The sequence below is a fragment of the Salvelinus namaycush genome, chromosome 3, assembly GCF_016432855.1.
Source record: "Salvelinus namaycush isolate Seneca chromosome 3, SaNama_1.0, whole genome shotgun sequence".
In the NCBI taxonomy this organism is placed as follows: domain Eukaryota; kingdom Metazoa; phylum Chordata; class Actinopteri; order Salmoniformes; family Salmonidae; genus Salvelinus; species Salvelinus namaycush.
In genome coordinates, this window is record NC_052309.1 from 16,674,097 (window position 1) to 16,746,185 (window position 72,089).

The 72,089-nt window shown below is 43.7% G+C and overlaps 1 protein-coding gene across 1 annotated transcript; it reads right to left on the minus strand.

The window, feature by feature from the left end:
* Window positions 1-22,672: 22,672 nt before the first annotated feature.
* Window positions 22,673-53,888, minus strand: LOC120043033 (reticulon-4 receptor-like). Its single transcript, XM_038987768.1, has 3 exons — window positions 53,709-53,888; window positions 53,511-53,616; window positions 22,673-24,063 (listed from the first exon to the last, which is right to left on the minus strand). The coding sequence occupies exons 1-3, from the start codon at window positions 53,886-53,888 to the stop codon at window positions 22,673-22,675; spliced, it is 1,677 nt and encodes a 558-aa protein (XP_038843696.1).
* Window positions 53,889-72,089: the final 18,201 nt, after the last annotated feature.

Sequence of the window (72,089 nt, forward strand, 5' to 3'; positions counted from 1 at the left end):
GCCGTGCGTTTTACGGCCGCGCAGGTTCTAGAACAGATCTTGTCCAGCGTGGACGGAGAAGACAACAGGAGGAGGAAGAGGTTTCGGAAGACGAAGACGGGGAGGAATACAACCCCGAGCGCCGCCAGGTCGACGAAGCTTCTCCTGCCTCTTCTGAGGAAGAGCCCGAGGAAGCCCCCGAGGACGAGCGTGAGGAACAACGCGAGGAAGAGATCTCCTCGGCGCCGGACCAAAGGGAGACGCCGTTGCTGTCGAAAAACGGCAAAATCGAATGGTCCCCCGTGGCCTACGGCCGCCTCCGCCGCCACCGCAGGGCCCGCGCGATCTGTCACGCCGGGCCAGACGAGACTCCGGGCCCCACGGCCTACGCCGCAACCCAGGCGCGCGACATCGCGTCCGCCTTCCACCTGCCTACGTAGGGCTGCTGATCCTAGCGGGCGTCTACAGGTCCCGAGGCGAGGCTGCGGCCAGCCTGTGGGACGCCGAGAGCGGCAGGACCGTGTTCCGAGCCACCATGCCGCTCAAGGTCTTTCACAGGTACTCGAGGCTGCTGCGATTCGACGACCGCCAGTCGAGACCCGCAAGACTCGCCACGGACAAACTCGCAGCCATCCGAGAGGTCAGGGACCTGTGGGAGGCGCGGCTGCCGGCCCGCAACAACCCGGGGCCTGACGTGACGGTGGACGAGCAACTGGTCCCGTTCAGAGGTACTGTGCGTGCGTGCGTGCGTGCGTGCGTGTGTGTGTGTGTCTACGTGCGTGTGTGTCTATAGAGAGGTAGTAGCTGTAGCGGCTGTAGCAGCAGCGGCTGTGGCAGCGGCTGTGGCAGCAGTAGCAGCATGTGTAACACAAAAGGCCGTTGGCCCCAATGAGACAGTAACGAGGCTAATCTCTTCTCCCCTTTCCAAAAGGCCGCTTTCCTTTCCATCAGTACATCCCCAGCAAGCCGGCGAAATACGGCATCAAGTCGTGGGTGGCCTGCGACGCCAAGTCCAGCTACGCTTGGAAGATGCAAGTGTACACCGGCAAGGCGGCCAGCGGAGGCCCCAAGAAGAACCAGGGGATGCGCGTCGTCCTCGACCTGACAACGGGACTGAGCGGTCGCAACGTTACCTGTGACAACTTCTTCACCTCCTACGAACTGGGCCAGCGGCTCCTCGAGAGGAACCTCACCATGGTGGGCACGGTGAGAAAGAACAAGGCCGAGCTCCCGCCCGCGCTGCTCGAGTCCAAGGGCAGACAGGTCCTGTCCTCCAGGTTTGCCTTCACGCCCACCGCCACTCTAGTGTCCTACCTGGCAAAGAAAAACAAGAACGTGCTACTACAACTGCAACAAGGGCGGCGTGGACAACCTAGACAAGATGGTCGGCACCTACAGCTGCAGACGGATGACTGCCCGCTGGCCCCTGGTCGTCTTCCACAACATCCTCGACGTGTCCTCCTACAACGCCTTTGTCATATGGCGAGAGATCAAGCCTGACTGGATGCCTCGCAAGCGGAACAAGCGCAGGGTGTTCCTCGAGCAGCTGGGAAAGGCACTTGTGAAGCCGCTGATCCAAAGAAGGCAGCATCTCCCCCGCAACGAAGCGGCCTCAGCACTTGTCAAAGTCCTACAGAGTGCTACGGCGGCGGCTCGTGATCCACAGCGCGAGGAGCCCGCCGCTGCCCCGGCCGCTGCCCCGCTCGCTGCCCCGGCCACCGGGGCAAGTAAGAGGAAGAGGTGTCAGCTCTGCCCACCCAAGAAGGACTCCAAGACACACACGGTGTGCTGCAGGTGTAAGAAATACATCTGCAAAGGCTGTTCACACGCATACTGTCACACTTGCGCACATTGGGCCTTTAGCCAGGACGGGACAGGGTGACCCTGAGGACGCGGGGACTAGACACAATGTGAGGACGACGGGAGGGTTAAGTGTGCTGACACAGTCTGCCCTCATTTGTTTCAGGGGAACCATGTGAATGCCCAACTGAACTTGGACCATGATGAAGGAATAGAACGTGAGAACAAGGTAGGCCCAACTAATCATCAGGGCCTGATAACATTATCTAGACACGCTTGACTTTCCCTCAAAAGACACATAGTCCTTAAGTTTATTGACACAATCTGTGTTTCAGGGGAACCTCGGGAATACCGGACTAGACTTTGACAATGATGAAGACATGGGTGATGATGGCCAGGTAGGTTGAATTTTTGCTTCGTCTAACCTTGTGAATATCTTCTTGTGGATTTACTACAACTACAAAATGACTTGAAATGAATGAAACGAATGGCTAATGAGGCTACCCTTTCACATACTTAACATATACTAGCTCATACAGTGGAGAGTAAGGTTTCTATATTATTTAGATAAGATAATGTAACTGCTTCTTGGCACTCAGTCTCACACTATACTTGGCATAATTTAATTTCAGGCAACATTTGAAGATACGGACACTGATGAAGACCCTTCAGACGAACAAGAGCTAGAGGAATATGATAAAACACTCTTTGCCGCATCAGGCCTTACTGTTGGTGGTGCTATTGTTCTCATCATGTGTTTTGTTGTACAATTCAATCTGTTATGGCTTGCTCTGCAAGGGCTGTTTATGTTTCTCTGTTCATTGATGCCAAACTCCAACCTGCCTACCACAAAGTACCTGTTCAGAACATTTTTCAAGGTATGTACGGGTATAGTGGAGTTTTATTTAGTTTGCCCCGAATTTTCTACATACATAGGTCCTACCAATAAAATCTACATTCAGTTCTTGCCATACAGAGACAAGGTCGGACACACTGTCATTGTAATTCCAACGAAGGAACAGTTACGTGACATGTTTAAGAATAGCAATCTGTCTGGTCTTATCGCATATCATTGCAATAGACAGAACAAATCTGAGGAAAACATTTGATTGTAAACAATACAAAACTTTCAAAGCATTATTTGATGTAAACAATATTTCATTGACATGGAATTCTGATTTCAAATCATCCAAGATGTCCATATGGCCTATACACATTGTTATTACTGAGATGCCCTTTATTTAAGATCCAGCGTGCTCACCTAGTTCTGACAGGGTTATAGTTCAGACCATCAAAGCCTGCTATGTCCTCTTTTCTAAAACAATTTGTGGCTGAGTGCAGATTACTTCAAGAGAAGGGTTTATCCTAGTATTGTAAGACTTCATAACGTTTTAAGAGAACAAAAGTTTTTAATTTGGTATGTTCATGCGACACAATAGCTTTCAGTATTTTTCAGAATGTGAAACAGGTTAATGATAAATTTGGCTGTGCGTGGTGTTGTCACGTTCCTGACCTATTTCTGTTAGTTTGTTGTATGTGTTAGTTGGTCAGGACGTGAGTTTGGGTGGGCATTCTATGTTTTCTGTTTCTATGTTGGTTTAAGGGTTGCCTGGTATGGCTCTTAATTAGAGGCAGGTGTTTGGCGTTCCTCTAATTGAGAGTCATATTTTGGGTGGTTGTCTCCTGTGTCAGTGTTTGTCGCACCATACGGGACTGTTCGGTTTGTTTTTGTACATCGTCATTTTGTGTAGTCTATTTTCCCTGTTCGTGCGTTCTTCGTGTTTATGTAAGTTCGTCGTCCAGGTCTGTCTACTCCGTTTGTTGTTTTGTTAGTTATAGTGAAGTTCGTGTTTTTTCGTCTTGTCTTTAAATAAATTATGTGTTCACAACCCGCTGCGCCTTGGTTCCCTCAGTACTCCTCCTTTTCGGATGAAAAGGAGGAGAACAACCATTACAGGTGTCTTAATCCAGTTGAAGTGGTGCCCAAGGACAATGGTTTTGTGAGGGTTTATGATTCACAAGAGTACCCCAAATGAAGTAAAGACAATTTCATAAGGGACGCAGAAAAAAACAGTAAGATACAACACTATAAGACATGGTGTTGAAGGTGCATCACCTCTCTTGCTTATCGACTCATTTGACATTGTCAAAGTTTTTCCAGTTGATGTTATGCACTGTGTCCTCTTAGGTGTTACTAAGTAGATGACAAACTTGTGGTTTGACTCTGACATCATATTTCCTCATGGTACAGTGGAAGAAAAGTTGGTCATGTTGACAAACGGTTGAATAGTGTAATACCGCCAAAGAATAAAACCTTTGTGGCTCAGTTGGTAGACCATGGCATTTGCAATGCAAGAGTGGTGGTTTCAATTCCCACGGAAGATCAGTTTGGGAAAGTATGAAAAATGCATGCACTCACTAATTTAAGTTGCTCTGGATAAGTGTCTACTAAATTACTAAAAAGTGCAACTCCAAGGTCAATATCTGAAAAGCTTCTGAATGAAGAAACAGGCTTTTGTTTTACTCACTCATTTGTGTTAATGGTATTCTTCCAATGATCTAAGGCACTTTCTGCTTCTAGTTAAAGGTATTGACTTGCTGCTTCTAGAATCAATAAGTCCAAATTACCTGTTGAGAGCAAATTCATTGTTGAGAACCTTTTCTCACAGAAGTCCCCAGGTTTGTATGCCATGAATCACATAACCTTTAATATTCATCAACTGTTTCATATTACGGAGTCGGTGGATAACTGAGGTCCGCTGTGGGGCACATCAAACTTTGTTTGAAACTGGGAACCACACAATATTAAAACATCCAACAAATGTGTAGAGTCACAAGCTTGATGTAGTCATTGTGTGCTATGAATATGGGACCAAATTAGTGATGCACCGATATTACATTTTTGGCCTTTACCGATATCCAATGTTTTCCATGCAAAAAAACGGATACTGATACCGATAACCGATATTTAAAATTTTAGCGGCCTTTTAAGGATTCTAGTACAGTTAAATAGTTAACACACAGACGCAGCGGTCTAAGGCACTGCATCTCAGTGCAAGAGGCGTCACTACAGTCCCTGGTTTGAATCCAGGCTGTATCACATCCGGCCGGGATTGGGAGTCCCATAGGGCGGCGCACAATTGGCCCAGCGTCGTCCGGGCCATCATTGTAAATAAGAATTTGTTCTTAACTGACTTGCCAAGTTAAATAAAGATTACACACACACACACACACACCACACTGACCAAAAAGTAATTTTGCTGGCATTTACGTATGTCCCCATTACCAGTAAAGCATAATCAAAACCTATTTATTTCACTTACTTGCTGTGCTGTTTCGTGGTTCATTTGTTCAGTCATTTCCTTCTCAACCAGGGTCTCTATGGAACGCCGTTTGGTTGCGTGTCAAAAAAGATACACGTCAACACTATTTGACGTGTCAAATACCACTATTTGACCTGTCAAATAAGCTTGTTGACCAATCAGGACCTGAATATGACTGCATGTCACATAATAATTTAATGCGTTCATAAATTTTTTACGTAGTTATTACACACTGATTACACTATCACTCGCATTTCATATGTCACAACGATTCATCGATACATATACTATGACGCTGGTAAAATAGTCTCGCACACCTACAGTGCTGGTCATGAAAAAATGCAAACAATGTTCTTCCCCAAAAACTAGCTCAGGTAACTATATAGCTAGGTGTCATCATCTAAAATAACTCTAATTTATAAGACAGTTCTTATTTGATTAATAGTGGTCAGACCCATCTATGTGAAGCTAGCCACAATAAGGATTAGTCACAATAGTGGACTTTGCGGTTAGCCTTTAAAATAAAAGTATGGCATAATTCTACTATTTGTATTAATTTGCATCACTGTCAATGACATACTGTTATTTTGAAGGCAAACCGCAAATTCCACTATTGTGCCTAATCGTTATTGTGGGTAGCTTCACAACACATAACCCGGTCCGGTCGAACCTCACTAGCCAGATGAAGCTAGCTGGCTTCTTATAACGTTAGCTTTGGGCAACAGGGTTAAGTAGCTGGCTAGCTATTTATTTTCCTGAACTGAAGTTCAATTTCAATAAGCAAACAATACTTACTCACAAGGATTCCTAAATCATAATGAAAATGACAGCAGTTTCTACTGGTCATTGTTTTCAGGCTGGTTGTGTTGATGCTAGCTAGGTACCAAGCTAAAGCTATCGACCCCAGAAGTTGCGGTCGAACAAATGATGCTTTATTACCAACGCGGTTGTTACGGATACAAGTATCCTGTGTGTGTATTTCTTTTCTCTCCTTCTCCCCTCACAGATGGCAATTATCAGTCACCAAGCAGTCGCTAATCAGAAGACACCTGCTCCTTTTCCCTTACCCTATCACATCCCCTTTCCCTTGGTTTAAAAACCCAGTCAGTTGTTTTCTCTGGAGTTCGATCTCTCTGTGTCTCAATCTCTCTCTCTCGTGCGCTCTCTCGCGCTCTCTCTCTCTCTCTTTTTATTGAGCTCTCTTTTGGTTTTTGTTCCTACATGTCACATTTGTCCGGAATTATGTGAGTATGTATTGTTGTTCTTCATGACTATTTGTTTGTTGGTGGGAAAAGGGGGTACCAAGACAAGTCGCCCATGGGCATACACTACCCGTAGGTAAACTTTGTCTAAATACCCTAGTTAGAGCTGTGTGGACCACCCACTGTATTTTTGGTTAGTTAGCTAGCTGTTCTTAAAGCAGGCTAGTCTAGCTTAGGGGTGTTTTTGGAAATGTATTATTTCTTTCCTTGGGTCCAGCTCAGCCCCTCTTCCCGCCCCCCTTTACCGTGTGTTTAAAAATAAACCCTGTGTTTGGCGGTAGATTTAAGTTGTCTGTGGTTTTTGTTCTCACTGTTACTTTTTCACTGTTATAATTTGCATGAGTTATGTTACGGGTCTCGTTGCCATCCCCCCTAGACTGTAGAGCCAAAGGGATTCATAACAGCGGTATTGTAAACATATCGTTTGGGGCCGGTATTTGCTTGTTTGCAGACTTTTTTTGTACAGCTTTGAAAGTGCTACTGTATCTTTGTTGACACGCAAAGACCCAAACGGCGTTCCATAGTATGTATGTTATGAAGCTAATGGCAGTTATGCTATTACTGTGTAACTCCGGTAGGGCAACATCTGAAAAATAACGCACTTAGTAAGTTGTACCGGTGCTTGACCAGTCAGCGAAAGCCAACATCACCCACGACAGAGAACGGTTGATTGTCAAGGGGAATGAATTCCATTATCTTGGCTTTAATGGAATACGGCTTTGAGTTGTCCCGCTGAAATTCTTACTCTTTCAAATGACTGCTCGACTTCTTGACTGCTCGATCCGCAAAGCAGACATTGTGGGCTAAGTTAGGAATACTGTGTCGCACGTGTAGCACAAAATTATATGTGCCGTCATTACATAATTTACCTACGTTATGTAGGTATGCACGGTAGCTTTGACATTGGTTTTTAACATCGGCGTTAAACTAGACATCAGGCCGATACCGACGTTGGCATTTTTAGCTAATATCGGCCGATTTTGATTTGTTCACCAATATATTGTACATCCCTAGACCAAATACTTAACTTTTTATACTTTAATAAACATTTTGCTACACCCGCAATAACATCTGCTAAATATGTGTACGTGACCAGTAAAATTTGATTTGATATAAGTGAATTTGTCCCATAATTTTTTATCACCTAAAATGGGGGGACTATTTACAAGAATTGCTGTAATTTCTAAACAGTTCACCCAATATGAATGAAAATACCCTCAAATTAAAGCTGACAGTCTGCACCTTAACCCCATAGTCATTGTTACATTTCAAATCCAAAGTGCTGGAATACAGAGCCAAAACAAACAAACAAGCTAATGGGGTAAATCATCATCCTCCCTACCATTTGCCCCTAGATGCTCCACTGGCCTGCTGTTCTCATCTGTCCTCCTCCTTGGCTCATCTACAAGGTAGCAAGGTAGAGGTGCAACATCCCCACTACTAAGTGCTTGTTTAGCCAGTACATCAGCTGCCTCGTTTCCCACCACCCCCACATGGGCTGGGACCCAAGTAAACCTTGTCTGTATTCCCATCTGTCTAAGCCTGCCATGGGTTTGTAGTACCTCATACAGCAGGTCTTGTATGCTACGTGAGCTAAAGGACTGCAGACTCATCAACACTACACATAAGTCAAAGCAAATAACTACTCTGTCTGGCTTGACTTCCTCCACCCACTGCAAAACCAACTGTAGAGCCTGACGCGTCCACCTCCACTATGAATGCCAAAGAGGGATCCGGATGCGCCAGCATGGGAGCCGAGGTAAACAGAGCCTTCAGGCGACCAAAAGCTCTGTCCGCCTCAGCCGACCACCCCAGACGCACCGGCCCCCTCTTCAGCAGTGACGTAATGGGAGCAGCCACCTGCCCAAAACCCCGGATAAACCTCCGGTAGTAGTTGGCAAACCCTAAAAACCGCTGCATCTCCTTTACTGTGGTTGGAGTCGGCCAATTACGCACGGCTGCAATGCGGTCACACTCCATCACCAACCCTGATGTGGACATGTGATACCCAAGGAAGGAGACGGCCTGTTTGAAGAACAAGCATTTCTCAGCCTTGACGTACAGGTCATGCTCCAACAGTCGCCCAAGTACCTTGCGCACCAGAGACATATGCGCGGCGTGTGTAGCGGAATAGACCAGAATGTCATCGATATAAACCACCACACCCTGCCCGTGCAGGTCCCTGAGAATCTCGTCTACAAAAGATTGGAAGACTGCTGGAGCATTTTTCAACCCGTACGGCATGACGAGGTACTCATAATGGCCGGATGTGGTACTAAACGCTGACTTCCACTCATCTCCCTCCCGGATACGCACCAAGTTATACACGCTCCTGAGATCCAGTTTTGTGAAAAAGCGTGCCCCGTGAAATGACTCAATCGCCGTGGCAATGAGAGGTAGCGGGTAACTGTAACTGGAATTTAGACCTCTATAGTCAATGCACGGACGCAGACCTCCCTCCTTCTTCTTCACAAAAAAGAAACTCGAGGAGGCAGGTGATGTGGAGGGCCGAATGTACCCCTGCCCCAGAGATTCAGAGACATATGTCTCCATGGCCACCGTCTCCTCCTGTGACAGGGGATACACGTGACTCCTGGGAAGTGCAGTGTCTACCAGGAGATTTATCGCACAATCCCCTCGTCGATGAGGTGGTAATTGGGTCGCCTTCTTTTTACAGAAGGCGATAGAATATGCCGATTTGGCTAAGGCAATGCGCACGGTGGAGATTTGGTCTGGACTTACCACCGTTGTTGCACCGATGGAAACCCCTAAACACCTGCCTGAGAACTCCTCTGACTACCCCTTTAGAGCCCTCTGTTGCCACGAAATCTTGGGGTTGTGACGGGCCAACCAGGGGATCTCCAGCACCACCGGAAACGCAGGAGAATCAATGAGGAGGAGACTAATTCTCTCCTCATGACCCTCCTGCGTAACCATGCCCAGTGGAGCCGTGGCCTCCCTGACTAGCCCTGACCCTAATGGTCGGCTATCTAAGGCGTGCACTGGGAAGGATTTATCAATCTGAACAAGGGGGATCCCTAAACTATGCGCAAAACCGCGGTCAATAATATTCCCTGCTGCGCCTGAATCTACTAGCGCCTTATGCCGGGAATGAGGGGAAAATTCAAGAAAAGAAATTACCACATACATGTGACCAACAGGGGGCTCTGGGTGAGCCTGGTGCCGACTCAACTGGGGTGTCCGAGCAGTGCTCGGCCTGGCGTCTCGACTCCCCGAAGGACCCCTCCAGCACCGGTCAGCAGTGTGCCCTCTACGACTACGGCTGGTACAGGAAAGGGCTCCTCCTCCGGTCTCCCTCGCTGCAGGACCTCCTAGCTCCATGGGCATTGGAGTGGAGGGGCTGGGGGATGAAACTGACAGGACCCGATCCGGACGTCCGCGGGTCGCCAGCAAGTTGTCCAACCGAATGGACATGTCTATCAGCTGGTACAAGGAGAGAGTGGTGTCTCTACAGGCTAGCTTCCTACGGACGTCCTCGCGCAAACTGCACCTATAGTGATCGATCAGGGCCCTGTCGTTCCATCCCGCGCCAGCGGCCAAGGTCCGGAACTCTAGGGCGAAGTCCTGTGCACTCCTCTTCTCCTGCCTTAGATGGAACAGCCATTCACCCACTCTTGGTAGTGGTCCCTGGCCAAGTCTGGATCGTTCCATACCGCGTTGGCCCACTCCAGGGCTTTGCCTGAGAGGCAGGAGACGAGGGCGTTCACGCTCTCACCTCCCGAAGGAGCCGGGTGAACGGTTGCCAGGTATAACTCCATCTGGAGTAAGAACCCCTGGCACACGGCCGCCGTCCCATCGTACTCCCTTGGGAGTGCGAGTCGAATACCACTGGGATCAGGCAATGAAGGAGAGGGTTGTGGCACTGGCTGGAGTGTGGCTGGTGGAGGTGTAGGAAGGCCACCTCTCTCCCATCTTTCCATTGTCGCCATCACCTAATCCATCGCGGTCCCCAGCCGGTGTAACACTGCCGTGTGGTGTTGAACGCGCTCCTCCATAGATGTTCGGAGCTCGTCAGCTCCTGCTGACTCCATCGATCGGGTGCGGGATTCTGTGACAATGTTGCGTTAGGAGGTAGGTGAAGGAGTCAGGCGCAGGAGAGTAGAGATGTCTGAGATGCGTACTTTAATAGGCAAGTCCACCAAATACAGGTATGGCACAATCCAAAAGTCAAACGCCCTCGACAACAGAGACACCCGTTACTCACGCAAGGAGGAACAAACAAAGCTCCTAAATAACACGCTATATTTAAATGCGTGAAACAAAAAAATAGGCACAACCTCACCGAGCTACATCACAAGATAAAACAATCCCACACAAACCTAGGCAGGCAACAGGGTAAATATATACACACAGAAATTAAGGCAAATGAAACCAGGTGTGAAAGAACCAAAGACAAAACAAACAGAAAAGGAAAAAAGGATCGGTGATGGCTAGTAGGCCAGCGACGCCAACCGCCGAGCGCCGCCCGAACAGGGAGAGGAACTACCTTCGGTGGAAGTCGTGACAGAACATGTTTCAAGTGTTTGCAGAAGGGAGAAGCAGAGATGTCCAAGTTGTGGAAAAGATAATGTCATGTGTTTTAAAAGTGATGAAAGTGTGACATGTTGCAATTGTGGTGGGAAAAATGGAGCCATGTCTTTGGAATGCCTAACAAGGGTGAAAGAGAATGAGGTGGCCAAAGTCAGAGCTGTCCAAAGCATTTCATATGCAGCGGCTGTTAAAAGGGTTTAGGGTTTGAATGGTGCTCCTGAAGAGTCCACGGTGGTTGATTGGCTTTCACTGCAAGCTGCAGGGGTTGCCTTTCACCAGCAGGACCCAGATATTTTAAAGGTTAAGAAGGTAGACTTTGTAGCTATGGTGATTAATGGCACTGCCCAGGTGGAGAGAAGGTCCAGGAAAATAGATATCATTATGGATGCAGCGGAGCGTTTCCTGGGACTGAAAGATTTCTTGGTGGAGGAGTTGCATGGAGTATTGTCACAAGCCGTACCATCCTCTCAGGCCCTAGAGCCTGAAAAGGCAGATTTATTTTGGTTTTGTCAATGTACTATTTTTATTTGGGTGGATTAAGTTCTCAATCACGTTTGGATTTTCTTTTTACCTTGTTTTTTCAACCCTTCAATACACCTTTTTGGGTTGTGGTCTTCCAGAAAACACACATGAGGAGAAAAAGAAAACTTCTGTCTGCTTAGTGTCCTGTCTTCTCAGGTTGTTAGTCTGGGGTAAGATGAGATAGGGTCAAAGTAGTGGAATAAGATGGTGGGTTTTAATGAGTGTAGGGTAATTTAAACATTATTTTTTATATTTCCCCCTTTCCCATTTTGTATCTCAGTGTAAGGGATTTATACTATAGTTCAGTTGGGGGCGGTAATGCAACATATTGGATGCCAACTGCTGTTAAACTCCACTGAAGAAGAACACGACAACTTGCAGCAGCTGTTGAGAACATCGACTCTGGCTGCAGTCCTAACACATAAAAGCCACACCCTATCCCTTCATACCTCAAATTAAGTGGGCACTTCTGATGACGTTTAATGACGTCTGACGAGTATACACTTGCAGGGCAATGGGCGAGGGAGGAAGGAATGATTTTTAAATGGACCACCCTTGCCAGGAAATTCGTCACTTGTTCATCCCGTGATGATTGTGTTTTCAGTGCTTTATATGCACTACAGTCAATTATGATTGCATGTCTACTTACATTAAATATATAATTATTAATATACACCTACTGTATGATAACTAGAAAATGAATTAGCTAAATAACGTTAGCCTGCCTAGCTGGAACTTCTGAAGAAAGAAAATGTTTTATTTCTACAATTTCCAAAAACATTTAAGAGACATGTTTGTGCCGTCGTGTGCATTAATAGCACTTATTAATGCACACTCATTGGTTTTTATTTAACTCCATATGCAGTCAACATACAAGTGTGAGGGTAAAGTTTTGGCAGATTTTTCTTAGTGGATGTACAATCGTCACAAATTGATTTATGGGGAGTGTCAGGCCCCAAAGTGAATTGTACACTCGGAAACTCGACTAAAAACGAGCGCTGAGGGGCTTACATGCTGACTAGACCGGACACGTCGCGTGCGCGAGCGTCGCAAAATCAATTTTGAAATCCATGTTATTCAATTATTGTACAAACACTGCTCACGTGCGCCAACGAGCGTCTGCGATGCCAAGGGCTAAAATAGAACTCCTTTCTCCCATCTCCTCATTGGTTTATAGAAGCAGGTACCCACGTGCCATCTCCTCATTGGTTATACCCACGTGGGTGATTGAAAGACGAAATGTTTTGCCGGTTGTCGTGGTAAAAGTGTCGATGCCAATCACCATATAAGTTCAAAGATGAAAAAGTCTGGAAGGAGGAGAGATGACTAGAAACGATTCGGTAGGCCGTTTTATGTGTGGATTAATTGTCGGAGTAGAGGACCTTGTGCATTTCAGGTAAAATAACAACTCAATGTTTATATCCCAGGACAAATTAGCTAGCAACAGCAAGCTAGATAAATAGGACAAATTAGCTAGCAAGTGCAAGCTAACTAGCTAAATTGCCATACATGTTTAATGCTTTTCGACCTGTCCCCAAATTAATGTCATTGGTTCAGAGTTTGTTTTGATATTTTAACCTGCGTGTCGTGATCGCGTTTGGTGTAGGGGGCCAAATACATTTATGCACGATAGCGCACACGCGCAGCCGGTCTGGGTTCCGTGTTACGTTGCAAACTTCTCTTGCTTGGCTAATCATTTCGACTACACTCCAAGATGGTGATGGGGATTCCCCCAAGGGCATAAGGCGAGGGTAAGTGGACGAGGGTGTGTTTTTTACGAGTTTGAACCGCAGCCTATGACTGGATGTTAAGGCGCCACCGCCATGCTACGCATCCGCCATGCTACGCAGCTGCCTTGTTACAGTACGTATCTGCAACCAAGCCACACTGATGCCTGGAGGGGGATGGAAGACTGAGCCGAATGATGAGTGCTATGTTGCACAACACCTGCTATTGACCAGATAAGCAATGGTCAATTCCTGGACTGAGTGTTTGTGTGTTTCCTAGAGAATGCTCTCCCTGACCCCTGCTCTGTTCTTTCACCCTGTACCAAGTGGCAAGGCAGCATGTGCCAGCGGACGGGCAACCTACTGGCTGTGACAGCCTTCTTGTTCACCTCACCAGCAGCTGGGACTTCATCTTGGGACTAAGTCTTGTCTTTTGTCTCGCGTTAATTTTTGAATGTTTGTAAACTGCCCAAGTCCTAAAATATAAAACTGTCTGTGGTGGCCCGGGATCTGTAGAACCTTTGTTTTGCCTACTACATTAAGCTTGTGACTCCACAAACTTGTTGGATGCATTTGCAGTTCGTTTAGGTTGTTTCAGATTATTTTGTGCCAAATAGAAATGAAATGAATATAATGTTTCTACATACTTCTACATAAAGGTATACTTTAAATGTTTCCAATGATGCCCTTTATCTACTACCCCAGAGTCAGATGAACTCATGGATACCATTTTTGTCTCTGTGTGCAGTTTGAAGGAAGTTGCTAACTGGTGCAACTACCGTTACCCATAGCCTTCCAGTCATTGTACTAACGCTAGTTATCATTGGCTCGCAAGACTACTAACTTCCTTCATACTGGACACAGACATATAAATGGTATCCACAAGTTAATCTGACTCTGGGGAAGTAAATAAAAAGCCTCATTGCCAAAATCTTGAAGTATCCCTTTAATGTAGATCATACCATGATTACAGGTAATCCTGAATGAATTGTGAATGAGTGAGGAAAATTTGAGACTCAAGGATCATACCCCCAAGACATGCTAACCTCCCCTGTTATTGGTAATGGTAAAAACATGATCAAATATAATTTCCCCCCTTTTGCATATAATGTAAATCAGTATGTGAATTATTTTATACAGCCATTATTGCTCATCTTTATCAAGGGTGTCAATAATGTCGGACCCCACTGTATATCTTGCTAGATATGAAGTGATATGTCGTGTTTAATAACTTTAAAACAAATTATTAAAATGTTTTCTATATTAAGTTTTCACCGTATAACAAAGAGAGAGTACTTGAGTTGGATGGGGTGGCAGGTAGCCTCGTGGTTAGAGTGTTGGACTAGTAACTGAAAGGTTGCAAGATCAAATCCCGAGCTGACAAGATAAAAATCTGTTCTGCTGCTGAACAAGGCAGTTAACCCACTGTTCCTAGGCTGTCATTGAAAATAAGAATTTGTTCTTAACTGACTGTTCTTAACTAACTACGATTAATTAATGGATGGGGATGCAGGAGCCAGGTTTAATTAATGGATGCAGGAGCCAGGTTTAAATATCAATCCTCTATTGAGCAGGACTAATCGTGTCACTTTATTCCATTAAACCATTCAACTCAATACAAGACACACGAGAGAGAAAAGTCCCTCAGCTTGAAAAGTTGGAGTGGTAGTACTAAGATGTAACAGACTAGGCACAAATTGGCTCTCTTAGTGAGACAGGATAACTTCTGCAAGGTTTCATGTTCTGAATTATAATTATGATGTAAGCAATGCATGATTGTTGAAAAGCTCTTGTTTGAGCAGAACATCTGACGGCATGGCCATCAGGCCCTAACTGTAGATACACTTCCGTTTCACAAAGGTTCTTAGACTGTACAGTACATAGTCCTACTCACTGTGGTTTCTTCTTCTATGCAAATTAGACTCCAGAAGAGAGAAATGCTGTATTTCATAGACAAATGATACCATCTAACTCATTATTGGAATAATTATTTGCGGTACACTGTGTTTTCAACAACCACAGTGGACAATATGATCAATATTTCATATGGCCTATCATCATTTCAGACCAAGTGTCCTACAGTAACGATGAATGAATTAAAGATGGATGAAGAATGTGTTGCCCTTGGTGATACATTTCAATTACAGTAGCTGGATATGTATGACACTTACTGCAGTGCCAGGCCATTCATGTCACCAAACAGGAAGTGAATGATTATATCCATGAACATGAATATTATTTAAAGATGGAATGGATGTGGTGGTTTCACCATTAAGGATTCCAGCTTTAATGTTCAGGTTTGACTAATGGCAATGATTGGTGGGCTAGGCTGGGACATTCAACTAGATCATCCATGCTCTGCAGTGAGGACCTTGTCAATAAAGAGGTCAGACCTCTTGTTGATCAGTCTTTTTAAATGTCATTGCACACCTTAAGAACATTGTAAATGTACTAACAGCAATAACAGTAGATAAAATATTTTTTGTGAGGTACTGTATTGACCTCAATGAAAAGCATTTTAAATGATCAGATGTCTTTTATTTACAACATACATAAATGGGGGTTAAATTATTATTATTTGAGCCATTGCAGTACAGTTGTTATGGCTAAAGCCATGGTAAAGAATAACGCAGCTAAAACGCACTTGGGATTTACTTGTGCTCTGTTTTTCTGGAGCTATTCGAATAGGGATTTCATTTCTTACTTATGTGGGAGTATCCTATTCATCCCTGGTGTCCTTGACCTTCCGGAAGGTGCTCTATCTTAATTTGACTCTGCTTCTCACAGCAGGATGACAATCCTGCAGCAACAGAAATTGAATGTAGATTACAATTAATGGACTTTTTTGTAAGGGTTGATACATTTCTCGTAAGGGGAAAATTAAGTCTGAAATTTCAAAGTGGAAATTACAAACTTCAGAAGTGTCTTAAAACCTAAAATACACAACAAATTTTACATTTTTTGCATTGCAAGAAAGTTCTGCTCCAACAGGGTGATCAAATTAAGATCCTACCTCAAGGTTCTGAACAAATCACTTATACATGCATGTCATCATGTTGTGGTTCCTTAACCATTACCATTGACAATTATCGACGTATGGATGTTTAGCTTCTGTGTGTGTGTGAAATCCTCATTGTACTTGACCAAGGCAGATGAGCTGGAGTAATCATCGTTCCTCTTCACCTCCATTCATTTTCACATCTAGCTACTGTCAATGACTCTTGCCCAATCAAAGGCAGATATCGAAACAACAAGTGAAAGTGGTACAGCAGAGAGTTGTTGTAATTTTTCAAGAGTTTGCAACTACAAACTAGCGAGCAGGTCCCATTTGAGTAATGCCAATAAAATCCATGTGTCTATTATTGGTCCTGTCATGTTTCCGTAGGCCTTTACAGTATCTGTCCTGAAAATGTTTGTGTTCCTGAATGATTCATGTGTTCCTAAAATTGCTTTATGGAACACAAATGGGATCTATTTAGAAAAATTGAGATACAATTACTAGTGTTTGTTATATGCATCATTGCAAGTATATGTTGAAACCATTAACAACTATTTTACTCAAAAAGATGTGTCTGTGGTCTAGTGAATGGCATCTAAAATTATTTTTAAGGTTAAATATGGAATTGATTAAATATTCCTATTAGAAATGAGAATGGCTTACCAAGAACAACTTCCAAAAGGACTAATTTGAAGTAAAAAGGAGTTGGAGTGGACTCCCGAGTGGCGCAGCGGTCTAGAGTCATCACTACAGACCTGGGTTCGATCCCGGGCTGTATCACAACTGTCCGGGATCGGGAGTCCCATAGGGCGGTGCACAATTGGTCCAGCATCCTCCGGATTAGGGAAGGTTTTGGCCGGGGGCTTTACTTGGCTCATCGTGCTCTAGCGACTCCTTGTGGGGGCTGGGCGCCTGTAGGCTGACCCCGGCTGTCAGTTGAACAGTGTTTCCTCCGACACATTGGTGCGGCTGGCTTCAGGATTAAGCGGGCAGGTGTTAAGAAGCTCGGTTTGGCGGGTCATGTTTAGGAGGACGCATGACTCAACCTTCTCCTTCCGAGCCGGTTGGGGAGTTGCAGCGATGAGACAAGATTGAGTTGGAACACTCGATAAAAAAGGCAGAGTGATTTATTTTGCTCACTTTATTTCACTCTACAGGATGCGAACAGACGACTGGCGTTTCGACGTCAAACTGACGTCTTCCTCAGTGACCTGATCATTGCACTTAGCTCCTATTTATAGCCTAATAGCCCATTGTGAAACAACAATGTAAAACAAGTATAATGATAATATGTTTCAAGGTAAAATAGTGTGTCTCGTTAATCAATAGGCCATGTCAAAATATACTGTACATAGGTGATATTTGGGTGTCTGAATCCGGATTCACAGAATATCACCAATGTATATTTTTACATGGCCTGTTGATTAACGAGACACACTATTTATGTAATTATTTTGTGCTATAACTTGCCATTTACCTTGAAACATATTATCATTTAAAAAAATTACAATTGTTGTGTCTCAATGGGCCACTAGGCTATAAATAGGAGCTAAGTGCAATGGTCAGGTCACTATACAATTGTTGTGTCTCAATGGGCCACTAGGCTATAAATAGGAGCTAAGTGCAATGGTCAGGTCACTCCGGAAGACGTCAGCTTGATGTGGAAACGTCAGTACTTCTGTTCGCATCCTGTACAGTGGATTAAAGTTAGCAGTGCTCCAACTCCTTTTTACCTTGAATTAGTCCTTTTGGAAGTTTTTCTTGGTAAGCCATTCTCATGATTATTGTCATGGTTGTTGAGCAGCCCTCCTTTCCTTTGTTTGTTGAAGCGCGAAGGCCCACTTGAACTCATTCCTATTAGAAAGTTAACCTTCATTGAGTTTGCATGATTGACTTGCCTTAACCTGTCTAGCCCCAGCGTTCCGCTAGCGGAACACCTCCCACATTCCACTGAAAAGGCAGAGCGCGAAATTCAAAAAATATTTTTTAGAAATATTTAACTTTCACACATTAACAAGTCCAATACAGCAAATGAAAGATACACATCTTGTGAATTCAGTCAACATGTCCGATTTTTTAAATGTATTACAGCAAAAACACCACGTATATTTATGTTAGCTCACCACCAAATACAAAAGAGGACAGACATTTTTCACAGCACCGGTAGCATGCAGGTAGCATGCACAAAGCCAACCTAACTAACCTAGAACCAACCTAACTAACCTAGAAACAACTCCCTCAGATGACAGTCCTATAACATGTTACACAATAAATCTATGTTTTGTTCAAAAAATGTGCATATTTGAGCTATAAATCAGTTTTACATTACTGCTACCATCATAGCTACAGTCAGAAATAGCACGGGAGTAGCCAGAGTAAATACAGACACCAACGTCAACTACCTAATTACACATCATAAAACATTTCAGAAAAATATATGGTGGATAGCAAATGAAAGACAAAGATCTTGTGAATATAGCCAATATTTCCGATTTTTAAAATGTTTTACAGCGAAAACACCACGTATATTTATGTTAGCTCACCACCAAATACAAAAGACAGACAGACATTTTTCACAGCACCGGTAGCATGCAGGTAGCATGCACAAAGCCAACCTAACTAACCTAGAACCAACCTAACTAACCTAGAAACAACTCCCTCAGATGACAGTCCTATAACATGTTACACAATAAATCTATGTTTTGTTCAAAAAATGTGCATATTTGAGCTATAAATCAGTTTTACATTACTGCTACCATCATAGCTACCATCATAGCTACAGTCAGAAATAGCACGGGAGTAGCCAGAGTAAATACAGACACCAACGTCAACTACCTAATTACACATCATAAAACATTTCAGAAAAATATATGGTGGATAGCAAATGAAAGACAAAGATCTTGTGAATATAGCCAATATTTCCGATTTTTGAAGTGTTTTACAGCGAAAACACAATATATCGTTATATTAGCTTACTACAATAGCTATCACAAAACAGCATTGATTCAAGGCAAACGTAGCGATAGCACAGTTCGACAGATATATGAAATAGCATCCCAAATTGGGTCCTTATCTTTGTTGATCTTCCATCAGAATGTTGTACAAGGGGTCCTTTGTTCAGAACCGTCTTTGTTTGGATCCAGAACGAACTATTTCCCTCTTGAAATAGCATGCGCACTGGCCATGCGGCGCTAACCTCTCCTTCTTGAACAAATTCCTCCAACGCATCACGTCTAAAGTCCCGAATAAATTTCAATAATATAATTAAACTATATTGAAAAAACATACTTTAGGATGATATTGTGACATGTATCAAAAAAAATCGAAGCCGGAGATCATTTTCACCTATAACGACGGTTTTCCAGGAGGCGATTCCAGGTCCAACTTCGCGCCTTCCAAAAAAAAATAATGGCGGACCTCTCACTCCAAGAGGTTGTATTCAATCCCAGAACGAGATAATCAAGTCATTTCTGCTCTCACTTCCGCATGACACCCAGGGGAAGGTGTATGACGTGTTTCTACAGTCATAAGTGACATGCCCTTTTATAGACAAGCTCTTGAAGAGAGACCTCGCTTTTGGAAATCTCACTTCCGGATAGGAAATGGGCTGTAAAAAGAGTTCTGTTTCACTTAGAGAAATAATTAGAACGGTTTCAGAAACTAGAGAGTGTTTTCTATCCAATATTAATAATAATATGCATATTGTACGAGCAAGAATTGAGTACGAGGCCGTTTAAATTTTGAATGATTTTCCCCAAAAGTGTAAACTCCACCCCTTGTCCTTAAGAGTTAAGAAAAATATATTGGCTGCAAAATATTCTACATTTTTTTGTTAATCTGTTTAACCTACTGTACATTATGCCAAGAAATGTGTGAAGGTATCTAAAATACCATATTCCTCTGAATGTGATAGCAATGATGACAATGATAGCTTAGATGATACTATTTGGAAAGGAACCATATGCAGGAGGTACATTTACCATTACATTACTGCCTCTTTTTGCTATGTGCTGGCAGATGCCTAAAGCCTATAATGTAGCTGTGTTCCCATAGGTTTAATGCAGCATAGAAACTGTCAGGCGTGGACTAAAATTAATTATGGGGTGGCAGATAGCCTAGCAGTTGACAGTGTTGAGTCAATAACCAAAAGGTTGCTGGTTGCAATCTGTGCCCTTGAACAAGGCACTTAACCCTAATTGTTCTGGATAAAATCTGAATGAATTCCTTCAGTAAAACAATATAAGAATCTTCACTGTAAGGTATTGAAGTGATCTATTGTTATATGTTACATTATTCAGATTTTCTGTACTAAGTATCATGTTATTGCTGTTATATTGGCTAATACTACTGGGAGTAGTGCGATTAAATTAGTTTGAAATCCAGCAACAATTGGACTAAAAATATAAATTTGAAAGTCCATTTAAATGAATGGAGTCAGTCATACCCTTCTATGAAATCAGATATGCATCATTAAACTTAATAAGTTGTCAATATCCCTCCGATTGACCTTGAATTCACAGGGTGGCGGTGCATCGATTTATGTCTGTGTCAATGTGTTTCCAGCAGGTCTCGCTCATGGGTTTTGACATAATTACATCTTGCATTCACGCATTCCAGTGTGATCAAGAAAAATGAGTGGTTTGCTCTCAGCAGGTTAAACATTGTATTTATCTAAATAGAAAGTGTTATTATGTTGATAATCAATATTTTTTTTAAACCTTTATTTAACTAGGCAAGTCAGTTAAGAACAAATTCTTATTTACAATGACGGCCTACACTGGACAATGCTGTGCCAATTGTGCGCCGCCCTATGGGACTCCCAATCGCGTCCGGTTGTGATACAGCCTGGATTTGAACCAGGGTGTCTGTAGTGACAGTAGATGCAGTGCCTTATACTGCTGCGCCACTCAGGAACCCACAGTAGGAGGCTATATTTCCTACTCATACAAAGCAAGCTGGTGACTATACTTTTTTTTATTTGCTAGAATAAATAGCGTAACGAATGTAAGAAAAAGAATACTTTATTTGCAATATATTTATACTTTTACACAAGTAAAATAAAATGCATATCTATAGTACACAGCAACTTCAGTGAACGAATAGACAGTACTCTTTTGAGAATGCTACCCATAACCACAGCGTGACAAGAAACATTAAGTATTCGTCTTACGTTTACACTTATAAACATAAAAATAGCATTTAAATCAATGTTTCACTCTAAAAAAAGATTAACAAAAATAAATGGAGAAATACGATCTATCACATCTTTGGGGTTGTCATGAAGGAAACCTCAAAACATTCTTAGTTTTAAACAGCTTGTGCTGTTTCAATGTCTTTGTAATAAACAACCACCACCATTGGCAGAGTAAACCTAGAGAGGATAGGGCCTCCCAGAATAAGTGCTTTATAGCTGGGCAGAACATACAGTATCACCTGGGAACAAATCCATTACATATATACATTTGGAATGGACATACTGTAGAAAGGCATCCATTTGTTGATTTGTCTTTTTTTTAGCTCTTCCAATTCTCTTTTCAAATTCATATCATCAGATCTACATGTAACTGACAAAATAAAGGAAACACCGACATAAAGTGTCTTAATAGGGTGTTGGGGCACCACTATCCAGAACAGCTTCATTGCACCTTGGAATATATTATAGTGTCTGGAACTCTATTGGAGGGATGCGACACCATTCCACGAGAAATTCCATTATTTGGTGTTTTGTTGAATCTACCATAAGTGTTCAATTGGGTTGAGATCTGGTGACTGAGACTGCCATGGCATATGGTTTACATCATTTTCATGCTCATCAAACCATTCAGTGACCACTCATGTCCTATGGATGGGGGCATAGCCATGGTAGCCAAATTATTGGCCAAAATAATGGCCTGCCCAGTCATTTTATAGATGACCCTAAAAGCCAATTTATGCTTGCTCCATAAATGCAATCCGGAGGTTCCGTGTGGAGGGTGTGACACAATTGCGGAGGCTTGCGGAGGCCAAATCGAGCTCTGTACAGCATCGCTGTGCGTCTCCCAAATTTTGTAACAATGCGGAGGGCTCTGTAATTCTCCGTATAGCTCTGCATTGACATGATTGGTTGACAGTAGCTGGGGGTGTGAGGTCCTATATAAACACAAACTTACTTCCTTGACAATTTCCTTCACAACAGCTCTGCTCTGCACCACAAAGTGCAAAAAGTATCAATGCCCTGACTTCTGGAGAGGCCATATCACAGTAAATGCTGTACGGCCACTGCAGATGGCAGATTGATCATGCAGAGCCTTTGAGCATGACGGGATGTTAATTGCCTAATTAAATCAGGAACCACACCTGTGTGGAAGCCCCTGTTTTCAGAATACTTTGTATCCCTCATTTAGTCAAGTGTTTCCATTATTTTGGCAGTTACTTGAATGAAAGGTCTGTTCCCCTTTCCCCTTGGCACTTAGCAGGGCCTCCTGCACTGGCCTTACACTTGCCCATATTATCCCTCTGTTATTGTAACTTCTAACAGAAGTCTAAGGATAGCCAAAACACAGGCAGAAAGACAAGCCTCCATGCTCCAATTGTAGATCCGTGGGACTTGAGACACAGAGGGTCTGACATGTTCTCCTTTGCACACCTTTTCTTCTTTTCAGGGTCATTGGAGGGGCTTAGATCCTCTGAGGACTGGTCCAGGTTGTTAGATAATGTTCCCACTGGCCCATCGTTCAAACTCTGTTTGTTCTGGGGTTTGTTGGGGTCAGCTTCCAACAGCTTAGTTTTGGAGATGTTCTCTTTCTCCTTCAGAGGATTGTTGGTGATTTGTCTGCTGTTGTAGGAGGAGGGATCTGGGAGACCCTTGCTGGAGATGATGGACGACTTGTCTTTGTCTGAGAGGCAGCACCTGGGAATACCAGCCCTAAGTGGACTTTCCGTGGTGAGTTTTCCAGATCGTGTCTTGGAACTGAACACGCTAATCCAAGTATGGTCAGAGCTGTCATAGCAACCTTCCAGGTCAGGGCTCTTTAGCTGTTTCAGGTCTTTTCCGGATAGTCTGGTCGGAACATGGCACTCAAGCTCTGAGCTAGACCCTTTAAATCCCTTAAACCAGTCCCACAGGGTCCTGGCCCGGCAGTCACAGATCCACTGGTTCCCATTCAGACGCAGGTACTGGAGGGACACTAGTGGGTCCATGGTCTCCCCTGTCAACACTGTTAGATTATTGAAGAACAGAAACAAAGTGGTCAGCTTGCGCAGGTCATGAAAAGAATTGCGCTGGACGAAGGTCACTCGATTCTGATGCAGCAGCAAGCGGTCCAAGCTCACCAAGCCTCGCAGCATGTGATCCGTCACAGTCTTTATCTTGTTGTTGTGGAGGAACAGGTAGGTCAGGTTGGCCAGGTCCAGAAAAGTATCGTCATGGAGAGTCAGTAAGCTGTTGTCCTGGAGATAGAGGTGCTGCAGGGAAAATAGTCCCCTGAAAACACCTACAGGCAGCACAGACAAGCCACAGCTGTGCAGGTGCAGGGTGTGCAGTCTAGACAGGCCTCGGAAGGCCGTGGGGCTGATGATCCTCAGGTCATTGTCCCCTATGTCCAGCTCCTCCAGCCTCTCTAGGCCGTAGAAGGCACCAGCCTCGATGTGGCTGATGTTGTTGGAGTAGAGCCAGAGTACGGTGAGGTTTCTGCAGGGGCTGAAGCTGGTGGAGCGGACCACGGTAAGCTTGTTGTTCTGGAGGAAGATGCGCTGGCTGTGGATGGGGATCTCTGTGGGGATGGAGTAGAGGCCCTGCTGTTGGCAGGCCAAGGTGGGCCGCGGCTCGCTGTGGCATATGCATGGCACTGGGCAGCCCTCCACCCAACCTTCCACCCGAGGCACTGACTGAAGCCAAAGGACCAGAAAGTAGAGTTCGCCAACTGCAAAAGAGGAAGACACAAGTGGGTAATAAGAATATGTCTGGGTTCTGCTGGACTTAGAAGAAAAGCATTTGTGTTAACTTCCAAACACCCAGTCTGCTGTAAATCATGCAACATGAATAGAGTCTTGTCCTTGAGACAGAACTGAGCAATTTCCTTTAAGATTTAAGATATTTCCTTTGGCTATATTGTAAAAATGTATGAACCCAAAAAATGTGTTCTTTGTTTCTAATTTAAGGTTAGGGTTAGGCATTAGGGTTAACAGTGTGGTTAAGGCTAGGGTTAAGGTTAGGGTTATGTTTAAAATCATATTGTATGACTTTGTTCTAGCATAGGGTTTCCCAAACTCAGTCCTGGTTGATTATTTGAATCACCTGTGTAGTGTACCCAGGGGGGGCCCCAGGACCAAGTTTGGGAAAGCTGATCTAGCACATACTGTAGAACATTTAAACAGTCTCTTAAAATACCTCACAGTACATTTACAAAGTTCGAATTTACCTATTAAAAGCTAGAATATATTTAAACAATGGAAAATAAAACACAATAATAGTAGAAGCATGGAATTCATGATTTTACATATTAAAATGTAGTGATCTTTAGATCTTTACGTTTTGGGATTTTGTTGAATGAAGCAGCAGAACACAACACCCTCTATAAAATGGCGATATTTACAATCCTTAGAAGGAATCAGTTTCTCAAGTCTAATCAGAGCAGAAGATCCTGGTTTAGTTTTCACTGACTGTGCCTCAACATTTCATCTCTGTTCAGCTCTCCAACTACTGCAGTATCACAGTCTCTTCCTCTGTTTTACTACTATATAATCGCCTTGGCATTTGCAATGGTGTCTTTGAATTGAGTTTTTATTTACTACAGAAAACAACATTTATTAGGCGAAATGGATATAATGCACTCATGATGGAGTCAGTCAATTCACATTAAAAAATCCACATTTCCCTGTATGAGTAAAGCTACCATATAAAGTGGATAGCGGCTGGAATACACACCAAATTTGATAGCTTTTGACTACTTCATTTTGATTCCTGTTCTGGAAGCACAGGCCAGAGAGAGAGGGAAAGAGAGGGGGGGGGGGGGTTGTAGGGAGAGAATGCAGAAGTGGGGGGGTGGACTATTTGACAAATTAACAAAACATTAGTGGGTTGAGAAAAATTGCTCCAGACTAACAGAGCAAATCACATATGAGGATAGCTGGGATTTGCCACTTGGCCTATGCTAGAGATCTCAGAGTGGATTTTCTTGCTTCAATGCTATCTGGAGTGATGGGGTGGAGAAAGGAAAGTTGGCATAGGCTCTCACATTAGTGGTGACATCACTTGAGTGCCTACAGTAGAACTCGTGTCCAGTGCAGGATGCACTTTCCTGCTACATTTACTACACTGTAAGGCTCTCTTATAGTAAAGGACAACTCAATTTGATAAAACAGATATGTTTTCTTAAACATAATATCCATAAAAAACATTAACAAACTGTGTGCTGAAAAGTCTTACATTGTGACTATGCCACCCCACCAACATATCATATGGACTACAGGTTTTTGCCAATTGATGTGCATTGTAATTTATTAGCTTATTAGAAGAAAAGAAGAGAAATGTAATATGATTTTAATAAATACCTTGGAGCAATTTAAAATGTGGGAGATTTGCGAAGGCTGTCAGACTGGCAACATGGAGGCATGTTATTTAACCAGGCTAGTTGAGAACAAGTTGTCATTTACAACTGCGACCTGGCCAAGATAAAGCAAAGCAGTGTGACACAAACAACAACACAGAGTTACACATGGAATAAACAAACATACAGTCAATAATGCAATAGAAAAAAAAGTATATATACAGTGTGTGCAAATGAGGTAGGATAAGGGAGGTAAGGCAATGAATAGGCCATAGTGGCGAAATAATTACAATATAGCAATTAAACACTGAAGTGATAGATGTGCTGAAGATGAGTGTGCAAATAGAGATATTGGGGTGCAAAGGACAAAAAAAAATAATAATAACAGTATGAGGATGAGGTAGTTGGATGGGCTTTTTACAGACGGGCTATGTACAGGCGCAGTGATCTGTGAGCTGCTCTGACAGCTGCTGCTAAAAGCTAGTGAGGGAGATATGAGTCTCCAGCTTCAGTAATTTTGTTGGAGTGTTGGAGGCTATTTTGTAAATGACATCGCTGAAGTCAAGGTTCGGTAGGATAGTCAGTTTTACGAGGGTATGTTTGGCAGCATCAGTGAAGGAGGGTTTGTTAAGAAATAGGAAGCCGATTCTGGATTTAATTTTGGATTGTAGATGCTTAATGTGAGTCTGGAAGGAGAGTTTACAGTCTATCCAGACACCTAGGTATTTGTAGTTGTCCACATATTCTAAGTCAGAACCGTCCAGAGTAGTGATGCTGGACGGGCGGGCAGGTGTGGGCAGCGATCGGTTGAAGAGCATGCATTTAGTTTTACTTGCATTTAAGAGCCGTTGGAGGCCACGGAAGGAGAATTGTATGGCATTGAAGCTCGTCTGGGGGTTAGTTAACACAGTGTCCAAAGAAGGGCCAGAGGTATACAGAATGGTGTCATCTGCGTAGAGGTGGATCAGAGAATCACCAGCAGCAAGAGCAATATCATTGATGTATACAGAGAAAAGAGTCGGCCCGAGGATTGAACCCTGTGGCACCCCCATAGAGACTGCCAGATGTCCTGACAACAGGCCCTCCGATTTGACACACTGAACTCTGTCTGAGAAGTAGTTGGTGAACCAGGAGATGCAGTCATTTGAGAAACCAAGGCTGTTGAGTCTGCCATTAAGAATGTGGTGAGTGACAGAGTCGAAAGTCTTGGCCAGATCGATGAATACAGCTGCACAGTATTGTCTCTTATCGATGGCAGTTGATATTGTTTAGGACCTTGAGCGTGGCTGAGGTGCACCCATGACTAGCTGGGAAACCAGATTGCATAGCGGAGAAGGTACGGTGGGATTCGAAATGGTCGGTGATCTGTTTGTTAACTTGGCTTTCGAAGACCTTAGAAAGGCAGAGTAGGATAGATATAGGTCTGTAGCAGTTTGGGTCTAGAGTGTCTCCCCCTTTTGAAGAGGGGGATGACCGCGGCAGCTTTCCAGTCTTCGGGGATCTCAGACGATAGGAAAGAGGGGTTGAACAGGCTAGTAATAGGGGTTGAAACAATTTCGGCGGATAATTTTAGAAAGAGAGGGTCCAGATTGTCTAGCCTGTATGATTTGTAGGGGTCCAGATTTTGCAGCTCTTTCAGAACATCAGCTATCTGGATTCTGGTGAATGAGAAATGGGGGAGGCTTGGGCAAGTTGCTGTGCAGGGCTGTGGACTGGGGTACGGGTAGCCAGGTGGAAAGCATGGCCAGCCGTAGAAAAATGCTTATTGGAAATCTCAATTATCGTGGATTTATCGGTGGTGACAGTATTTCCTAGCCTCAGTGCAGTGGGCAGCTGGGAGGAGGTGCTCTTATTCTCCATGGACTTTACAGTGTCCCAGAACTTTTTGGAGTTTGTGCTACAAGATGCAAATTTCTGTTTGAAAAAGCTAGCCTTTGCTATCCTAACTGCCTGTGTGCATTGGTTCCTAACTTCCCTGACAAGTTGCATATCGCAGGGGCTATTCGATGCTAATGCAGTACACCGCAGGATGTTTTTGTGCTGGTCAAGGGCAGTCAGGTCAGGAGTGAACAAAGGGCTATATCGGTTCCTTGTTCTACATTTTTGAATGGGGCATGCTTATTTAAGATGGTGAGGAAGGCACTTTTAAAGAATAACCAGGCATCCTCTACTGACGGAATGAGATCAATATCATTCCAGGATACCCGGGCAAGGTCGATTAGAAAGACCTGCTCGACCTAAAGTGTTTTAGGCAGCGTTTGACAGTGATGAGGGGTGGTCGTTTGACCACAGACCCATTACGGACGCAGGCAATGAGGCAGTGATCGCTGAGATCCTGGTTGAAGACAGCAGAGGTGTATTTGGAGGGCAGGTTGGTTAGGATGATATCTATGAGGGTGCCCGTGTTTACGGATTTGGGGTTGTACCTGGTAGGTTCATTGATAATTTGTGTGAGATTGAGGGCATCAAGCTTAGATTGTAGGATGGCCGGGGTGTTAAGCATGTCCTAGTTTAGGTTAGCATGTGCTAATAGGGCACAGTTGAAAAGCAAGAGAAGAAGCGATAGGGCTCTGTAGAGACAAAGCATCTTCAAACCAGGTGGCTTGTAAATAACAGAAGACTCCAAAGTCAAAGAAGAAAAAGGCGAATGAAAGAGAGAGAGAACTAAAGAATTCTGCTTGTGAACGAAACAATAGATAAGGCTCATTTAAATTAAAATAAAATTGTATTTGTCACATGCGCCGAATAAAACAGGTATAGACCTTACCATGAAATGCTTACTTACAAGTCCTTAACCAACAATGCAGTTCAAGAATTAAGAAAATATTTATTAAATAAACCAAAGTACAAAATGTATTGAAAAAAAACACAAGCCTATATACAGGGGGTACCGGTACTGAGTCAATGTTTATTTTTATTTTTTTATTTCACCTTTATTTAACCAGGTAGGTTAGTTGAGAACAAGTTCTCATTTGCAACTGCGACCTGGCCAAGATAAAGCAAAGCAGTGCGACACATACAACAACACAGTTACACATGGAATAAACAAACATACAATAAATAATACAGTTGAAAAATCTATATACAGCATGTGCAAATAAGGTAGTATAAGAGAGGTAAGGAAATAAATAGGCCATGGTGGCGAAGTAATTACAATATAGCAATTAAACACTGGACTGGTAGGGTGTGCAGAAGATGAATGTGCAAGGGTACAGGTTAGTCGAGATAATTTGTACATGTAGGTAGGGGTAAAGTGACTATGCATAGATAATAAACAGCTAGTAGCAGCAGTGTAAAAACAAAGGGGGTGTGGGGGGGATCAATGTAAAAGTCCGGGTGGCCATTTTATTGATTGTTCAGCAGTCTTATGGCTTGGGGGTAGAAGCTGTTAAGGAGCCTTTTGGACCTAGACTTGGTGCTCTGGTATCGCTTGCTGTGCGGTAGAAGAGAGAACAGTCTATGACTTGGGTGACTGGAGTCTTTGACCATTTTTAATTCCTGAGGGGGAAAAGGTGTTGTCGTGCCCACTTCACGACTGTCTTGGTGTGTTTGGACCATGATAGTTTGTTGGTGATGTGGACACCAAGGAACTTGAAACTCTCGATCCGCTCCACCACAGCCCAACATTGTGAATGGGGGCGTGTTCGGCCCTCCATTTCCTGTAGTCCACGATCAGCTCCTTTGTCTTGCTCACTTTAAAGGAGAGGTTGTTGTCCTGGCACCACACTGCCGGGTCTCTGACCTCCTTCCTATAGGCTGTCTCATCGTTGTCGGAGATAAAGCCTACCACTGTTGTGTCGTCAGCAAACTTAATGATGGTGTTGGGAGTCGTGCTTGGCCATGCAGTCGTGGGTCAACAGGATATACAGGAGGGGACTAAGCATGCACCCATGAGGGGCCCCCGTGTTGAGGATCAGCGTGGCAGATGTGCTGTTGCCTACCCTTACCATCTGAGGGTGGCCTGTCAGGAAGTCCAGGATCCAGTTGCAGAGGGAGGTGTTAAGTCCCAGGGTCCTTAGCTTAGTAATGAGCTTTGTGGGCACTATTGTGTTGAACGCTGAGCTGTAGTCAATGAACAGCAATCTCACAAAGGTGTTCCTTTTGTTCAGGTGGGAAAGAGCCGTGTGGAATGCGATTGAGATTGCGTCATCTGTGGATCTGTTGGGGCAGTATGCAAATTGGAGAGGGTCTAGGGTTTCCAGGATGATGGTGTTGTTGTGAGCCATGACCAGCCTTTCAAAGCACTTCATGGCTACTGATGGGGGGCGGTAGTCATTTAGGCAAGTTACCTTTGCTTTCTTGGGCACAGGGACTATGGTGGTCTACTTTAACTTCTTATGGCTGCAGCCCGGCGTCGGTACACTTATGACAACAGCCAGCTCAAGTGCAGGGCGAGAAATTCAAAATATATTTTTTACAAATATTTAACTTTCACACATTAACAAGTCCAATACAGCATATGAAAGGTACACATCTTGTGAATCCAGCCAACATGTCCGATTTTTAAAATGTTTTACAGCGAAAACACCACGTATATTTATGTTAGCTCACCACCAAATACAAAAAAGGACAGACATTTTTCACAGCACAGGTAGCATGCACAAAGCCAACCTAACTAACCAAGAACCAACCAAACTAACCAACAAACAACTTCATCAGATGACAGTCTTATAACATGTTATTCAATAAATCTATGTTTTGTTCGAAAAATGTGCATATTTCAGGTATAAATCATAGTTTACATTGCAGCTACAATCAGAAATTGCACCGAAAGCAGCCAGAATAATTACAGACACCAACGTCAAATACCTAATTACTCATCATAAAACATTTCTGAAAAATACATAGTGTACAGCAAATGAAAGACAGGCATCTTGTGATTCCAGCCAATATTTCCGATTTATTAAGTGTTTTACAGCGAAAACACAATATAGCGTTATATTAGCTTACCACAATAGCCAGAAACACAAGCCCTTCCCCAGCAGTAAAAGTTAGCGATCGTGACAAACCAGTAAAAGATATATAATTTTTGACTAACCTTGATATTCTTCATCAGATGACAGTCCTATAACATCAGGTTATACATACACTTATGTTTTGTTCGAAAATGTGCATATTTAGAGCTGAAATCAGTGGTTATACATTCTGCTAACGTAGCTACTATTTCCCACAACGTTCGGATATTTTTCTGACACTTTTTCTGACACACATATTCTGACCAAATAGCTATTCATAAACATAACTAAAAAATACATGTTGTATAGGAAATGATAGATCCATTAGTTCTTAATGAAATCGCAGTGTTAGAATTCTAAAAAATAACTTCATTACGACATCAAGCTTCGGTATAGCTAGAGTACCCAAACGTTGGGCGCCGACGACTAGTTCACATGCACGACAGATATATGAAATAGCATCATAAAATGTTTCTTACTTTTGCTGATCTTTCATCAGAATGTTGGACAAGGGGTCCTTTGTCGGGAACAATCGTTGTTTGGATTTAGAACGGCCACTTTCCCTCTCGATTTAGCAAGCACACTAGCCAAGTGGCACGAATCTCTCCATCGTCAACAAAGTCAGAGAACGGAACACGGCAAAACTCCCGAAAAAAATTCAATAATCTGATTAAACTATATTGAAAAAACATACTTTACGATGATATGGTCACATGTATCAAATAAAATCAAAGCCGGAGATAGTAGTCGCCTATAACGGCAGCTAAACAGAAGGCAAATCCAGGTACCACCTCGCGCTCTCCAGAAATGGGGGACACGTCATACAAAGAGCTTGTATTCCACTTCAGACCAAGATAAACACTAAATTTCTTCTCTCACCGCCTCTTGACATCCAGGGGAAGTTCTAGAAAGTGCATGTATACTAATACGTATCATGCCCTTTTATAGGCAGGAAGTAGAACAGAGCCTCGATTTCAGACTTTCCACTTCCTGGTCAGGAAGTTTGTGCCAAATGAGTTCTGTTTGACTCACAGATATAATTCAAACGGTTTTAGAAACTAGAGAGTGTTTTCTATCCAATAGTAATAATAATATGCATATTGTACGAGCAAGAATTGAGTACGAGGCCGTTTGAAATGGGCACCTTTTATCTGGCTACTCAATACTGCCCCTGCAGCCCAAACAGGTTAAACATGTAGGTATTACAGACGCGGTCAGGGAGAGGTTGAAAATGTCAGTGAAGACACTTGCCAGCTGGCCCGCTCATGCTCTGAGGACACGTCCTGGTAATCCACCTGGCCCCGCAGCCTTGTGAATGTTGACCTGTTTAAAGGTCTTGCTCACATTGGCTACGGAGAGCGGGATCACAGTCGTCCGGAACAGCTGGTGCTCTCATGCACGCTTCAGTGTTGCTTGCCTCGAATTGAGCATAAAAGGCATTTAGCTTGTCTGGTAGGCTCACCTCACTGCGCAGCTCTTGGCTGGGTATGCATTTGTAGTCTGTAATAGTTTGCAAGCCCTGCTACATCCGACGAGCGTCAGAGCCGGTGTAGTAGGATTCCATCTTAGTCATGTATTGACTCTTTGCCTGTTTGATGGTTCGTCTGAGGACATAGCGGGAGATCTTATAAGCGCCCGGATTAGTGCCCTGCTCCTTGAAAGTGGCAGCTCTACCCTTTAACTCGTTGCGGATGTTGCCTGTAATCCATGGCTTCTGGTTGGAATATCTACATACGCTCATTGTGGGGATGACGTCATCGATGCACTTATTGATGAAGCCTGTGATTGAGGTGGTATACTGGTCATTGCCATTGGATGAAACCCGGAACATATTCTGTATTGAGTGAGTCACTGGTACTTCCTGCTTTAGAGTTTGTTTGTAAGCAGGAATCAGGAGGACAGAATTATGGTTCGATTTGCCAAATGCAGGGCGAGGGAGAGTTTTGTATGCATCTCTGTGTGTGGAGTAAAAATTGTCTCGTTTTTTTTTTCTCTGGTTGCACATGTGACATGCTGGTAAAAATGAGGTAAAACTGATTTAAATTTGCCTGCATCAAAGTCCCTCGCCACTAGGGGTGCCACTTCTGGATGAGCAATTTCTTGTTTGCTTATAGCCTTATACAGCTCGTTCTTAGTGCCAGCATCGGTTTGTGGTGATAAATAGACGGCTATGAAAAATCTAGATGAAAACTCTCATGGTAGATAGTGTGGTCTACAGCTTATCATGAGGTACTCTACCTCAGGCGAGCAATACCTTGAGACTTCCTTAATATTAGACATCGCGCACCAGCTGTTATTGACAAAAAGACACACATACCCACCCCTCGTCTTACCAGACGTAGCTGTTCTATCCTGCCGATACACAGAAATCCCAGCCAACTGTATATTATCTGTGTCATCGTTTAGCCACGACTCGGTGAAACCTAATATATTACAGTTTTTAATGTCCCGTTGTTAGGATAGTCTTGAACAGAGATCATCCAGTTTATTCTCCAGCAATTGCACGTTGGCCAATAGAACGGATGGTAGAGGCGGTTTACCCACTCGCCAACGAATTCTCACAAGGCACCCCGATCTCCGCCCCCTGTATTTCTGTCTTTTCTTCACGCGAATGACAGGGATTTGGGCCTGGTCTCGGAGAAGCAGTATATCCTTCGCGTCGGACTCATTAAAGAACGAATCTTCGTCCAGTTCGAGGTGAGTAAATGCTGTTCTGATATCCAGAAGTTCTTTTCGGTCATAAGAGACGGTAGCAGCAACATTATGTACAAAATAAGTTACAAACAATGCGAAAAAACACACAAAATAGCCCAGTTGGTTAGGAGCGCGTAAAACGGCAGCCATCCCCTCTGGCGCCAATATTAATTAACACAATATAATCTATTTGTATTCTAGGATTTTTTTAGAGTCATTCCAACCAGACAGTTATTTCATCAACATTGCCCAACGTGTTTTGGGATGTTGGCATTGCCCATCGGTCCTCATTGTGATAGAGGCAGGCCTTAGTCATCTAAGTTAAATATTCCTCTGGCACAGGTGCCAGCTTTGGGACTAGGAGACCTCTCAGAAGAGATGCTCACAGCTTCAGCATTATGTTCTCTATCGTAAAGGTCCCCACAGTTACAGTAATTATCCTGTAAATGAAGCCATCATCATTTCAGGCACTGAGAGGTGACTCCCAAATGAACTGCCGCCACGTAGCGTATTTACTCACTGTGAAAACGGCACGTGTGCATTTTCCGAAACTAAAACGAAACCTGAAATTGTACAATGCACTCATAAAGATGTTGGTAGGTATTGACATACTGTACATGTATTTACAGTACCTTCACAGAAACTCATCAATAAATGTCTTAACGGGGTTTACTTTATTATTGGTATAAAGATTTTCAGGACCCCCATTGTTTCTGAACAGCTTGGGAGTCTATGGCTATTATAGTTGGCAGCAATTCCGCTGGTTCTTTTCAGAGGGAGAAAAAAAGCATATCTTTCAGCACTGAGCCAGGCAAGAAGAAAAAGCTGATGCTTGCTAGACAGGACACCACAGTACAGACAGTCACAACAAGTCATTAAAACTGCAAAGCATTGAGATCAGCTCAGGAAGAAGTGTTTGCAGTAAATATACATAAAGTCAACTCGACACCCAAGCATACGGTATCAGTATTTAAGAAAAATACGTTTTTCAGAGTTTTTCAGAGAAAAATACGTTTCAGAGTTGATAACACATTTATTCACCTTTATTCAATCATACAAATCAGTTAGAATGAACTTAAAACTTTCAATTCCATTTTAAAACTGGTTGTTTAGATCCTGGTTGCTAATTGGGCGAGCTGTCTACCTAAAGTAAACTGTAATATACCGTAGAATACTATACTACACACTACTATCCCTCGATCATGATGGAAACTCTATTCCCAGTAGAATACTATAGTGAACACTACAGTATTATGTGCAAAAAAACACTGTAGTAAATACTACAGTATCTAATTTGCATATACCATGCCCATTCCCCTCCCCCATATCAGTTTGTACCACTCATAAGTGAGAAACCTACATGCCAAGTATAGATGATATATTGTGTTCCCTACAGATAAAATGAAAGAGCATAAGCGCTGAACTATCTGTTCAGACCTACCTACCTACCTACTGCTTATGGAAAATGTGCTCTTTTAGTATTTCTCTAGTAGGTTCCATCAAGGAAACAGGCTCTGCTTCAATGTCAAATATAATAATACCAAAACACTATAGTAAATACTACAGTATAATAGAGTCTGCAAAACACTACAATAAATACTACCGTTTAGTAATGTCCGCAAAAACATGACAGTAAATATTACAGTACACTACAATCTGCAAAAACAGTATATTAATTACTATAGAATAATATATACTACAGTTATTTTACTACAATATTTATACTATTGTTAACTGTAAATACTACAGTATACTACAATATACTACACTAAATACTATAGTAGGCCTAAATACTAAAGTAATGTCCGCAAAAACACTACAGTGAATACTACAGTATTTAAACCATATTATAAACTGGGTGGTTCGAGCCCTGAATGCTGATTGACTGAAAGCCATGGTACATCCGACCGTATACCACATGTATCACAAAACATGTATTTTTACTGCTCTAATTATGTTGGTGACCAGTTTATACAGTGCATTCGGAAAGTAATCAGACCCCTTGGCATTTTCCACATTTTGTTACGTTACAGCCTTATTCTAAAATTGATTAAATTGTTTTTTTCCCCTCATCAATCTACACAAAATACCCCATAATAACAAAGCAAAAAAAGGTTTTTACACATGTTTGCACATTTACATATAAAATGTAAAAAAAAATCACATTTGTATAAATATTCAGACCCCTTAGTACTTTGTTAAAAGCATCTTTAGCTGCGATTACAGCCTCAAGTCTTCTTGGGTATGAGGCTACAAGCTTGGCACACCTGTATTTGGGGAGTTTCTCTCATTCTTCTCTTCAGATCCTCAAAAGCTCTGTCAGGTTGGATAGGGAGTGTCGCTGCACAGCTATTTTCAGGTCTCTCTAGAGAAGTTCGATTGGGTTCAACTCCGGGCTCTGGCTGGGCCACTAAAGTACATTCAGAGACTTGTCCTGAAGCCACTCCTGCGTTGTCTTGGCTATGTGCTTAGGGCCGTTGTCCTGTTGGAAGGTGAACCTTCGCCCCCAGTCTGAGGTCCTGAGCGCTCTGGAGCAGGTTTTCATCAAGAATCTCTGTACTTTGCTCCATTCATCTTTCCCTCGATCCTGACTAGTCTCCCAGTCCCTGTCGCTGAACAAAATCCCCACAGCATGATGCTGCCACCACCATGCTTCACAGTAGAGATGGTGCCAGGTTTCCTCTAGACGTGACGCTTGGCATTCAGGCCAAAGAGTTCAATCTTGGTTTCATCAGATCAGAGAATCTTGTTTCTCATTGTCAGAGTCCTTTAGGTGACCTTTGCAAACTCCAAGTGGGCTGTCATGTGCCTTTTACTGAGGAATGGCTTCTGTCTGGCTACTCTACCATAAAGGCCTGATTGGTAGAGTGCTGCAGAGATGGTTGTCCTTCTGGAAGGTTCTCCCATCTCCACAGAGCAACTCTGAAATGCTGTCAGCATGACCATCAGTTTCTTCCTTCCCCAGATCTGTGCCTCAACACAATCCTGTCTCGGAGCTCTACGGACAATTCCTTCAACTTCATGGCTTGATTTTTTCTCTGACATGCACTGCCAACCATGGGACATTATATAGACAGGTGGGTGCCTTTCCAAATCATGTCCAATCAATTGAATTTACCACAGATGGGCTCCAATCAAATTGTAGAAACATCTCAAGGATGATCAATGGAAACAGAATGCACCTGAGCTCAATTTCGAGTCTCATAGCAAAAGGTCTGAATACTTATGTAAATAAGTATTTTTATTTTTAATATATTTGCAAAACATTTATTATGGGGTATTTTGTGTAGATTTATAAGGAAAAACATGTATTTAATACATTTTATAATAAGGCTGTATCGCAATAAAATGTGGAAAAAGTCAAGGGGTCTGAATACTTTCCGAATGCACTGTAATATAAATAATGCACTTCAGGTTTTTGTGGTATATTGCCAAAATACCATGGCTAAGGGCTGTATCCAGGCACTTGTGCAAAGGAACAGCCCTTAGCCGTGGTATATTGGCCATATACCACACCCCCTCGGGCCTTATTGCTTAAGCATACCACCGTCGGTCCCGTGTAGCTCAGTTGGTAGAGCATGGCGCTTGCAACGCCAGGGTTGTGGGTTCGTTTCCCACGGGGGGCCAGTACAAAAAAGTATGAATGTATGTACTTGTAAGTCGCTCTGGATAAGAGCGTCTGCTAAATGACTTAAATGTAAATGTAAAATACCATAGTATTCATGTGGGCGACCTCGGAAACAATGTTTCACTTTTGAGTTTTGATCTCTGTACCACTAGAGGCTGTGTATACACTTGACACTTACATGCGGTTGCTGCTATCAGAATACGAAGATAGCATTGAAGGTCATGACAGGTCAAGACACACAAAAGTCGCATTGTGGTCAGATTGTGTTAAGATCTGGCATACTACTTCAGGAGGTGGTCAGGGGCGCATTGTGTGTGGATTTCTTCTCAGTCTGGATGCAATCAGGCCACCTGAAAGCGCATAGAGTGGGCCACTTAATCAGCACAAATCTTGTGTTTTGGGAGCGAGAGGCACATCTTTTCATTAAAAGTTGGAGGAAATACCTTCCTAGCGTGTGAGGAACGTGTTTGCTGGCTTTATAAATGCTAGCCAGCTAGCTTATTAGGAAAGCATTTTTTGGGGGGCTGGAGATATGCTAACCTGTTCGCAATACCCTTAACTTTACTAGCTAGCTTGCTGGCTAGTTACAGAGGTTAGCTGGCTAGTTAGCTACAGTAGTTGGCTCGTGCCATCAAGTTGTTGTGTTATTATCAAATTTAGCCTGTTCCACCATTTGCAGAATGCATACTGGTATTTTAATATAGTGTGGGAAAAGGGAATCCGGACACTATAAATGCACTAAAAGAGTCAATGAAACGCAGACTGTTCCATCAACCAGATTGGAGCACATTCATCAAGTCTGATCTAACTAAGTGGATATTGCTTAAATCCGTTATGATTGATTTATTGTAAAAATCCCACAATGTGGTTACTTAAGTCCGATTTGGATATATTTGGCTGTTTTCACTGCACAAGATTTACATAAGCGGTCCCTTTTAAGATTTAGAAGAAGTGACTGCTAAATGCTAACTCCAGTTCGTATAAACTGGTAAGCATAGCTAGCATTCAGAAATCGGTAGTCAAAGTCTTTTTTAACTGTAATGCAGTTGATTGGTAACGATGACATGAATATGTGTTGGGGTTGACAGCCATACAAGCATTATACTCAGATTTGTATCTCAACATAATGTGAAATACACATATAAACAATAGCCTAAATATGTTAATTCCATTGTTTTGGTTGAGTTCGATTGACCTCTTTACCACGTCTATAACCCTTTTCCATAAAAAAATATTCATGTGCTAGAACTAATGCGCATCAAGAAATAACGACGACAAACGTACTGGAAAACTGCTTAAATCAACTTTAGGCGCACTAGAGCACATAAGATAAATCTGCTTATAAGAAGTGGTTTTAAGTCCATTTTAATGTAAACTTTGCTTTTGAGAAACCGAATCAAGAGAGTTAAGGATTTATGCATGCTCAGTTGTTGGGTCTCGAGCACTGGGCGAAAGGACATTTGAAATGGAAGTTATGGAGCTCCCTTGCGTGCTTCTGTTATGTAGAAAAGTTACAGGAAACTGATATGTGGAGAATGATACATTTGCATCTGATGGCCATCACGTATAAACTCAGCAAGAAAGGAAACGTCCTCTCACTCTCAACTGTGTTTACTTTCAGCAAAATTAACATGTATAAATATTTGTGAGGACATAACAAGATTCAACAACTGAGACATAAACTGAACAAGTTCCACAGACATGTGACTAACAGAAATTTAATAATGTGTCCCTGAACAAAGGGGGGGGGGTCAAAATCAAAAGTGACAGTCAGTATCTGGTGTGGCCACCAGCTGCATTAAGTACTGAAGTGCATCTCTTCCTCATGGACTGCACCAGATTTGCCAGTTCTTGTTGTGAGATATTACCCCACTCTTCCACCAAGGCACCTGCAAGTTCACAGACATTTCTGGGGGGAATGGCCCTAGCCCTCACCCTCTGATCCAACAGGTCCCAGACGTGCTCAATGGGATTGAGATCCGGGCTCTTCGCTGGCCATGACAGAACACTGACATACCGGTCTTGCAGGAAATCACAGACTGAGCAGTATGGCTGGTGGCATTGTCATGCTGGAGTGTCATGTCAGGATGAGCCTGCAGGAAGGGTATCACATGAGGGAGGAGAATGTCTTCCCTGTAACGCACAGCGTTGAGATTGCCTGCAATGACAACAAGCTCAGTCCGATGATGCTGTGACATACCGCCGCAGACCATGACGGAGCCTCCACCTCCAAATTTATCCTGCTCCAGAGTACAGGCCTCGGTGTAACGCTCATTCCTTCTACGGTAAACTCAAACCCGACCATCACCCCCGGTGAGACAAAACCACGACTCGTCAGTGAAGAGCACTTTTGCCAGTCCTGTCTGGTCCAGCGATGGTGGGTTTGTGCCCATAGGCAACGTTGTTGCCGATGATGTCTGGTGAGGACTTGCCTTACAACAGGCCTACAAGACCTAAGTCCAGCCTCTCTAAGCCTATTGCGGACAGTCTGAGCACTGATGGAGGGATTGTGCGTTCCTGGTGTAACTCGGGCAGTTCTTGTTGCCATCCTGTACCTGTCCTGCAGGTGTGATGTTCGGATGTACCAATCCTGTGCAGGTGTTGTCACACGTGGTCTGCCACTGCGAGGACGATCAGCTGTCTGTCCTGTCTCCCTGTTGCGGTGTCTTAGGCGTCTCACAGTACGGACATTGCAATTTATTGCCCTGGCCACATCTGCAGTCCTCATGCCTCCTTGCAGCATGCCCAAGGCACGTTCATGCAGATGAGCAGGGACCCTGGGCATCTTTCATTTTGTGTTTTTTTAGAGTCAGTAGAAAGGCCTCTTTAGTGTCCTAAGTTTTCATAACTGTGACCTTACGACACTAACAGCTTACAGACGGTTGGAAATTAACGACCGTTCCACAGGTGTATGTTCATTAATTGTTTATGGTTAATTGAACTAGCATGGGAAATAGTGTTTAAACCCTTAACTATGAAGATCTGTGAAGTTATTTGGATTTTTACGAATGATCTTTGAATGACAGGGACATTTCTTTTTTTGCTGAGTACATAAATATAACAAAAATATAAACGAACAAAAATATAAACGCAACATGCAACAATTTCAAAGATTTTCTTGAGTTATTAGGAAATCAGTCAATTTAAATAAATTCATTAGGCCCTAATATGGCTTAGGGCAGGGGTGCAGCCATGGGTGGACCTGGGAGGGCATAGGCCCACCCAATGGGGAGCCAGGCCCAGCCAATCATAATGAGTTTTCCCCCACAAATGGCTTTATTACAGACAGAAATACTCCTCAGCACAAGGTGAACCTGTGTAATGATCATGCTGTTTAATCAGCTTCTTGATATGCCACACCTGTCAGGTGGATGGCCTATATTGGCAAAGGATAAATGCTCACTAATAGGAATGTAAACAAATTTGTGCACAACATCTGAGAGAAATAATTATTTTGTGCATATGGAAAATGTCAGGGATTTTTTTTTCAGCTCATGAAACATGGGACCAACACTTTACATGTTGTGTTTATATTTTTGTTCTGTAACGTCCTGACCAGAGTTCTTATGTGTTTTGCTTGTTTAGTGTTGGTCAGGACGTGAGCTGGGTGGGAATTCTATGTTGTGTGTCTAGTTCGTCTGTTTCTGTGTCCAGCCTAATATGGTTCTCAATCAGAGGCAGCTGTCAATCGTTGTCCCTGATTGAGAATCATATATAGGTGGCTTGTTTTGTGTTGGGGATTGTGGGTGGTTGTTTCCTGTCTCTGTGTTTGTGTTCTGCACCAGATAGGACTGTCTCGGCTTTCACGTTTGTTATTTTTGTTATTTTTGTTATTTGTTGATGTTCACCATTTATCGTCTAATTAAACATGTTGAACACTAACCGCGCTGCAGTTTGGTCCTCTCCTTCATCCCAGGAAGAAAGCCGTGACATGTTCAGTGTACATTTCTATGCCATTGTAGGCTACTGTAGCTTGCATTTGATTTGGAGCTGGTAAACAGATTTAATAAATAGCCTATAAATTCAGTTTATTGCTGTAGCTTTCTGTTATTATGCAATTATGAATGGCCAAGTTTAGTTTAAATGGGAAGTTATCAATTGGGAAGGGAAAGGGGATAGGGCCTATTGAAATAGCCTAGGCCTATTGAAATTACAAGTCAATCACGCAAATTGGCCTAACTATTGCATTTCCATTTATAACAGTGTGTATAACTTTTGCACAATTGCCAGAAAATATCATGCGTTTTTTTTTGTCCTAGTGTTCCTTGGGCAGAGTTTTCGAGATCCTCTGTCCAACTTTAATCACTCTTTCCTGACCGATTTATCCATAGCTATGCAAATGCAAAAAAAAAGAAATATTTATTTACAATCACTAGCAGTCAAAGAAATTAAATCCATTGATGGAAAATGATCTGGCGAATATAATAAGGAACAATTCTATTTTGTTTTGCGACATATGCAAATTCTTTGTTAATAATATTTTTGGGGATGGCAAAAACTTTTTTTCAATTTGTTTTATGTCGCTACAGGTTACATTGACATTGCTTCTTAATTCGCTATGAAAAATGGGTTAATGTGGACACGGTAGACACATTTAAATGTAGCTGTAGACTCATGACGTGTTCACAATCAGAATACAAAAGCTAAATGAACTGCCAAGTCTAGACATAGAGAGTGAATGATGCCTAGACTAGACTAGACGAGAGGAGACAATTATTTCTGAGACAAGCGAAATCACGCATCAACGTCATTCTCATGGAAATATCCAAGTAAATGCCCAATAGAAAAAAACTAACGAAAATGCAGCTAGTGTACTGTCATTCCAGGTGCAATGTTTGACATGATTGAGTTAGCTTTAGTTGGCTATAGCTAGCAAGTGACAAGAACGTTATCCAGCCTTCATAGCAACCATATTGTTTAGAACAGACGTCCAATTTCTTTGCAAAAATAATTTACGAGTGGATCGCATCTGTAATAACATGACCAAAAGATCTAACAACCAGATTTTTGTCCAGACTATATTTTCTGGTGTAATAATGAAATTGTATGAATTTACTTATCAAAATAAAGTTTTAATGAAAATATGTTATTCATTGTTATTTTAATATGTTGTTAACCGTTTTATAAAAGCAATAAGAAACGCGAGGCAGTGCTGTATCATGAATACAGTTACAGGTAAATGGGTTGACTGGCCGTCCGCTATCGTGTCGGGCAGAACGCCATTTACTTTTGACTGAATTCATGATACAGCACTGCCTCTTGTGCCTTATTGCTTAAATATACTTTAGTCGAAAGCCCTGATTTGCAGAACACTAAGACAAAACCCTGTCAAATGATGACAACCAACATCTGGTAAACAGCAAATGAAAGCATGGGTGCTACCGAGTTGGTGGCAGGGGGGTTTATAAACAATATGACAATCTCCAGATATTAACTATACAGTAATTGCAGATCGGGCAGCATATTGTAACAACAATATGTCCTTGTTTAAGTCAAATTGCAGGCAGGTGCAGAACATCACTCAGTCACAGACTATGCTAAAAAATATACTGCAAGAATATCCCAAATTAATTAAAGGTGTTAAGTGCATCAGTGTGCATAGACTGTGTGCATAGACATAGGTGTATCGTTGTGCGTCATCTACATTCTTGACAGACTGGTGCTTTTTTTATCCTCTTTAACGTGTCACGAAACAGTGTGAAATTGTTTTACCTGACTGAAGTGCACGTCAACAGAAAAAAGCTAAAACAACATTTTTGGGGGGATTACATTTGCACCGACATGCAAGAGAGAGAGGGGGGCCCCAATCCATCACAAAGAAATCCAGAAAAGTGACTGTGCCCTTAAAGGTTTTCTTTATACGTACATGCCTGTGTTGTGGGGCCCATGTTGTGCTGAACATCCTATGGAGGGGGAAAAGGTGCTGCATTATTAACAAGCTGCTCTTGTTCGGGTGCTCCTGGGTGCACTAAGCCCTGTGGTGGAAAATAGATTCTGCAGTAAATAGTAGCGATAAGGCACGAGGCCACTGAACCCTGGCGCTCTCCACCTCTAGATCATCGCACGACGCTCTCTGGAGCTTCTCATTGCTCAGCTGATAGGACACTTCTCAGCCACAGCCTTTTATTGATCCATCACCTTTTCATTTAGAGGGCTGTCCAGTCTAAGCCCTGCCTTGCTCTCCACAGCACAGCACAGCTCCTTTGCTGGCCAGCCCAGACAGCCATCACTCTTGGTCTTGTTCCCTTCCCCTTTTCTCATCCTCTTATCTCACCGCTGCTGAACAACAACCGAAATGCAAGCGGACATGAAATTAGTTTGTGTACCTCACTCGACATGGCCCTGAAGAAAGGGGTAGGGGGTGTTGAGTAAGTCGAAGGCAGCGTCGGCGGTGATTTGATAAGTGTCTGTGTTCGACAGGCGGCAGCTGCGAAGGTGGAGGATCGCACAGCTGTAAGGGCACCTATCTGCTGCCTACCTCCACTGTTCAGGCGGTCACAGAGAGGAGTAGGAGAGGCTGAGCCCACGGTCCTCCTGCCTGTCACAGACAGTCTGAGCTGCCTTGGTACTGCTGTACTGAAGGGGGTAAACATGCCTGCAGCTGGAGAACAGAGCCTGCTCTCTGATCCCCACCACAGCCTGGTGGTACTCGAATACTGGCTATGAATACTGTGCCTATTAATCAGCTGCCTAAAACCATAAAACCTGCCGTAGCAATATTTATGGAAAAAGCTTTGTTTACAATAGTGTCAGTGCACACACTTGTTTTCTTACGAAATCTGGAAGGATCTACTTGTGACTCCTGTGCCTACACTCATATGTTACATTTGGAATGAAGCCTATGATTATGTAAGCTCAACCTGCTTTTTGTTTGTTCAAATGAGGTGCTGCCTTGAATTCATCCTATTTTGGATATTTTCCATGGGTACACTCCAATTTTCAAATATCTGTGAGAGGAGCCCAATTGGTATTTTCACAATGCCCAAAATCATTTCACGGTTTTATTTGACAATGGGTAACAAGGGTATGCATGCTACAGCATGTATTTCATGAAAACTTCAAAGCGAGTCTGATTCTATTGGGTCCCATGTCAGCCAAACCTATTGTCTCAGCTTCCATCCTCCCATTGATAATAGAACAAAGCTCACAATGTATATTTTCTTCATGGAGGCTGAAGGGTTGAGTCATAAATCACCAGTCTCCACCTTCACTGCAAATAGTCTCACATTGCATCTATTATGCAGCTATGTTTTCCAAGAAATGTGGATCTGAAGTTAACATGTTAGCGTGCCTTTTGAATCCATCCAAAATCAAAGTTTATTGGTTGCGTACACAGATTTGCAGATGTTATCGCAGGTGCAGCGAAATGCTTATTTTTAGTTCCAACAGTGCGGTAATACCTAGCAATAAAAAATACGAAATAATAATAATACTAATATCAGAACGAGCAATTGTTCTTCTGTCTCGTGGTTGTTGGTAATCAGGCCTACTGCTGTTGTGTCGTCAGCAAACTTGATGATTGAGTTGGAGACATGCATAGCCACGCATTCATGGGTGAACAGGGAGTAGGTTCCTGCTATGTATGCCTTGCATAAATACACAAATTAAAAAAAGTTACAGAGAAAGATGCCATACAGCAGAGAAAAAAGGATGAAAGTGATTTCACACAGATGTGACGTTGCATCTTAACGGCCCTCATAAAAACCCTGCATATCTTCCATAGTTCTTCCATATTATTATTATGTGGCTTAGCCTATTCAAATATATTGTGGGATTTGTATGTCACATACACTGAGTGTACACAAACATGTACGAAACATTAGGAACACCTGCTCTTTCCATGACAGACTGACCAGGTGAACCACACCTGTTATATCCACTTCAATCCGTGTGTATCAAGAATGCCACCCAAAGGACATCCAGCCAACTTGACACAACTGTGGAAAGCATTGGAGTCAACATGGGCCAGCATCTCTGTGGAACGCCTTGTAGAGTCCATGCCCCGACGAATTGATGGCAAAAGGGGGTGCAACTCAATATTAGGAAGGTGTTCCTAATGTTTTGTACACTCAATGCATACACACACAAATATTAATAATTGTGTTAGATCATTAAATTCTACTGATCAAACAACATTATATTCAGATATGAATAAACTCTGTCTGTATAAAATATTTTATGTACTTTGGCAAATTGAATTTAAGCTGTACATTGCCAAGCGTCTATGAATCAGCAACGACAACTTGACAAGCATCTCACACTCTCCATTTCTCTCTGCTTCTCTCCATCCCTCTACCATCCCACCCTCGGTTTCTTACCTCCATAAGTCTCCTCTACCTTCCCACTCTGAGTGCCCTTGCATCTATCATCTGCCCTCCCCCTCCTTTCCTTTCATCTTTGTGTATTCACAACCACAACCTCAAGAGGGAAATCTGTTTGCACATGGGCGCCTTTGACGATCTGAACTGGGATCTCCTCTGCCTGCATGTCTCTACCGCCCCCCCTCTTCTCTCTCTCTCTCTCTCTCTCTCTTTATCACTTCCCCCCTCTCCCTCTCTTCCCCACTCCTCTCTATCACACACTCCTCTCTCCCACTCCTCTCTATCACACACACTCCCCTCCCTCTCTCATCAACTGCTGAAGATGTCACACATTGTATTCACCAGAGGAACACACACTAGATGAGATATCTGTGAAAGTAGCCCCAACGCTACACTGCTGCATGTATGCATCTAATGATCAGAACAGTACAGTGTCAGAGCATAGCACCCCTCAATGAATACTAATTTAAACACTAAATGATTGTGTAGAGCCATATGCGTGATGTGCCCGTAGAATCTTATTCCCCATACACATTATGCAACTTTCTGATCACCCAGTTTTAATTTGCATACTAGTTTAGGCTATATGGTATAAGCCCAAACTCTTAGAAAAGGGTTCTTCAAAGGGTTCTCCTATGGGGACAGCCAAAGAACGCACAGTTGTGTCAAGTTGCCTGGATGTCCTTTGGGTTGTGGACCATTCTTGATACACATAGGAAACTGTTGAAAAACCCAGCAGCGTTGCAGTGCTTGACACACTCAAACCAGTGTGCCTGGCACCTACCACTATACCTCGTTCAAAGACACTTCAATATTTTGTCTTTCCCATTCACCATCTGAATGGCACATACACAATCCATTTGTCAATTATCTCTAGGCTTAAAAATCCTTCTTCAACCTGTCTCCTCCCATTCAACTACACTGATTGAAGTGGATTTAACAAGTGACATAAATAAGGGATCATAGCTTTCACCTGGATTCACCTGGTCAGTCTATGTCATGGAAAAAGCAGGTGTTCCTAATGTTTTGTACACTCAGTGCGAATTCTCAGAAAACAGTGCAAATACAGTTGATCTGCCTCTCGCGAAGCCTGCAGTCTAGAAGCTGATGTTCTAAACCATATTATGGGAAAACATCAAAGTGAGAAGGTAATCCTTTTGGAAAAAGCTCCTGACTGTGAATACATGGAAAGGTGCACCTGTAAACTGCTTTAAGCTATGCTATCATAATGTTTTATTCTGTAAACATGTGGGTGACCTGGTGTCTTTGTTCCTCAAGTGATTTATGATCGGGACTTGAAACAACGCTGACAGAACTGCCTGGCAGTTCAAACTCACTTAATTATGCCATTAGCTCCAGTCAACATAGCAAATGGGTCATCCCACTGAAATGGAGAGAGATAGAGAGTAGGTGAAGAAAGGGAGTCTGTAGTAAAACAACTACTTGAGACTGCCAGGCTTAAAAAGCTACAGAACTGATGACATAATTGTCCAACACAGTTATCACCATGACATAAACAATAATGACAGGAACTGACTTAGTTAGGACACAAAATGTTATGTAGGTAACCTAAGCTTCAATAAGTCAGCTAAACTATTTTCAGAGTCAGCCAATTTCAAAAAGTCCATAGTTATCTAAAAGGAAACAATCCCAAAAAATGTATCCGCACAACACAAATGAACATTGCAAACTCAAGACAAGCATCTGCTATTTACAGCTGATAATGTGTGTCCAAAATATTATCACCCCTTTGGAAAAGCCTCCAGTTTACTGTAAGACATTGAAGAGGAACCGCAAAATCTAAGACGAAAACTAATTTAGGAGATTGTCTATTTTAAACTGAACCCCAAAAAGGGGAAGCAGGGAAGGAAGGAGGAAAACAAACAATGGCTGAAAATAGTTTAGAAATGTGTTCCTTTGTGTGGCATTAATCCACAGGCAAAGCAAGATTGTCTTCTGTGTTGGGCAACTTGTCCTTCTGTAACCGATGTGAAATGGCTAGCTAGTTAGCGATGGTGCGCGCTAATAGCGTTTCAATCGGTGACGTCACTCGCTTAGAGACCTTGAAGTAGTGGTTCCCCTTGCTATGCTTTTGTGGAGCGATGGGTAACGATGCTTCGTGGGTGACTGTTGTTGTTGATGTGTGCAGAGGGTCCCTGGTTCGCGCCCGGGTCGGGGCGAGGGGACGGACTAGAGTAATACTGTTACACTACCATGAGACAGGATTTGCTGAAGATGGGTTTTTTTGAGAGGAAGATGCTCCGAGTCCTCTGGCCAACAGGGATAAATACAAGAACAGAATGCCGCCAGGCAGACTAGTGGAAAACAGACAGCAGAGATCCAATGTAAAAGGATTTGATCCCGTTCCCTGTCAGATAAAGCTTGATCATATTAATGCACCATACTGTAGTCCACCCCGTCAATATAGTCTATTGGATTATAAGTCGCGTTTAAAGTCATTGGAGCTCCATTGGAAACTCAGATTCTTCCCCATCCATTCTTAGTGTTCCTGACTGAGAAGTGAGCAGCGATATCACTATCATGATGTCACTTCTATCAATAGAGCCTGCTAACATACAGTAGAGGTTGCTTTGGGGAAATCTCATAATATCTGACCTAATCACAATTCCACAAAAATGTGGTTACGGAGCAGAGGGATATTAGAGAGGGCAGGAACAGTGATTCACTACAGCTTGCTGTATTTTAGCTATGGAAAATGTTTTACTGAGGAAGATAAAGGATAGAAAACTCAATGCTGATTGGTTTACACATGCACACAGTTCAGCAGGTCTCTTGAGCAGCCAGGCTTTTCATGCTCATGGAAAATGTCTTAGACTATGAATTCCGGTCTTGGTCCTCGAGTAAGTCCAACCCAGCTGGTGGCCTCCAGGCAGAATTGAAATAACCAAATCAATAATTTAATTCAAACCCCCAATCAGACCACAGAGAGGACATCACAGAGATTAAATGGGCAAGTCAATTAGATTGAAATAACTGTCCATTGAGTGATAAGCAAAGCTGTATTTCTGTGAACAATGGACTTAGTATTGAGTTTGTATAGTTCTTGACATATACAAAGTAGGCCTAAGGCAAGCTACCAAAGTAGAACAGACACCTGATATGTTGTCATTACTGCTGGACCTGCTGAGACTAATCTAGAAAGGTACAGTTGAAGTTTACATACACCTTAGCCAAATACATTTAAACTCAGTTTTTCACAATTACTGACATTTAATCCTAGTAAAAATTCCCCATCTTAGGTCAGTTAGGATCTCCACTTTATTTTAAGAATGTGAAATGTCAGAATAATAGTAGAGAGAATTATTTATCACATTCGCAGTGGGTCAGAAGTTTACATACACTCAATTAGTATTTGGTAGCATTGCCTTTAAATTGTTAACTTGTGTCAAATGTTTTGGGTAGCCTTCTACAAGCTTCCCACAATAAATTGGGTGAATTTTGGCCCATTCCTCCTGACAGAGCTGGTATAACTGAGTCAGGTTTGTAGGCCTCCTTGCTCGCACACGCTTTTTCAGTTCTGCCCACAAATGTTCTATGGGATTGAGGTCAGGGCTTTGTGATGGCCACTCCAATACCTTGACTTTGTTGTCCTTAAGCCATTTTGCCACAACTTTGGAAGTATGCTTGGGGTCATTGTCCATTTGGAAGACCCATTTGCAACCAAGCTTTAACTTCCTGACTGATGTCTTGAGATGTTGCTTCAATATATCCACATAATTTTCCTACCTCATGATCAACATGATGCTGCCACCCCCGTGCTTCACGGTTGGGATGGTGTTCTTCGGCTTGCAAGCCTCCCCCTTTTACCTCCAAGCATAACGATGGTAATTATGGCCAAACAGTTCTATTTTTGTTTCATCAGATCAGAGGACATTTCTCCAAAAAGTACAATCTTCCCCATGTCCCCATGTGCAGTTGCAAACCGATGTCTGGCTTTTTTTATGGCGGTTTTGGAGCAGTGGCTTCCTCCTTGCTGAGCAGCCGTTCAGGTTATGTCGATATAGGACTCATTTTACTGTGGATATAGTTACCTTTGTACCTGTTTCCGCCAGCATCTTCAGAAGGTCTTTTGCTGTTGTTCTGGGATTGATTTGCACTTTTCGCACCAAAGTACGTTCATCTCTAGGAGACAGAACACATCTCCTTCCTGGGCGGTATGACGGCTGCGTGGTCCCATGGTGTTAATACTAGCGTACTATTGTTTGTACAGATGAACGTGGTACATTCAGGCGCTTGGAAATTGCTCCCAAGGATGAACCAGACTTGTGGAGGTCTACAATTATTTTTCTGAGTTCTTGGGTGATTTATTTTGATTTCCCCATGATGTCAAGCAAAGAGGCACTCAGTTTGAAGGTAGGCCTTGAAATACATCCACAGCTACACCTCCAATTGACTCAAATGATGTCAATTAGCCTATCAGAAGCTTCTAAAGCCATGACATCATTTTCTGGAATTTTCCAAGCTGTTAAAAAGCACAGTCAACTTAGTGTATGTAAACTTCTGACCCACTGGAATTGTGATACAGTGAATTATGAGTGAAATAATCTGTCTGTAAACAATTGTTGGAAAAATTACCTGTGTCATGCACAAAGTAGATGTCCTAACTGACTTGCCAAAACTATAGTGTGTTTACAAGAATTTGTGGAGTGGTTGAAAAACAAGTTTTAATGACTCCAACCTAAGTGTATGTAAACTTCTGCCTTCAACTGTATGATAGACAGGGACACAACACTGAGTTGTATAGAGGATAGATATTACTGAAACCATGCTATTATATATGTGGTAGTGTTGGGCAGTATCCATATTTTCACACGTCATACCGTTTCTGTACCATACAGTATACATTATTACCGGAAGTGCCCACAAGGGGCGCTATTTATTAAACGGTATTGAAAATCATACCATCGGTATTTTGAAATACCCCAGTAGACAATACAAATGGTATATTGCCCAAGGCTAATATGCAGTGACAAAAACTTGAGAATTTTTCATTCTGTCCTCTAAATCTTCATGGTAAATTGCAGCTCTTGTTAAGGGCAGGCTAAAAGTGTGGGCTAGATAAAGAGAGGGGCATCATTATCATATGTGACCCACCACCTGGATTCGGTCCTATGCTGCAAAATTTGAAGTAGTGTATTTTACATTGGCTAAAAGTAGAGACTCCAAGCTAGAACATTGTAAATCATACACTGCAGTTGAGGAACAATGAAAAAGTTATTCTGCTTTGAAAGTTGATAAACTTGTAATCCCACTTTTGAGAAAATGTCCCATGAATGTTTTGGTGCACCTACTAGAGTACTCTATGTTTACACCCTTGCAGCATTGTTCACACCCTCTTAAGCCTCAGCCCACCCATCTCTTTAAGGATTCACAGTGTAGTAAAAAAACAAAGATTTCAAACAAAAAGTGGTGAAAGTAGTAGAAAAAAGTAGTAGTAAACATTAAATGTATCTAGTCCTTGGCTTATATCCTAATCTGACTTTGGTGCAGGTCATGTTGTTCTTCACATTACCATCTCTGGTCAACACACACCATATCAAATAAAATCTAAGTTTATTTAACACATGCACAGGACACAGAATGTGTAAACGGTACAGTGAAATGTTTACTTGCATAGTGGAGTCTTTTGTTTAGACATGTAGCTAGCTAGCTAACTAAACAATAAACCATAATCCCAACTCTGATGCCGCGTTCAAAACAACTGGGGACAAAAAAAATTATAAACTCAGAATTTCATTTCGGGACCTCGAGCCTTTTTCTAGAGCTCCTACAGAGGTCATACATGTAATGTTATCTAGCGAGCCAGCCAGCTAAAGTTAGCTACAGTAGATAGCTAACAGTAAGCTTTAACTTGCAATGAAAATGACTTTCTGACAAAATTAGAAACATATAATATCTGAAAATGTAGCTAAACTCTTACCCGTATACATGGATGAACGCTTCTCCCTCATGGATGCCATGGTTGCCCTTAGTTTGATGTGATCCGGAGACAGGAGATTTATACAACAGCCTTCTTTCTGTGTTTTCTTTTTGGACTATCTCTGCATTTGGCAATCATCTCTGCTTCCACCGGTCAAAGAGAGTGAACATGGCACGATCATCCTCCAGAAAGTAGTCCATCACAACGTTTTCACACTGTGCTTTGTCGATAGCGCTATTACCTTCAGGGCAGCAATGTTGAGAACAGTAGCTACATTTATTCAGTTCTTCATTATATATATTTTTTAAAGCCGTGGAAAACAGGATTATCCACACATATTTAGCAGCTCATGTTATAGACAGAAGCATGCTACATAGCAGACCCATCCGAACTCATCTCTCGGCATGTCCAACTCATCCATTATCTCAGCCAATCACGGCAAGCAGGAAGGTTCCTGTCTTTTTCGAGGCTTAGCCAACTAGGCTCGTTATTTAGCAATTTGATTCGTATTTACAGATGGCAAACAAGTTCGTTATTAAGGCACATGAAAGTTCACATGTTCCACATGTTCCATTTGTGCCCCAAAATGTATTTTGATAAACAGTTTTACAGAAACTTCAAATGCCTCTCCTGTGAAGTAGTGACGTGCGACATATGACCTATTTTCTTCAGAATTTTCCTTTGTCTACACCCATTCTTTGAAAAGTGTCACATATGCTCCCTCTCTGGCCTCTAGTTCACCAGGCTGCTCGTTATGGCGCACACCTGTCACCATCGTTGCACGCATCTGCGTGTCATCACTCACCTGGACTCCATCACTTCCTTGATTACCTGCCCTATATATGTCACTCCCTTTGGTTCCTTCCCCAGGCGTCATTGTTTCTGTTTCCTGTCTGTGCGTTGTTTGTGTTTCTTGTTTTGTATTATGTTTCATATTATGTTTCATTTTTTTATTAAAACACTCACTCCCCAAACTTGCTTCCCGACTCTCAGCGCACATCGTTACAGAGAGGGAGCTTTTGAGCATCCTCTGTTCTCTAGCCGAACCTGTCTCCCAGAGAGGCCTGAGATGTCCCATTCTCTCTCAAGCTATGTTTGTGCAGTATTTTTAGGGAGGAATTCATTAAAGTGAAAAACAAATGCTCTGGCATTATTTATAACATGCATTGTCAGGACTGTCGGTATAGAGATCCCTCTGCATGGGCTGGAAAAGGAATGTGGTTGGAATAAGAACCCCAATTCTGTCAAAGTTTTTACATTAATGGAGATTAAGATTACTAACATTTTCTTCTCCCACCATACAATCTATAGTTTCCTCATGCTAGCTTTAACAGCAGTTGTCCATACTAAACAGTTAATTGATAGAGTACTCTAGCAGGAAAATATTGGATAGCTCATTGGGGCGCTAACACATCATGGCGTAGAAATGGACCATGCTTGTGGCCTTCCTGGTTTATGGCGTTCAGCAAGTTAGGCCATCAAGTATTCTTGGGAGAGACAGAGTGATGCCATCTTTTTTCATGCGTCCATACAGCACAATGCAAATCTACAGGTACAGTAACTGACAAAATAAAGGAATGGGCTGAGGTTGGGAGCAACCCAGCCGGTCGCTGTCAAGAGGACTTGCTTTGTGCACAGGTGGAACAGGCCGCAACAAAGGATCTCACATCCTCAATCATGTTGGGCCACCAGAATTTCTGCCTCAGGAACTCCAGTGTCCGATTAACCCCTGGATGCCCAGTTAATTTAGAGGAGTGTCCCCATTGTAGCACTCTAGAATAGGCTGATTGCGGAACATAAAGTCTGTTAGTGGGACCCCTGCCGGGGTCAGGTTCTCAGGTCTGGGCTTGTCGTACCATGGTCTCAATACTCCATATCACAGGGGCCACAATGCGGGAGCTGGGGATGATGGGATCGGAGTCCCTCTCCTCATTAAAGACATCATGTTGGCGGGACAGGGCGTCTGGTTTCTGATTCTTGGATCCATGGAGATAGGCTAGTGTGAAAACAAACTGTTAAAAACAGCCTACCTAGCCTGGTGAGCATTCAACCTCTTGGCTTCTTGAATGGAGACCAAGTTCTTATGGTCCATCCAGATCACAAAAGGATGAGGTAACCTCCGCAGTAGAGATTCAGCAACCTTCACACATTCACCTGTCATGCTCCTGTGGGCTCAGGTGTGTGCGTCTCAGCTGCATGGGCTCCACAATGTTGGGTTCGGGGGGCTTGGGGTTCTCAGGAAACTGGGATACTGGGGTAGTGTCAAAAAGGCGCTGTCTCACGTTCTTGGAGGCGGTTTTCGATCCTGATTGCCAGTGTTATCAGGGACTCGAGGTCTTTTGCCAGTTCCCGAGAGGCCAGTTCATCCTTGATGGAGTTAGACAAACCCTGGTGGAAAGCGGTAACCAGGGCCTCCGTATTCCACCCACTCTTGGCGGCGAGTGTGCGGAACTCAATGGCCAGGTCAGCCACTGGTCTACCCCTTGGCGGATGTTGAACAGTCGGCTGGCAGCTTCTCGTCCGCCGACTGGGTGGGCGAAGACTAGTTGCAGCTCGGCAGTGAAGGCTAATACGGAGCTGCAGGATGGTGGCTGTTGTTCCCACACCGCTGTTGCCCACGCCAGAGCCTTGCCCGAGAGTAGAGAGATGTAGGCGATCATGGCCCGATCGGTAAGGAACGAGGAGGACTGTAGCTCAAACACCAGAGAGCACTAAGTTAGGAACCCCTTGCATCCTCCCGGGTGGTCATCATACTGCTCGGGGGCTGGGATCTTGGGTTCCTGGTGCAGGTTCCCTGGAGGAGCTACGGCAATGCCTGTAGCCCTGGGCGATGAGACTTGGGTATTGGCTCCTCCTGGGTTGAAGTTGGACTATGGTTGGAGGGAGTTAGTAAGTGCCCAGAGGATCTCTGATATTTGGGAGAGTTGTTCTTGCTGCTGCCCCAGCAGTGCTCCTTGGTGGGTTACAACCTTCTTGATCTGGGTGAACTCTGCTGCGTCCATGTTTAGGCAGAAGCTTGTTGTGACAAGTTGAGGTTGGACCCAGGCGCAGAGAAGAGACCAGACAAGGAATTAGTGGTTAAAGATAAACATAATACTTTACTGATAAACGGTAAACAAAGGATCACAGTAACACTGGGAAAACAACAAACACTAAGTCTTGAAAACTCACTCAGGAGACAAATGCACACGGCAAACAATTCAAGCTTCTGCAAAGGAAACCAGAAAACACACATCTGTGTCATTAATGTCTCCAGGGCGGTCTCTGCCGCCCTCATGACAATACCCCCCCTTCTAGGAGTGGCTCCAGTCGCGGAGCCAGGGCAACCACCAAGTAGTTGATTGATGTCCCGAACCGCTCCCGGATCCAGGATGTCTGGGCAGGCACCCACGCCCGCTCCTCGTGGAACCATGACAGCATGTCTCCTTCTTCACATCTTTTCATCATACCTGACTGGTAGTGTGCAGGCTTTTCTTACACTAACTTCTCTCACTGAATTAATTTATGCACTTGTCAATATTCAGAGAAGCTCACAGCTTCACGGCTTAACCCATTAGGACTATGTATAAATGACTGAGCTATGGTGCAAACTCCAAATGTTCGATTTTTCCATTGCATCAAAATGTAACACCATTGTATTTCAGGCAGGAATTCAATACCCTTGTCTGTACAATTTGCCCTGAATCTATCCTACCACACCCAGAAATCTTCTCCTTTTATTCTCTGTTCCCAATGCACTAGACGACCCGTTCTTATAGCCTTTAGCCGTACCCTCATCCTACTTCTCTTCTGTTCCCCTAGTGATGTAGAGGTTAACCCAGGCCCTGTGTGTCCCCAGGCCCTCTCATTAATTGATTTCTGTAACCGTAAAAGCCTTGGGTTCATGCATGTTAACATTAGAAGCCTCCTCCCTAAGTTTGCTTTACTCACTGCTCTAGCACTCTCTGCCAACAATGATGTCCTAACCGTGTCTGAAACCTGGCTTAGGAAGGCTACCAAAAATTCTGAAATTTCCATCCCCAATTACAACATTTTCCGTCAAGATAGAACTGCTAAAGGGAGCGGAGTTGCAATCTACTATAGAGATAGCCTGCAGAGTTCTGTCATCCAGGTCTATGCCCAAACAGTTCGAACTTCTACTTTTAAAAATCCATCTCCCCAGAAATAAGTCCCTCACTGTTGCCGCTTGTTATAGACCCCCCTCAGCTCCCAGCTGTGCCCTGGACACCATAGGTGAATTGATTGCCCCCCATCTATCGTCAGAGTTCGTACTGTTAGGTGATCTAAACTGGGATATGCTTAACACCCCGGCCGTCCTACAATCTAAGATAGATGCCCTCAATCTCATACAAATTATCAAGGAACCTAACAGGTACAACCCCAAATCCGTAAACATGGGCACCCTCATAGATATCATCCTGAACAACTTGCCCTCTAAATATACCTCTGCTGTTTTCACCCACGATCTCAGCGATCACTGCCTCATTGCCTGCGTCCGTTATGGGTCCGCGGTCAAACCATCACCCCTCATCAGTGTCAAACGCTCCCTAAAACACTTCTGCGAGCAGGCCTTTCTAATCGACCTGGCCCGGGTATCCTGGAAGGATATTGACCTCATCCCGTCAGTAGAGGATGCCTGATTGTTCTTTAAAAGTGCATTCCTCACCATCTTAAATAAGCATGCCCCTTTCAAAAAAATTTGAACTAACAACAGATATAGCCCTTGACCAGCACAAAAAACATCCTGTGGCGTACTGCACTAGCATCGAATAGTCCCCGCGATATGCAACTTTTCAGGGAAGTCAGGAACCAAAATACACAGTCAGTTAGGAAAGCAAAGGCTAGCTTTTTCAAACAGAAATTTGCACCCGCAGAACTAATTCCAAAAAGTTCTGGGACACTGTAAAGTCCATGGAGAATAAGAGCCCCTCCTCCCAGCTGCACCCTGCCCTGAGGCTAGGAAACACTGTCACCTCCGATAAATACACGATAATCGAGAATTTCAATAAGCTATGGCCCAAGCCCCCCCCCCCCCCCCCCCCCCCCCCCCGCTCCTCCTTCACCAGAATCCAGACAGCTGATGTTCTGAAAGAGCTGCAAAATCTGGATCCCTACAAATCATCCAGGCTAGACAATCTGGACCCTCTCCTCCTATAATTATCCGCAGCCATTGTTGCAACCCCTATTACTAGCCTGTTCAACCCCTCTTTCCTATCGTCTGAGATTCCTAAAGATTGGAAAGCGGCCGCGGTCATCCTTCTCTTCAAAGGGGGAGACACTCTAGACCCAAACTGTTACAGACCTATATCCATCCTGCCCTGCCTTTCTAAAGTCTTCGAAACCCAAGTAAACAAACAGATCAACTACCATTTCGAATCTCAACGTACCTTCTCCGCTATACAATCCGGTTTCTGAGCTGGTCACGGGTGCACTTCAGCCACGCTCAAGGTCCTAAACGATATCATAACCGCAATCGATAAAAGACAGTACTGTGCAGCCATCTTCATCGACCTGGCCAAGGCTTTCGACTCTGTCAATCACCATATTCTTATCGGCAGATTCAACAGCCTTGGTTTCTCAAATGACTGTCTCGCCTGGTTCACCAACTACTTCTCAGACAGAGTTCAGTGTGTCAAATCGGAGGGCCTGTTGTCCTGACCTCGGGCAGTCTCTATGGGGGTGCCACAGGGTTCAATTCTTGGGCCGACTCTTTTCTCTGTATACATCAATGATGTCGCTCTTGCTACTGGTGATTCTTTGATCCACCTCTACGCAGACGACACCATTCTGTATACATCTGGCCCTTCTTTGGACACTGTGTTAACAAACCTCCAACCTCCAACGAGCTTCAATGCCATACAACGCTCCTTCCGTGGCCTCCAACGACTCTTAAATGCTAGTAAAGCGAAATGCATGCTCTTCAACCGATCACTGCCCACACCCGCCCGCTCGACTAGCATCACTACTCTGGACAGTTCTGACTTAGAATATGTGGACAACTATAAATACCTAGGTGTCTGGCTAGACTGTAAACTCTCCTTCCAGACTCACATTAAGCATCTCCAATCCAAAATTAAATCTAGAATCGGACTTCCTATTTCGCAACAAAGCCTCTGTGATATAATTTACAAAATAGCCTCCAACACTACTCAGCAAATTGGATGCAGTCTATCACAGTGCCATCTGTTTTGTCACCAAAGCCCCATATACTACACACCACTGCGACCTGTATGCTCTCGTTGGCTGGTCCTCACTACATATTTGTCGCCAAACCCACTAGCTCCAGGTCATCTATAAGTCTTTGCTAGGTAAAGCTTGGCATTATCTCAGCTCACTGGTCACCATAGCAACACCCCAAAATCACTGAAGTTGGAGACTTATATCTCCCTCACTAACTTCAAGCATCAGCTGTCAGAGCAGTTTACCGATCGCTGCAGCTGTACACAGCCCATCCAACCAACTACAGTTGAAGTCGGATGTTAACATACACCTTAGCCAAATACATTTAAACTCAGTTTTTCACAATTCCTGACATTTAATACTAGTAACAATTCCCTGTTTTAGGTCAGTTATGATCTCAACTTTATTTTAAGAATGTGAAATGTCAGAATAATAGTAGAGAGTATTATTTATTTCAGCTTTTATTTATTTCATCACATTCGCAGTGGGTCAGAAGTTTACATACACTCAATTAGTTTTTGGTAGCATTGCCTTTAAATTGTTTAACTTGGGTCAAACATTTCGGGTAGCCTTGCACAAGCTTCCCACAATAAGTTGGTGAATTTTGACCCATGCCTCCTGACAGAGCTGGTGTAACTGAGTCAGGTTTGTAGGCCTCCTTGCTCGCACATGCTTTTTCAGTTCTTCACACAAATTTTCAATGGGACTGAGGTCAGTGCGTTGTGATGGCCACTCCAATACCTTGACTTTGTTGTCCTTAAGCCATTTTGCCACAACTTTGGAAGTATGCTTGAGGTCATTGTCCATTTGGAAGACCCATTTGCGACCAAGCTTTAACTTCCTGACTGATGTAATGCGAGGTTGCTTCAATATATCCACATAATTTTCCTGCTTCATGATGCCATCTATTTTGTGAAGTGCACCAGTCCCTCCTTCAGCAAAGCACCCCCACAACATGATGCCTCCACCCCTGTGCTTCACGGTTGGGATAATGTTCTTCGGCTTGCAAGCCTCCCCTTTCCCCTCCATAACAATGGTCATTATGGCCAAACAGTTCTATTTTTATTTCATCAGACCAGAGGACATTTCTCCAAAAAGTACAATCTTTGTCCCCATGTGCAGTTGCAAACCATAGTCTGGCTTTTTTATGGCGGTTTTGGAGCAGTGGCTTCTTCCTTGCTGAGCGGCCTTTCAGGTTATGTCGATATAGGACTCATTTTACTGTGGATATAGATACTTTTGTACCAGTTTCCCCCAGCATCTCCACGTGGTCCTTTGCTGTTGTTCTGGGATTGATTTGCACTTTTCGCACCAAAGTACGTTCATCTCTAGGAGACAGAACACGTCTCCTTCCTGAGCGATGTGACGGCTGCGTGGTCCCATGTTGTTTATACTTGCGTACTAGTGTTTGTACAGATGAACCTGGTATCTTCAGGCGCTTGGAAATTGCTACCAAGGATGAACCAGACTTGTGGAGGTCTGCATTTATTTTTTGAGATCTTGGCTGATTTCTTTTGATTTTCCGAATGATGTCAATCAAAGAGGCACTGAGTTTGAAAGTAGGCCTTGAAATACATCCACAGGTACACATCCAATTGACTGAAATGATGTCAATTAGCCTATCAGAAGCGTCTAAAGCCATGACATAATTTTCTGGAATTTTCCAAATGTTTAACTTCTACTTGGTCACAATCCCGCATCCGGGAGCACCCTCATCAGTAAAAAAGCTGACTAGCATAGCCTAGCATAGCGCCACAAGTAAATACTAGCATCTAAATATCATTAAATCACAAGTCCAAGACACCAGATGAAAGATACACATCTTGTGAATCCAGCCATCATTTCTGATTTTTAAAATGTTTTACAGGGAAGACACAATATGTATTTCTATTAGCTAACCACGATAGCAAAAGACACAACTTTTTTTTTACACCATTTTTTTCCTGCATAGGTAGCTATCACAAATTCGACCAAATAAAGATATACATAGTCACTAACCAAGAAACAACTTCATCAGATGACAGTCTGATAACATATTTATTGTATAGCATATGTTTTGTTCGAAAAATTTGCATATTTCAGGTATAAATCATAGTTTTACATTGCAGCCACCATCACAACTCTCACCAAAGCAACTAGAATAACTACAGAGACCAACGTGAATTACCTAAATACTCATCATAAAACATTTATGAAAAATACACAGCGTACAGCAAATGAAAGACAAAGATCTTGTGAATCCAGCCAATGTTTCAGATTTTTTAAGTGTTTTACAGCGAAAACACAATATAGCATTATATTAGCTTACTACAATAGCCAACCACACAACAGCATTGATTCAAGCCAACAATAGCGATAACGAATAAACCAGCAAAAGATATACATTTTTTCACTAACCTTCTCAAACTTCTTCAGATGACAGTCCTATAACATCATATTACACAATACATATAGAGTTTGTTCGAAAATGTGCATATTTATCGGCACAAATCGTGGTTATACAATGAGAATAGTAGCCAAGCTGCCAACAAAATGTCGGGAGAAATCTTGGGAGAGGCACCTAATCTAATCAGTAACTAATCATAAACTTGACAAAAAAATACAGGTTGGACAGCAAATGAAAGATACATTAGTTCTTAATGCAACCGCTGTGTTAGATTTTTAAAATTAACGTTACTACGACATACAGCGTGCGTTAAAGCGAGACCGCACCGAAATTAATGGCGGAATAGTAGTTTCACATTTTTCAACAGAACAACGAATTAACATCATAAATAGTTCTTACTTTTTGATGAGCTTCCATCAGAATCTTGGGCAAGTTGTCCTTTGTCCAGAAGAATCGTTGCTCGGTTGTAGATTGTTGCCTTCAACTTTGGAATTAGCAGTAAACATTAGCCATGTGGCGAAGACGTGCCCAACTCACTATAACGCAGCACAAAGAAATATCCGAAAATCGCAATATACTGATATAAACTGATATAACTCGGTTTAAAATAACTACATTATGATGTCTTTAACACCTATATCGAATAAAATTAGAGCCGGATATATCTAAGGCCTATAACGAGAGCTTTTCAGAATGCAATCCTGAGGTCTGTCTTGCGTCATGGCGAATGTTGAAAAGAGTGTACCCCACGTACCCAGACCCTTTATATGGCCACAGATCTGCCTAGCAACTCCATTCCAATTCTCACTACTTGCTGACATCTAGGGGAAGGCGTATGCAGTGCATGTCGACCAATAGAAGACATGCAAATTAATAAACTGACCCTAGAACAGACTGCCTGATTTCAGATTTCTCACTTCCTGACAGGAAGTTTGCTCCAACTTGAGTTCTGTTTTACTCACAGATATAATTCAAACGGTTTTAGAAACTAGAGAGTGTTTTCTATCCAATAGTAATAATAATATGCATATTGTACGAGCAAGAATTGAGTACGAGGCAGTTTAATTTGGGAACGAAATTTTTACAAAGTGAAAACAGCACCCCCTATTGAGAAAAGGCACAGACAACTTAGTGTATGTAAACTTCTGACCCACTGGAATTGTGATACAGTGAATTATAAGTGAAATAATCTGTCTGTAAACAATTGTTGGAAAAATTACTTGTGTCATGCACAAAGTGGATATCCTAACCGACTTGCCAAAACTGATTTGTTAACAAGAAATTTGTGGAGTGGTTGAAAAACGAGTTTTAATGACTCCAACCTAAGTGTATGTAAACTTCCGACTAACTGTACCTACCTCATCCCCATATTTGTTTTTGTTTTTCTGCTCTTTTGCACACCAGTATTTCTACTTGCACATCCTCATCTGCACATCTATCACTCTAGTGTTAATTGCTAAATTGTAATTACTTCGCCACTATGGCCTATTTATTGCCTTACCTCCTTACTTCATTTGCACACACTGTATACAGATTTTTCTAATGTGTTATTGACTGTATGTTTGTTTTTCCCATGTGTAACTCTCTGTTGTTGTTTTTGTCGCACTGGTTTGCTTTATCTTGGCCAGGTCGCAGTTGTAAATGAGAACTTGATCTCAACTGGCCTACCTAGTTAAATAAAGGTGGAATATTTTTTTTTAACGAAGGTATATTAAATTGCTACTGTGCTGAGTTTTGTAGACGTAAGCTGTATTGCACTTGTTTAAAAGAGCAAGTTTAATGTTGTGAAGCTGACAGCTGTAAGCCTTAGTTATTATTCTGTTTTTAAGTTAAAGGTTACTCTTCTACCATACTGAGTGGGTATGCAAATGCTTGGTGCACTCTGACCGGATCCATGGTAGAATAATAAAGAACAGTTTTTACTCTGAAAAACCTGATGGCATCATGTTTTATCTCTGAAAGTTGTAGGAGCACTTTCTTTGTACATCATAATATCTCAACACGAGTTCTGGCTCCAGTTTTATGTCTGTGTCCATAGTTTATACACACATTGTCCACATACCAACAGCATGGGCTCCGTCTGTTCACATGGAGGTAGGAGGGAAAATATGCCAATGCACCCATGATGAGTGATGGATCCGAGCAAGGGTAGCATTCCAGAGAGACATCAGAGACTGTAACGTTCTTTGTTTCACGGAAACATGGCTCCCTCGAGACACGCTATCTGAGTCGGTACAGCCACCTGGTTTCTTCACGCATCGCGCCGACAGAAACAAGCATCTCTCTGGTAAGAAGAAGGGCAGGGGTGTATGCCTTATGATTAACGAGACGTGGTGTGATCATAACAACATACAGGAACTCAAGTCATTCTGTTCACCTGACTTAGAATTCCTCACAATCAAATGCCGACCACATTATCTACCAAGAGAATTCTCTTCGATCATAATCACAGTCGTGTATATTCCCGCCCAAGCAGACACATCGATGGCCCTGAAAGAACTTCATTCGACTCTATGTAAACTGGAACCCACATATCCTGAGGCTGCATTTATTGTAGCTGGGGATTTTAACAAGGCTAATCTGAAAACAAGGCTCCCCAAATTCTATCAGCATATCGATTATCGACAGACATATTCAATCAATCCTTATCCCAGTCTGCTGTTCCCACATGCTTCAAGAGGGCCACCATTGTTCCTGTTCCCAAGAAAGCTAAAGTAACTGAGCTAAATGACTACCGCCCTGTAGCACTCACTTCCGTCATCATGAAGTGCTTTGAGAGACTAGTCAAGGACCATATCACCTCCACCCTACCTGACACCCTAGACCCACTCCAATTTTCTTACCGCCCCAATAGGTCCACAGACGACGCAATCGCCATCACACTGCACACTGCCCTAACCCATCTGGACAAGAGGAATACCTATGTAAGAATGCTGTTCATCGATTACAGCTCAGCATTTAACACCATAGTACCCGGCAAACTCGTCATTAAGCTCGAGACCCTGGGTCTCGACCCCGCCCTGTGCAACTGGGTCCTGGACTTCCTGACGGGCCGCCTCCAGGTGGTGAGGGTAGGTAACAACATCTCCACCCCGCTGATCCTCAACACTGGGTCCCCACAAGGGTGTGTTCTCAGCCCTCTCCTGTACTCCCTGTTCACCCACGACTGCGTGGCCATGCACGCCTCCAACTCAATCATCAAGTTTGCAGACGACACTACAGTGGTAGACTTGATTACCAACAACGACGAGACGGCCTACAGGGAGGAGGTGAGGGCCCTCGGAGTGTGGTGTCAGGAAAATAACCTCACACTCAATGTCAACAAAACAAAGGAGATGATCGTGGACTTCAGGAAACAGCAGAGGGAGCACCCCCCTATCCACATTGACGGGACAGTAGTGGAGAGGGTGGAAAGTTTTAAGTTCCTCGGCGTACACATCACAGACAAACTGAAATGGTCCACCCACACAGACAGCGTGGTGAAGAAGGCGCAGCAGCGCCTCTTCAACCTCAGGAGGTTGAAGAAATTCGGCTTGTCACCAAAAACACTCACAAACTTTTACAGATGCACAATCGAGAGCATCCTGTCAGGCTGTATCACCGCCTGGTACAGCAACTGCTCCGGCCATAACCGTAAGGCTCTCCAGGGTGTAGTGAGGTCTGCACAATGCATCACCGGGGGCAAACTACCTGCCCTCCAGGACACCTACACCACCCGATGTCACAGAAAGGCCAAAAAGATCATCAAGGACAACAACCACCCGGGCCACTGCCTGTTCACCCCGCTATCATCCAGAAGGCGAGGTCAGTACAGGTGCATGAAAGCGGGGACCGAGAGACTGAAACAGCTTCTATCTCAAGGCCATCAGACTGTTAAACAGCCACCACTAACATTGAGTGGCTGCTGCCAACATACTGACTCAACTCTAGCCACTTTAATAAAGGAAAAATGTATGTAATCAATTTATCACTAGCCACTTTATATAATGCTTACATACCCTACATTACTCATCTAATATGTATATACTGTACGCTATACCATCTACTGCATCTTGCCATCTTGATGTAATATATCACTAGCCACTTTAAACAATGCCGCTTTATATCATGTTTTCATACCCTACATTACTCATCTCATATGTATATACTGTACTCTATACCATCTACTGCATCTTGCCTATGCCGTTCGGGCATCACTCATGCATATATTTTTTTACGTACATATTCGTATTCATTCCATTACACTTGTGTGTGTATAAAGTAGTTGTTGTGAAATTGTTAGATTATATTACTTGTTAGATATTACTGCATGGTCGGAACTAGAAGCACAAGCATTTCGTTACACTCGCGTTAACATCTGCTAACCATGTGTATGTGACAAATACATTTGATTTGATTTGATTTGGATGTCACATCATGTCAATACAATAATAAGGCATTCAAATGTTTTTTTAATTGATTATTATGATTGCTGGCTCTGCTCCAATCACTGAATACTGCCAACTTGCACAGCCATGACAATAATCACAATAACATACAGGCTCTAGTTTATTACTGCTTTTATTTTAAAAAAAATGTTTACATCAACAATCAATAAATTGTTCAGGCAACAACCCTCATGTAAGCATTTCTTTTTTGCAGCTCGTCATTTTCACACCTAGTCAGTAATTATTGGCTTTATTAAAAACAGCTGATGATTGCTTTAACTACAGGTTTGACTTGCTGAGGGTATTATGAAACCTAAAGGCTTCTTCTGCAAGGAAGGCAGATGACCCATTTTCAAACCTTCTACACTGAGAAAAAACACTGAAATATTGTTGAAGCTCTGCATTGTCTCTATCGATCAATTCTATGAAACTTTCTACAGAAATATGCCTACAGAATCGTAATTTTCGTGAATGTTTGCAGTCTAAACCTATACAGTCGTGGCCAAAAGTTTTGAGAATGACACAAATATTAATTTCCACAAAGTTTGCTCCTTCAGTGTCTTTAGATATTTTTGTCAGATGTTGTTATGGAATACTGAAGTATAATTACAAGCATTTCATAAGTGTCAAAGGCTTTTATTGACAATTACATGAAGTTGATGCAAAGAGTCTATAATATTTGCAGTGTTGACCCTTCTTTTTCAAGACCTCTGCAATCCGCCCTGGGATGCTGTCAATTAACTTCTGTGCCACATCCTGACTGATGGCAGCCCATTCTTGCATAATCAATGCTTGGAGTTTGTCAGAATTTGTGGGATTTTGTTTGTCCACCCGCCTCTTGAGGATTGTCCACAAGTTCTCAATAGGATTAAGGTCTGGAGAATTTAATGGCCATGGACCCAAAATATCGATGTTTTGTTCCCCGAGCCACTTAGTTATCACTTTTGCCTTATGGCAAGGTGCTCCATCATGCTGGAAAAGGCATTGTTCGTCACCAAACTGTTCCTGGATGGTTGAGAGAAGTTGTTTTCGGAGGATGTGTTGGTTCCCGTTCTTTATTCATGGCTGTGTTCTTAGGCAAATTGTGAGTGAGCCCACTCTCTTGGCTAAGAAGCAACCACACACATGAATGGTCTCAGGATGCTTTACTGTTGGCATGACACAGGACTGATGGTAGCGCTCACCTTGTCTTCCCCCAGACAAGCATTTTTCCGGATGCCCCAAAAAATCGGAAAGGGGATTCATCAGAGAAAATGACTTTACCCCAGTCCTCAGCAGTCCAATCCCTGTACCTTTCGCAGAATATCAGTCTGTCCCTGATGTTTTTCCTAGAGAGAAGTGGCTTCTTTGCTGCCCTTCTTGACACCAGGCCATCGTTCTGCTGCCATTCCTGAGCAAGCTCTTTACTAGTGGTGCCCCGATCCCGCAGCTGAATCAACTTTAGGAGACGGTCCTGGCGTTTGCTGGACTTTCTTGGGCGACCTGAAGCCTTCTTTAGAACAATTGAACCGCTCTCCTTGAAGTTCTTGATGATCCGATAAATGGTTGATTTAGGTGCAATCTTACTGGCAGCAATATCCTTGCCTGTGAAGCCCTTTTTGTGCACAGCAATGATGAAGGCATGTGTTTCCTTGCAAGTAACCATGGTTGACAGAGGAAGAACAATGATTCCAAGCACCACCCTCCTTTTGAAGCTTCCAGTCTGTTATTCGAACTCAATCAGCATGACAGTGATCTCCAGCCTTGTCCTCGTCAACACTCACACCTGTGTTAACGAGAGAATCACTGACATGATCTCAGCTGGTCCTTTTGTGGCAGGGCTGAAATGCAGTGGAAATGTTTTTTGGGAATTCAGTTCATTTGCATGGAAAAGAGGGACTTTGCAATTAATTGCAATTCATCTGATCACTCTTCATAACATTCTGGAGTATATGCAAATTGCCATCATACAAACTGAGGCAGCAGACCTTGTGAAAATTAATATTTGTGTCATTCTCAAAACCTTTGGCCACGACTGTAGTACTGCTTATAATTATTGAACAAGAATTGCACTTTCTTGCATCAATCGCACCATCATCAGAGTATGGACTGTTGAGTGAAAATTCTGAGAGTTGTCATTGGAGCTACATAAAATTAGCAAAAAAGAAACATCCTCTCACTGTCGACTGCGTTTATTTTCAGCAAACTTAACATGTATAAATATTTCTATGAACATAACAAGATTCACCAACTGAGTCATAAACTGAACAAGTTTCACGGACATGTGACAAACAGAAATGGAATAATGTGTCCCTGAACAAAGGGGGGGTCAAAATCAAAAGTGACAGTCAGTATCTGGTATGGCCACCAGCTGCATTAATTACTGAAGTGCATCTCTTCCTCATGGACTGCACCAGATTTGCCAGTTCTTGTTGTGAGATGTTACCCCACTTTTCCACTAAGGCACCTGCAAGTTCCCGGACATTTCTGTGGGGAATGGCCCTAGCCCTCACCCTCTGATCCAACAGGTCCCAGACGTGCTCAATGGGATTGAGATCCGGGCTCTTCGCTGGCCATGGCAGAACACTGACATACCTATCTTGCAGGAAATCACGCACAGAACGAGCAGTATGGCTGGTGGCATTGTCATGCTAGAGGTTCATGTCAGGATGGGCCTGCAGAAAGGGTACCACATGAGGGAGGAGGATGTCTTCCCTGTAACGCACAGCATTGAGATTGCCTGCAATGACAACAAGCTCAGTCCTATGATGCTGTGACACACCGCCCAAGACCATGAGGGACCCTCCACTTCCAAATCGATCCCGCTCCAGAGTACAGGCCTCAGTGTAACGCTCATTCCTTCGACGATAAACACGAATCCGACCATCACCCTTGGTGAGACAAAACCGTGACTCGTCAGTGAAGAGCACTTTTGCCAGTCCTGTCTGGTCCAGCAACGGTGGGTTTGTGCCCATAGGCGACGTCGTTGCCGGTGATGTCTGGTGAGGACCTGTCTTACAACAGGCCTACAAGCTCTCAGTCCAGCCTCCCTAAGCCTATTGCGGACAGTCTGAGCACTGATGGAGGGATTGTGCATTCCTGGTATAACTCGGGCAGTTGTTGTTGCCATCCTGTACCTGTCCCGCAGGTGTGATGTTCGGATGTACCAATCCTGCGCAGGTGTTGTTACATGTGGTCTGCCACTGCAAGGACGATCAGCTGTCCGTCCTGTCTCCTTGTAGCGCTGTCTTAGGCGTCTCACAGTACGGACATTGCAATTTATTGCCCTGGCCACATCTGCAGTCCTCATGCCTGTCACACCCTGGCCTTAGTTATCTTTGTTTTCATTATTATTTTAGTTAGGTCAGGGTGTGACATGGGGAAGTTTGTGTGTTTTTGTATTGTCTAGGGTGTTGTATGGTTTAGGGGGTTTAGTAGAGTAGATGGTTTAGTGTTCAGTGTAGGTGTCTAGGAAAGTCTATGGTTGCCTGAATTGGGTCTCAATTAGAGACAGCTGGTTATGGTTGTCTCTGATTGGGAGCCATATTTAAGGCAACCATAGGCTTTAGCTGTTTTGTGGGTAATTGTCTATGTCTAGGTGTAGTGTTTGTGTCAGCACTATCTGGATTTATAGCTTCACGGTCGTCTGTTTGTTGTTTTGTTTTGTTTTTCCTTCTTATAATAAAGAGAAGATGTATTTTTCACGCGCTGCGCCTTGGTCCTCTCTCTCTCCCTTTGACGATCGTGACAGAATTACCCACCAATCCAGGATCAAGCAGCGTGATAAGCGGCAACAGGAGCAGCGCAAGGAGGAATGGCAAGGGGAGCGTAATCTGGACTACACAACGTGGGAGGAGATCGACAGGTGGGCGATCGACCCAGGGCGAGTGCCGGAGCCCGCCTGGGATTCTCTGGCGCAGTGCGAGGAGGGATACCGGCGAATGGAGGCAGCACGACGACGCGGTAGGAAGCCTGTGAGTCAGCCCAAAAAAATTCTTGGGGGGGGGGCTTAGAGGTAGTGGGCCGAGGGCAGGTAGGAGACCTGCGCCCACTTCACAGGCTAACCGTGGAGAGCGGGAGTACGGGCGAACACCGTGTTACGCAGTAGAGCGCACGGTGTCTCCTGTACGTGTTCATAGCCCGGTGCGGGTTATTCCACCTCCAAGCACTGGTAGGGCTAGATTGGGCATTGAGCCAGGTGCCATGATGCCGGCTCAACGCGTCTGGTCTCCAGTGCGTCTCCTCGGGCCGGCATACATGGCACCAGCCTTACGCATGGTGTCCCCGGTTCGCCTACATAGCCCGGTGCGGGTTATTCCACCTCCCCGCACTGGTCGGGCGACGGGGAGCATTCAACCAGGTAAGGTTGGGCAGGCTCGGTGTTCAAGGGAACCAGTACGCCTGCACGGTCCGGTATTTCCGGCGCCACCTCCCCGTCCCAGTCCAGTTCCACCAGTGCCTACACCACGTAACAGGCTTCCAGTGTGTCTCCAGAGCCCTGTGCATCCTGTTGCTGCTCCCCGCACTAGCCCTGAGATGCGTGTCCCCAGCCCGGTACCACCAGTGCCGGCACCACGCATTAGGCCTAATGTGCGTCCCCAGGGTCCAGTATGCCCTGTTCCTTCTCCCCGCACTAGCCCTGAGATGCGTGTCCCCAGCCTGGTACCACCAGTTCCGGCACCACGCACTAGGCCTAATGTGCGTCCCCAGGGTCCAATATGCCCTGTTCCTTCTCCCCGCACTAGCCTGAAGGTGCGTGTCCTTAGCCCGGTGCCTCCAGTTCCGGCACCACGCACCAGGCCTACAGTGCGCCTCATCCGGCCAGAGCCATCCGTCTGCCCAGTGCCATCTGAGCCATCCGTCTCCCCAGCGCCATCTGAGCCATCCGTCTCCCCAGCGCCATCTGAGCCATCCGTCTCCCCAGCACCATCTGAGCCATCCGTCTCCCCAGCGCCATCTGAGCCATCCGTCTCTCAGCGCCATCTGAGCCATCCGTCTCCCCAGCGCCATCTGAGCCATCCGTCTGTCCCGAGCCATTAGAGCCGCCCGTCTGTCCCGAGCCGTCAGAGCCGTTAGTCAGTCAGGAGCCGCTAGAGCCGTTAGTCAGTCAGGATCTGCCAGAGCCGCCAACCAGACAGGATCTGCCAGAGCCGCCAACCAGACAGGATCTGCCAGAGCCGCCAACCAGACAGGATCTGCCAGAGCCGCCAACCAGACAGGATCTGCCAGAGCCGCCAACCAGACAGGATCTGCCAGATCCGCCAGCCAGCCATGAGCAGCCAGATCCGTCAGCCAGCCATGAGCAGCCAGATCCGTCAGCCAGCCATGAGCAGCCAGATCCGTCAGCCAGCCATGAGCAGCCAGATCCGTCAGCCAGCCATGAGCAGCCAGATCCGTCAGCCAGCCATGAGCAGCCAGATCCGTCAGCCAGCCATGAGCAGCCAGATCCGTCAGCCAGCCATGTGCAGCCAGATCCGTCAGCCAGCCATGTGCAGCCAGATCCGTCAGCCAGCCATGTGCAGCCAGATCCGTCAGCCAGCCATGAGCAGCCAGATCCGTCAGCCAGCCATGAGCAGCCAGATCCGTCAGCCAGCCATGAGCAGCCAGATCCGTCAGCCAGCCATGAGCCGTCCAGCCAGGATCCGCCAGAGCCGTCCAGCCAGGATCCGCCAGAGCCGTCATCCAGCCAGGATCCGTTCCTCAGTCCGGAGCTGCCGTCCCTCAGTCCGGAGCTGCCCCTTATCCTGGTGCTGCCCCTTATCCTGGTGCTGCCCCTTATCCTGGTGCTGCCCCTTATCCTGGTGCTGCCCCTTATCCTGGTGCTGCCCCTTATCCCGGTGCTGCCCCTTAGTCCGGTGCTGCCCCTTAATCCGGTGCTGCCCCTTAGTCCGGTGCTGCCCCTTAATCCAGTGGGGTTAATGTGGAGGGTGGCCATTTGGAGGAGGCTACGAAAGCGGGTAGTGACTATGGTGGGGTGGGGACCACGACCAGTGCCAGAGCCGCCACCGTGGACAGACGCCCACCCAGACCCTCCCCTAGACTTTATGCTGGTGCGCCCGGAGTTCGCACCTTAAGGGGGGGGTTATGTCACACCCTGGCCTTAGTTATCTTTGTTTTCATTATTATTTTAGTTAGGTCAGGGTGTGACATGGGGAAGTTTGTGTGTTTTTGTATTGTCTAGGGTGTTGTATGGTTTAGTGTTCAGTGTAGGTGTCTAGGAAAGTCTATGGTTGCCTGAATTGGGTCTCAATTAGAGACAGCTGGTTATGGTTGTCTCTGATTGGGAGCCATATTTAAGGCAACCATAGGCTTTAGCTGTTTTGTGGGTAATTGTCTATGTCTAGGTGTAGTGTTTGTGTCAGCACTATCTGGATTTATAGCTTCACGGTCGTCTGTTTGTTGTTTTGTTTTGTTTTTCCTTCTTATAATAAAGAGAAGATGTATTTTTCACGCGCTGCGCCTTGGTCCTCTCTCTCTCCCTTTGACGATCGTGACAATGCCTCCTTGCAACATGCCTAAGGCACGTTCACGCAGATGAGCAGGGACCCTGGGCATCTTTCTTTTGTTTTTTTCAGAGTCAGTAGAAAGTCCTCTTTAGTATCCTAAGTTTTCATAACTGTGACCTTAATTGCCTACCGTCTGTAAGCTGTTAGTGTCTGTTCCACAGGTGCATGTTCGTTAATTGTTTATGGTTCATTGAACAAGCATGGGAAACAGAGTTTAAACCCTTTACAATCAAGATCTGTGAAGTTATTTGGATTTTTACGAATTATCTTTGAAAGACAGGGTCCTGAAAAAGGGACGTTTATTTTTTTGCTGAGTTTACATTGGAAATATGTGGGAGGTGTTTTGGGGTAGATAACATATATGGATGCTGCTAGACAAAATTGAGTATTCTTAATCTGGCATGAATGACGTACTACACGTGTACAGAGGATCCCAACTACAGTACTACACGATGTTTCATGGGATGCATTTACGATGCAGAGGAGAGGTATGAACCATCACCTTCAAGCTCTTCTGAAAACCCCATCAGCGTCAGAATAACAAAGTAGCTAGTAGCTGTGCAACCTTTTGAGTCTGTGCCTTTCTTCAGAATAATTATGAACATAAAATATTCTCAGTTGACATTACAAATTCTCTTGTCTGGGAAAGTATTGCAAACTTTTAGGCCAAATGTTTCTGACACTTTAATTGGCATAAATACATTTGTTAAGATGCTCCCTCTTTCCCCTTACCCAGTCAGGAAGCTCAAGCATGGGGTATCAGGGCCTGCTATCAGCAAGGATAGATAGCACTTACAAGTTGAAAGTCTTAATGCTGCATTACTTATTTATTGAAACACTGATTATTGGCTTACTGGTACATGCTCCTATGTCATCAATGTCATAATAATCATCAAACTCTCACAGACCCATTTACCATCACAAAACGCCTCATTGCATCACAGAGCTCTGCCTAAAATAACATGAATGGACCATGAACCAAAATTTGTTCTAAATTAAACAGAAGTTACAGATTAAGCAAAGTAAATCCCATCGGTTTAATTCGAACTCCATTGAGTAGCAATGTTCAGTGTATGTGGAAACCATTCACAGCACAGTCAATGGTCTGTGACTTCACGCTACAATACCCAAGCAAATAAAGGAGAAACACAGGTTTAACCATGCAGGTGTGTGTGATATCTAGTTGATGATGTACATTTTCCACACCCTAATTCCCCCCAAAAATGCCTGGTACAATTTGGCTCAATTATCAATCAACCAAGCCATTCCTCCCTTCCTCTGCAACACGCATAATAATGAGAAGAACATGCCTTCCACCAATAAACCACCACCATACCCTCCACCCTCCCAAACACTTTCATGGTAGATACCGCCCGTCCGTGT

Excerpts from the sequence above, each read along its gene's own strand:
- LOC120043033 (XM_038987768.1), bottom strand. The coding sequence starts at position 53,888 with ATGATCGCCTACATCTCTCTACTCTCGGGCAAGGCTCTGGCGTGGGCA. Across the intron at positions 53,617-53,708 it reads TGTTCAACATCCGCCAAGGG|GGTTTGTCTAACTCCATCAA; the intron begins GTAGACCAGTGG and ends GCTTTCCACCAG. Across the intron at positions 24,064-53,510 it reads CGAAAACCGCCTCCAAGAAC|TTGGCGAACTCTACTTTCTG; the intron begins GTGAGACAGCGC and ends CCTCTTTTGCAG.